The 70523-nt window shown below is 47.4% G+C and overlaps 2 protein-coding genes across 5 annotated transcripts; both read right to left on the bottom strand.

Annotated features, from left to right (window-relative positions):
* Window positions 1–20796: 20796 nt before the first annotated feature.
* TIMELESS (timeless circadian regulator) lies at window positions 20797–53212 on the bottom strand. Of its 4 annotated transcripts, none has more exons than XM_033221670.1 (29): window positions 53057–53212; window positions 38167–38324; window positions 37865–38018; window positions 37630–37744; window positions 37473–37550; window positions 37125–37226; window positions 36467–36622; window positions 35581–35714; window positions 34986–35073; window positions 34251–34427; window positions 33028–33245; window positions 32689–32792; window positions 32375–32544; window positions 29275–29409; window positions 29022–29173; window positions 27439–27536; window positions 27223–27349; window positions 26913–27114; window positions 26488–26633; window positions 25748–25833; window positions 25541–25658; window positions 25369–25451; window positions 24993–25135; window positions 24606–24777; window positions 24456–24524; window positions 24218–24336; window positions 21801–22020; window positions 21573–21674; window positions 20797–21453 (listed from the first exon to the last, which is right to left on the bottom strand). In XM_033221670.1, exons 2-29 carry the CDS (start codon window positions 38261–38263, stop codon window positions 21383–21385), a joined length of 3636 nt encoding a protein of 1211 aa, XP_033077561.1. In that variant the 5' UTR covers window positions 38264–38324; window positions 53057–53212; the 3' UTR covers window positions 20797–21382. The 4 variants fall into 4 exon arrangements, with proteins under 4 accessions (XP_033077561.1, XP_033077562.1, XP_033077563.1 ...); XM_033221671.1 differs by having other exon boundaries at window positions 36467–36619; XM_033221672.1 differs by having other exon boundaries at window positions 37473–37535.
* Window positions 53213–53249: 37 nt separating this feature from the next.
* MIP (major intrinsic protein of lens fiber) lies at window positions 53250–59295 on the bottom strand. Its single transcript, XM_033223527.1, has 4 exons — window positions 58904–59295; window positions 58242–58406; window positions 57404–57484; window positions 53250–55206 (listed from the first exon to the last, which is right to left on the bottom strand). The coding sequence occupies exons 1-4, from the start codon at window positions 59261–59263 to the stop codon at window positions 55021–55023; spliced, it is 792 nt and encodes a 263-aa protein (XP_033079418.1). The 5' UTR covers window positions 59264–59295; the 3' UTR covers window positions 53250–55020.
* Between the last annotated feature and the right edge of the window lie 11228 nt (window positions 59296–70523).

The following is a 70523-nucleotide window of genomic DNA, read 5'->3' as shown; positions in this document are numbered from 1 at the left end:
ATCTAGTTTGCTCTGTCACCCAGACTGGAATGCAGTGGTCATGTCATGGTTCTTTGCAGCCTTGACCTCCCAGGCTCAAAAGATCCTCTGACCTCAGCCTCCTAAGTAGCTGGGACTACAGATGCATACCACCACACCTGACTAATTTTTGTCTTTTTGTCTTTTTTTTTTTTTTTTGTAAAGGCACTTTCACCATGTTGCCCAGGCTGGTCTTGAACTCCTGGCATCAAGTGATCCAGCTGCCTCAATCTTCCAAAGTGCTGGGATTACAGGCATGAGCCACCATTCCCAGCCTATGACACAGCAATCCTAAATGTGCACATATCAAACAACAGAGGCCAGGTGCAGTGGCTCATGCCTGTAATCTCAGCACTTTGGGAGGCAGAGGCAGGAAATCACTTGAGGCCAGGAGTTCAAGACCAGCCTGGCCAACATGGTAAAACCCTGTCTCTACTAAAAAATACAAAAATCTCACTTCCCTTTTTCTAAGATGGTAAAGAAAATTAAAAAAAATAAAAAAATAAAAATACAAAAAATACAAAAATCTGCCAGGTGTGGTAGCATGTGCCTGTTATCCCAGCTATTCAGGAGGCTGAGTTATGAGAATCAGTTAAACCCAGGAGGCAGAGGCTGTAGTAAGCCGAGATCGCACCACTGCACTCCAGCTTGGGCAACAGAGCAAGACACTATCTCAAAAAAACAAGAACAAAAAAGCCCCAATATAGCTTCAAGATATATCAGGCTGAGGCCAGGCATGGTAGCTCACGCCTGTAATCCCAGCACTTTTGGAGGCCAAGGTAGGCAGACTGCCTGAGTTCAGGAGTTCAAGACCAGCCAGGGCAACATGGTGAAAGCCCATCTCTACTAAAAAAGATACAAAAAATTAGCCAGGTGTGGTGGTGTGCACCTGTAATCCCAACTACTTGGGAGGCTGAGGCACAAGAGTCTCTTGAACCCAGGAGGTGGAGGTTGCAGTGAACCGAGATTGCACCACTGCACTCCAGCCTAGGCGACAGAGTAAGACTCAAAAAACAAAAACAAAAACAAAACCGGGCGCAGTGGCTCAAGCCTGTAATCCCAGCACTTTGGGAGGCCGAGGCGGGTGGATCACGAAGTCAGGAGATCGAGATCATCCTGGCTAACATGGTGAAACCCCGTCTCTACTAAAAATACAAAAAATTAGCCGGGTGTGGCGGCAGGCGCCTGTAGTCCCAGCTACTCCAGAGGCTGAGGTGGGAGAATGGTGTGAACCCAGGAAGCGGAGCTTGCAGTGAGCCGAGATCGCGCCACTGCACTCCAGCCTGGGTGACAGAGCAAGACTCAGTCTCAAAAAAAAAAAAAAAAAAAAATCAGGCTGGGTGCAGTGGCTCACGCCTGTAATCCCAGCACTTTGGGATGCCAAGGCAGGCAGATCACTTGAGGTCAGGAGTTTGAGACCAGCTTGGCCAACATGGTGAAACCCTGTCTCTACTAAAAATACAAAAATTAGCCAGGCATGGTGGTGTGCATCTGTAATCCCAGCTACTTGGAAGGCTGATGCAGGAGAACTGCTTGAAACCAGGAGGTGGAGGTTGCAGTGAGTCAAGATTGTACCACTTCACTCCAGCCTGGGCGACACAGCAAGAATCCATCTCAGAAAAAAAAAAAAAAAGATCTATCAGACAAAAATTAAGTCCAGGTCCAATGGCTTGTGTCTGTAATCCTAGTGTTATGGGATCGATTTTTCTTACAGAAAATCTCTGTCGTCACAGTGCCTGAGTTCTTGTTCTTGTCCTGCATCCAGGAAGAATGAGGGTCACAGACAAGTGAAGGGTGAAGATGAAGAGTTTTATTTAGTGTTAGAAGAGCTCAGAAGAGACCCACAGTGGGTAGCTCCCCTCTGTAGGCAGGTCGCCCCATGGAGTGTTCAGTTCTCAGCAGAGAGGAGGCCCTGGAGAGGGTGACTCCACTCTGCAGGCACGTCATTCAGACATCTCTGCAGGTCTCTGAAGCTCTCTGCAGACAGAATAGCTCCTCTCCGCCAGCAGGTCATCTCTGTAGCTCTCAGCAGAGGGTACTCCTCTCTGCAGCTGGTCGCACCGATGTCTCTCTGCCTTCTTTGTCCTCTGGCCATCCTCTGCCCTGCTCTGGCTGACCCCAGGGCTTTTATGGACCTCTGAGGGGAGAAAGTTTGTGCCAGTTGGCCCATGGGCAGCCATGGGTGGGCCTGGAAGAGACACCACAAGTCCCCACTCTGGTCTGTGGGACTGTCAGTCCAGCCCCCAGCCTTCAGGTCGTCCCTGGCCCAAAGGTGGGGCCTTACTGGGGATCTGCCCCCTTCTGCCTTGGAATCAATCTGCCTCTTGCTGCCACTCATGGTTCCTGGGCTCAGCCCCAAACCCTGCTCTGAGATCAGAGCCGGTGCCTAGACTGGAGGGAGGCCTGGCAGACACCAGACACCCCCATGCCTGCAGGGATCGGGGGTCCTTCCTGGGGCTCCCAGGCATGCAGGCTGTAGAAACACCCAGCTCCTGTACCTGGAAGGGCAGCCACAGTGGCATCCAGGAAGGCAGATCTTACCTGCTCCTGGCTCTCCCTCAAGAGCACAGGGAAGCTCAGAACCACAGCTGCAGTTTGGGTGGCTACAGCTCCGTCCAAGAGGGTGGGGCTCCTGCCTGCTTTCTACAGTGGGAGGCCTGGGTCTGCAGCTGTGGTTTGGGTGGCTGCAGCAGCACCCAGGGAGCTCCTGTCCCACTTCAGAAGGGGTAGGGCTCCCACTGACTTCATGGAGTGTGCAGCCCGAGCTGTGCAGCCAGCATGATGGCACACTGCCATCATTTCTCCCTCTGAAGAAGTACACCTAATTGCTGATAGGATAGGGATGATGACCATTCTTAACTGCTTCGTGCTGACAAGGGGTGCTGTTTTGGGAAAACAACAGTCAGGTCTCTCTCAGAGGGCTATCTAAGGGTCTCTAGTAAAAGGGAGCCATCATCCAAGGCTCCATTTGCATGGCCATTTGAAGTTTGATGGCCCATCCCTTGGTTCTTCTGAGGTGCAGTCAGAGATCACTGGTTCGCTCAACCTATAATTGTTAAAAGTTACAAACAGCTCAAAAGAAAAACTTCCCTCATTCTGAAAAAACAGAACATAAGGATCAGCAATGTTCCAAGCAAAAAGCAAAAAGTCAAAAAAGATTAGGCTTCCAATAGTTCATTCAGTTCACCCAGTCAACTCCTGTTCACAATCTTCAGTTATCAGAAACCTGCACTTGAGGGTTATAATCCATCCTATGAAGAGGATCAAAACAAGACAACAATTGTCTATGAATGTCCAAATGTCCTAGGGTAGTCACAGTAAAAAATACAATTGATAAAGAAATTTGGTCACCTCTGGGACTTACAATAATCTAACACAATAACCTTTATTATGATTGATAACACAAATTCAGACATCAGAACTCTAGAAATCCCATGCGATTTTGGAATACACATTAACACTGTTCACCAAAATATAACCTGAAGGTCAAACACCACGTTATTTCAACAATCCTATGATGTGACATAATACCTTTGCTCCTAAGTTCAGTGGATAAAGTGAAGAAAGAAAATGATGAACTCAGGGATTCTATCTCCCAGCTTCAGAAGCAGATACTGAGCCCCAAATCTGCTAAGATTGCCCTGAGTCTTATCTCCTGTAGAGGAAGAACTGAAATTGTGGAAAAAGAAACCCAAGATCTTATCATGCAAGTGGCTGACCTGCCACTAAAGGTGCATGCACAGCCTCACCAGGTGTCTATTGTTAAAGTGAGGGCATTGATTGGAAAAGAATGGGACCCTGCAACTTGGGATGGGATTGTATGGGAGGACCCTGATGAAGCTGGGGATACTGAGTTTGAAATTCTGATTAACCTTTTTTTGCCAGAAGGAACAGCTTCACCATCCCCAGTAGTGGCAACATCCTGTCCCTGACCCATGCTGCCATCAGACTTTCCACCTTTGTCTGAGGATATAAACCCTGCGCTGTCTGAGGCAACAGCGATGGCCTCCCCGAGGCAGTTGCCAGGGAAAAAAATGTTGATTCTCCTCAGGATGCCACTCCAACACCCCTATTTGCTTCTTCTAGACCTATAACTAAAGTTCCAGCAGGCCCCTAGAGGTGAGGTTGAGAGTGTGACCCATAAGGAGGTGCACTACACTCAAAAAGAACTGCTTGAGTTCTTTAATTTGTATAAGCAGAGATCTGGAGAACAGGCATGGGAATGGATATTAAGAGTGTAGGATAATGGTGAAAGGAATGTAGAGTTGGATCAGGTTAAATTTATTGATTTGGGCCCACTAAGTAGGGACTTTGCATTTAATGTTGCAGGTCGGGGAGTTAAAAAAGGTCCTAAGAGTTTATTTGCTTGGTTAGCTGAAATATGGATTAAAAGATGGCCCACTGTGAGCAAGCTGGAAATGCCTGATCTCCCTTGGTTTAATGCAGAGGAAGGGATCCAAAGGCTTAGGGAGATTGGGATGGTGGAGTGGATTAGTCACTTTAGACCTACTCATCTCAGCTGGGAGGGTCCAGAAGATATACCCCTTACCAATGCCTTGCAAAACAGATTTGTGAGGGCAGCACCTGCATCTTTGAAGAGCCCTGTAATTGCTCTTCTCTGTATGTCAGATCTAATGGTGGGAACCACAGTCGCTCAACTACAAAATTTAAACACGATGGGAATAATTGGATCACGAGGTGGCAGGGGCCAAGTGGTGGCATTCAACTATCAAAGGCAAGGTGGGCGTAGCTACCATAATGGACAGCAGAGACAAAGCAGCAATCAGAATAGTCTGACTTGTGTAGAGCTCTGGCATTGGCTAATTAATCACAGTGTTCCTAGAAGTGAAATTGATAGGAAGCCTACTTCATTCCTACTTAATTTATATAAGGAGAAAACTTCTAGGTCGAATGGACAAAAGACTAATTTGAATGATAAAAATGGAGAATCATGGCCCCTCAATCAGATTTGAACCAGTTTACAGACCAGAATCCCTTGAATGAAGACCAGGTCCCCTTGAGGAAGGACCGCACTACACTACTGACAATTTATGTGGTAAATATTTCTCCCATCCTTCCCCAAGGAGATCTCCAGCCGTTTATCAGGGTAACTGTGCACTGGTGAAAGGGAAATGATCAGATACTTTGGGGACTACTGGACGCCAGCTCTGAGCTGACATTGATTCCAGGGGACCCAAAACATCATTATGGTCCTCCAGTTAAAGTAGAGACTTATGGAGGTCAGGTAATTAATGGAGTTTTAGCTCAGGTCCGATTTCCAGTGGGTCCGGTGAGACCCCGGACTCATCCTGTGGTCATTTTCCCAATGCCAGAATCCATAATTGGCACAGACATACTTAGCAGCTGGCAGAACCCCCACATTGGCTCCCTGACTGGTAGGATGAGGGCTATTAAGGTGGGAAAGGCCAAATGGAAGCCATTAGAGCTGCCTCTACCTAGAAAAATAGTAAATAAAAAACACTATCGCATCCCTGGAGGAACAGCAGAGATTAGTGCCACCATCAAGGACCCGAAAGACACAGGGGTGATGATTCCCACCACATCCCTGTTCAACTCTCCCATTTGGCCTGTGCAGAAGACGGATGGATCTTGGAGAATGACAGTGGAGTATTGTAAGCTTAACCAAGTGGTGACTCCAATTGCAGCTGCTGTACCAGATGTGGTTTCATTGCTTGAGCAAATTAATACATCTCCTGGTGCCTGGTATGCAGCCATTGACTTGGCAAATGTCTTTTTCTCCATTCCTGTCCATAAGGCCTACCAGAAGCAATTTGCCTTCAGCTGGCAAGGCCAGCAATATACTTTTACCGTCCTACCTTAGGGGTATATCAACTCTCCAGCTTTGTGTCATAATCTTCTTGAGAGACCTTGATCACTTTTCACTTCTGCAAGATATCACACTGGTCCATTACATTGATGACATTAAGCTGATTGGATCCAGAGAGCAAGAAGTAGCAAATACACTGGACTTATTGGTGAGACATTTGTGTGCTGGAGGATGGGAAATAAATCTAAAATTCAAGGGTTATTCCCTCTAAGGTGAAGGATAAGTTGCTGCATTTGGCCCCTCCTACAACCAAGAAAGAGGCACAACACCAAGTGGGCTTATTTGGATTTTGGAGGCAACATATTCCTTATTTGGGTGTGTTACTCAGGCCCATTTATCAAGTGGCCCAAAAGACTGCCAGTTTTGAGTGGGGTCCAGAACAGGAGAAGGCTCTGCAACAGTTCCAGGCTGCTGTGCAAGCTGCTCTGCCACTTGGGCCATATGACCCGGCAGATCCAATGGTGCTTGAGCTGTCAGTCACAGATAGGGATGCTGTTTGGAGCCTTTGGTAGGCCCCCATAGGTGAATCACAATGGAGGCCTCTAGGCTTTTGGAGCAAGGTCTTGCCATCTTCTGGCGATAACTACTCTCCTTTTGAGAGACAGCTCTTGGCCTGTTACTGGGCTTTGATGGAAACTGAACGTTTGCCTATAGGTCATCAAGTCACCATGCAACCTGAACTGCCTATCATGAACTGGCTGCTTTCTGATCCATCTAGCCATAAAGTGGGTCTTGCACGGAAGCATTCTGTCATCAAATGAAGTTGCATATATGTGATCAGGCTAGAGCAGGTCCTGAAGGCACAAGTAAGTTACATGATAAAGTGGCTCAAATGCCCATGGTCTCCACTCCCGCCACACTGCCTTTTCTTTCCCAGCCTGCACCGATGGCCTCACAGGGAGTGCCCTTTGATCAGCTGACACAGAGACAGAAGACTAAGGCCTGGTTCACAGATTGTTCTGCATGTTATGCAGGTGCTATCTGAAAGTGGACAGCTGCAGTACTACAGCTCCTTTCTAGGACATCCCTGAAGGACAGTGGTGAAGGGGATTCTTCCCAGTGGGCAAACCTCTGAGCAGTGCATCTGGTTGTGCACTTTGCACGGAAGGAGAAATGGCCGGATGTGTGATTATATACTGATTCATCAGCTGTAGCCAATGGTTTGGCTGCATGGTCAGGGACTTGGAAGAGGCATGATTGGAAAATTGGTGACAAAGAAATTTGGGGAAGAGGTATGTGGATGGACCTCCCTGAGTGGTCAAAACTGAAGATATTTGTATCCCATGTGAGTGTTCACCAAAGGGTGACCTCAGTAGAGGGAGATTTTAATAACCAAGTGGATAGGATGACCTGTTCTGTGGACACCACTCAGCCTCTTTCCCCAGCCACCCCTGTCATCGCCCAGTGGGCCCATGAACAAACTGGCCACGGTTGCAGGGATGGAGGTTACACGTGGGTTCAGCAACATGGACATCCACTCATTAAGGCTGACCTGGCTTTGATCACTGCTGAGTGCCCAATTTGCTAGCAGCAGAGACCAACACTAAGCCCTCGATGTGACACCATTCTTCGGGGTCATCAGCCAGCTACCTGGTGGCAGGTTGATTATATTGGACCTCTTCTATCATGGAAAGGGCACGGGTTTGTCGTCACTGGAATAGATACTTACTCCGCATATGGGTTTGCTCATCCTCCACGCAATGCTTCTGCCAAGACTACCACCTGTGGACTCATAGAAGGCCTTATCCACCATCATGGTATTCCACACAGCATTGCCTGTTACCAAGGTGCTCACCTTACAGCTGAAGAAGTGCAGCAGTGGGCTCATGCTCATGGAATTCATGGGTCTTACTATGTTCCCAGTTATCCTGAAGCAGCTGGATTGATAGAATGAAGGAGTGGCCTTTTGAAGTCATAATTACAACGCCATCTAGGTGACGATACTTTGCAGGGCTGGGGCAAAGCTCTCCAGAAGGCCGTGTACACTCTGAATCAGCATCAAATATATGGTACTGTTTCTCCCATAGCCAGGATTCACAGGTCCAGGAATCAAAAGGGTGGAAGTGGAAGTGGCACCACTCACCATCACCTCCAGAGACCCACTAGCAAATTGTTTGCTTCCTGTTCCTGCAACATTATGTTCTGCTGGCCTACAGGTCTTAGTTCCAGAGGGAGGAGTGCTGCCACCAGTAGACACAACAACGATTCCATTAAATTGGAAGTTAAGATTGTCACCTGGACACTTTGGGCTCCTCCTTTTTTTTTTTTTTTTTTGAGATGCAGTCTCGCTCTGCCGCCCAGGCTGGAGTGCTGTAGCCGGATCTCAGCTCACTGCAAGCTCCGCCTCCCGGGTTCACGCCATTCTCCTGCCTCAGCCTCCGGAGTAGCTGGGATTACAGGTGCCCGCCACCTCGCCTGGCTAATTTTTTGTATTTTTTTTTAGTAGAGACAGGGTTTCACCGTGTTGGCCAGGATGGTCTCGATCTCCTGACCTCGTGATCCGCCCGTCTTGGCCTCCCAAAGTGCTGGGATTACAGGCTTGAGCCACCGCACCCGGCAGGCTCCTCCTACCTTTAAGTCAACAGGCTAAGGGAATTACAGTGTTGGCTGGGGTAATTGACCTGGACTATCAAGATAAAATCAGTCTACTACTCCACAACAGAGGTAAGAAAGAGTATGCATGGAATATAGGATATCCATTAGGACATCTCTTAGTATTACCATGCCTTGTGATTAAAGTCAATGGGAAATTACAACACCCCAATCCAGGCAGAGGACAAATGGTCCAGACCCCTCAGGAATGAAGGTTTGGGTCATTCCACCAGGGAAAAAACCATGACCTGCTGAGGTGCTTGCTGAAGGCAAAGGGAATACAGAATGGGTAGCAGAAGATAGTCATCAATACCAGCTATGATCACGTGACCAGCTGCAGAAACAAGGACTGTAATTGTCATGAGCATTTCCTCCTTCTTTTGTTAAAAACATGCTTATGCATGTAAACACTTGTACTAAGAAAATATCTTCATTTTATTTCCTTTTCCTTTATCATGTGACATAAAATTTATTGATGCCGTATCAGCATTTAAGTATTGTTAACTTTATGTAATAATATTTGGGCCGGGCACGGTGGCTCAAGCCTGTAATCCCAGCACTTTGGGAGGCCGAGGCGGGTGGATCACGAGGTCAGGAGATCAAGACCCTCCTGGCTAACATGGTGAAACCCCGTCTCTACTAAAAATACAAAAAACTAGCCGGGCGCGGTGGCGGGCGCCTGTAGTCCCAGCTACTCAGAGGCTGAGGCGGGAGAATGGCGGGAACCCGGGAGGCGGAGCTTGCAGTGAGCGGAGATCGCGCCACTGCACTCCAGCCTGGGCGACACAGCGAGACTCCGTATCAAAAAAAAAAAAAATAATAATAATAATATTTGGGTTGGGGTTTGGTACATTTCTGGTTGTGCAAAGGATAGTTGTATTATGTTAGGCACAATTATGACCTTATTATTGTCTTTATTTGAAGATTATGTATGATCTCAGGAGATGTGTATGGGTTCAAGTTGACAAGGGGTAGACTTGTGATGGTTAATACTGAATGCCAACTTGATTGAAGGATGCAAGGCATTGATCCTGGGTGTGTCTGCAAGGATGTTGCCAAAGAAGATTAACATTTGAGTCAGCGGGCTGGGGAAGGCAGACCCACCTTTAATTTGGTGGGCACAACCTAATCAGCTGTCAGCGAATATAAAGCAGGCAGAAAAACGTGAAAACGTGAGCTGGACCTAGCCTTCCAGCCTACATCTTTCTCCTGTGCTGGATGCTTCCTGCCCTCAAACATCGGACTCTAAGTTCTTCAGTTTTGAGACTCAGACTGGCTCTCCTTGCTCCTTAAGCTTGCAGACAGCCTATCATGGGACCTTGTGATTGTGTAAGTTAATACTTAATAAATGCATATATATATATACACACACACATATATACACATATATATGTACATACCTCCTGAGATCATAATCCTCATATAAAGACAATAAGGTCATAATTGTGCCTAACATAATACAACTATCCTTCCCACAACCAGAAATGCACCAATCCCCAACCCAAATATTATTACATAAAGTTAACAATACCTAAATGCTGTATATATCTATATCTATATCTGTCCCTAATACAACTGTGAAACAAAATTTCAAGTAAAGCAGTTTCCACGGCAGTTTGATTTAAAGGTCAAACTTTCCCAGACTCCAAAGAACACTGGGGTCAAACAGCACCAAAGGAGAGCATCACATGCTAACTAGGCCCCCTGCTTAGAACAACAGCATAAAAGCCTGGATACATGCAATGGCATCCCACTTTCCTGTTCAGCAGTAACTCCAGATTCCATGCAATACTGGGGCCAAATAGTATTGCAACTGTGAGAGGAAGTTCTAAGGAGGGCTTAGCAGTAGACCTCAGAACCTCTGCCAAAAGCATCCTCTTTGGAGAGGTGGAGGTCCAGAGGATCCCCTGGAGCATCCCCCTTTGGGATCCAGTCTTAGGTGGGCACCAGTACCACTTTGTTTTCCCTCTAGAGGCAATGGCCTACTATGAGCTGTGCAAGGCCATACTTTCCCATGCTTCCTGTTCCACTAGAGTGATAGCCATGAACTAAGGCATTGCAGCTTTATTTTTCTTTGGAAATACTTGATCTAAACACTTAGTTTCCTTTAAGCCAATCAGCTAGAGCTCTTTTATATAAACATGACACACCTGACACATATATATCCACACAGAAACAGACAGAGATCCAGTAGTTGTAAGATTTTTCATGTTCCAATCTCCTAATTGCATTGCTGGCCCTGGGGTGAAGCCCTTTAAGAACCAGGGCCAGGAAAACATGTAGTTTCTATGGCCTAATAAGTAGGCATAACTGAAGACAAAAGCATTTTGAGAGGGATCCATCTGCCCCTAATTCCTGGGGCTCCATGAGGAAAACAGAAGTCTTTCTCAAAATGGGTCAGTGGCACCTCTTTCATTTTCCCAAGGAGTCCCAGGCCATCAGAGGATATCTTGGGGCCCCTCATGTGTGCATCAAGAGTGGCAAGACAAGAATGGAGAAACATAATTCAGTAGACTGAGAAGAAAAAAACCCTTCACTGGAAAAACAATGAGAAATGACATAAAGGCCTTTTAAGTATACCTAAAGCTTGGATATTTATGAACATCTACTTTTAGTTAAGCTAACTTTTAACCATAGCGTTCGTTTTTAAGAAGTCCTTTTAAATCTTTTTGTTTTTTCTTTTTTAAGGCAGAGTCTCACTCTATCGCCCAGACTGGGGTGCAGTGATGCAATCTACGCTCACTGCAACCTCTGCCTCCCATGTTCAAGTGTTTCTCACGCTTCAGCCTCCCAAGTAGCTGGGACTACAGGTGCATGCCACCACACGCAGCTAGTTTTTGTATATTTAGTAGAGACAGGGTTTCACCATGTTGGCCAGCCTGGTCTTGAACTCCTGACCTCAAGTGATCCACCCACCTTGGCCTCCCAAAGTGCTGGGATTACAGGCATGAGCCACTGCACCCGGCCCCTTTTAAATCTCTTATTACCCAACCTTAGCCATGCCAAAAAGGCCAATTAAGCCATGGAGTAGAGAATACAGTGATTTATATCATTCCTGCAACCAGTTTGCACAGAGAGAGAGAAGCCAGAAGTCCCACAACTTTTACCCTTTTACTGGCATGTCAGCCTTCTGGGTTCCCTTCCCCCAAGCCATGGAGCCCTAATGGCCCTGGAGTCCTGTGAAAGGGAAAAAGCTTTTTTCTTTCTCCAGAGTCTGAAGGTCAAAGGAGTCTAGTGATGTAGGATGCACTCCATCCATGAAGTGGGGGGGCCTAATCAGCAGGAATTAGTCATGCTCACCTTTGCTGTGCCCTGACTCCTGCTGCCTTCTGCCTCAGGTCTAGTGTTCCATTCCAGGGATTCAAACCAAAGCTTGGGTCAAAAAGATGCCTCAGGAGAGTGTATGAACCCTTTAAATTAGTCCCAGATGGCCCTCTCCAAATTGCAGCTAGCAACTGGCGGGGGCCACTCCTCTGTTGCCTCCCTATCACAAGCAGGTGAAGCTGTGGGGGAAGGTCCTCCTCAAATAAGGGAGAGAAAGGGAGTCTCGGGAATAGGGGACCTGGCCCAAGGTGACAACTAAGAGGTTGGGCTTTTCCTGAGATGTCCCTCACAGTCATGCTAAGAGGGGAGTGCCTAGCTTGGAGAGAACTGGAAGTCCCACTTGAGTCCAGGAGAACTGAAAGTCCTGCTTGAGTCGAGGAGGAAGTCAATCCTCCTTCCCTTGATCCCCAGAATCACCCAGGGCTCCTGGATGGCACTGGTGGTCTGAATTGCCAAAGCCATGGAAAGGAACCCTGGGACCCATCAGTCCTGCTGCATCATTTGGGAGACCAGCCCTGTATCTGGTGACTGGTGTCTTGGGAACAGTCCTCCCTACAGTGCTCCATATTTACAGCAGTCAACAGGTGCAACTTGGGAGCTCTGCGGTTTTGAGTCTTCAAGGTGGCTATTAGAGCCCCTGCCTTTTTCTTGTGTTTCCTTCTCTTGCGTCTCCTGATCCCTATAGTAAAAGACCAAGGTAGCCACTTTCAGGAGGTCCTCTAAAATACTACCTGGTCCTATGGACTGTTTCTGCAGCTTTCTCTTGATATCAGGGGCTGCCTGAGTAATAAACTCATTCCCTATGACCAGGTGTCACTCTACTGAATCAGAAGATAGAGGGGTGTGTTTTACGAAGACCCCTCTTAGCCTTTGCAGGAAGTCAGTGGGACTCCCATCCAATCCCTGATGTTCCATGGACAGCACAGTGCAATTGAGGCTCAGTTCCAGTCCCTCATAAGCCCTCCAATATGCACACCTGAAGGAATTTCTTCTTCCATCGTCCCATTACTGGGGTCCCATTTAGGGTCCTCAAATGGCACTGCTATTCTTCCAACTGGATAAGCTCTTCCCGTTCCCTGGCCCCATACAAGATGTAAAGCTCATCTCCAAAATTCTCTGCCAGTTGCTGAGAGTGGCCTGCTTTTCAGCAGTGGTCATCGTTTGATTCAAAAGTAACATGGCCATCCTTCCAGGAGAGCTCAAATACTTGGGTTAAGTTCTGGAAATCCTTTTTATATTTTTCAGGGCCATCTGAAAACCTGCCAAGATCCCCCTTAATTTGCCTTAAGTCCTGAAGAGAAAAGGAGACCTGGACCTTAATGGGGCCATATTCACCAGGCATCTGTTGTAGGGGCAGGAGTGAGACTAGGAACAGCTAAAATGATTTCTAGGATGAGGCAAACTTGGAAAAGAACCTGGATAGGGAGGAGCAGAAGGAGTTGATTCCCCTGCTGGAGGTACCTCTGGGATTTGCTTCCCCAGTTCCCTGGGATTGCCCCTTGCAGCCTCTCCTGAGATGACCACTAGGAGGGCTGAATCAATCCTACAATGTTGGCAAAGGTCTGGGTCACCCTGCAAGGCAAAGAAGGCCTGTACATAAAGGACCTTGGACCATTTGCCTTTGTGTTTACAGTAAAGCTTTTTTCCTGAGGCAATGCTTTTTTTCTGTGCCTCAAGGTGCTTGGCTCTAAGTTGGCAATCAAGTAAATTACAAGAACATTTTCACCACAAATTTACATACAGGTATGAAGGCACACTTTGCTTTGTGGTACCCTTAACCTTCTATTTTATACTTGATGACTAAGCCAAATGCTCATTCTACCCAGTAATCTCTGTGGTTTGTAACAACATCCTTAACATTTAAGGATGTTGCTGCCCTATTACAAGCAGGTGAAGCTGTGGAGGGAGGTGTTACAATTTAATATTGTATATAAAAGATAGGAACCATGACAGCCTTGAAAGAAAGCAAGAAATAGATAAACAACAATAAAAAAGACTGGAGGTCCTAGTGCCCACACCCCAATGGGCAGCTGGGAACTACAGTTAGTCCAAGAGCTTTTGGATAACACCAAGGCGTGGCCTCGGCCAGATACCCTCAGTTACCCTAGGACCTCCTTCCAGTCCCATGTGACAGATAGACCTCAGTGAGGGGAAACTGGGTTGGAACAAAGCCAATATTCCCAATACCCGAGGGTGATGGGGGGTTGAAAATGTCCTCCCCAGCAAGCCTGTCCTCCATGTCTTAAGTCTGGCAGCTGTGCTAGTTACTTTTAACTGGCTGACAGAGGCCTGGTATTTTTTCTTCATTTTGACTAGTGTGGGGTTTAAAGACGCTGAAAAAATGGACAGAATTGCTTTTACTTACCCTTCTGCAGATCCTGGACAAGCCCCCAAAACATCATGGGATCTCTGGGGTGTCAATTTTTTCTGGCTAAAAACGTCTGTGGCCATGGTGCCTGAGTTCTTGTCCTGAATCCAGGAAGAATGAGGGACACAGACAAATGAAGGGTAAAGAAGATGAAGAGTTTTATTTAGTGTTAGAACAGCACAGAGGAGGCCAGGTGCAGTGGCTCATGCCTGTAACCCCAGCACTTTGTGAGGCTGAGGCAGGTGGATCACTTGAGGTCAGGCATTCAAGACCAGCCTGGCCAACATGGTGAAACCCTGACTCTACTAATAATACAAAAATTAGCTGGGAGTTGTGGCACACACCTGTAATCCCAGCTACTAGGGTGGCTGAGGCACGAGAATTGCTTGAACCCAGGAGGCAGAGCTGAGATCACACTATTGCACTGCAGCCTGGGTGACACAGTGAGACTGTCTCAAAAAACAAAACAAAACAAAACAAACCAGGTCAGAGGATACCCACAGTGGGTAGCTCCTCTCTATAGGTAGGTCGTCCCATGGAGTATTCAGCTCTCAGCAGAGACGAGGCCCTGAAGAGGGTGGCCCATGGTATCTCTGCCCTCTATCCCCTGGCCATCCTCTGCCCTGCTCTGGCTGAACCCACGGACCTCAGAGGGGAGAAAGTGTGTGCCAGTTGGCCCATGGGCAGCCATGGGCAGGCCTGGAAGAGGCACAAGTCCTCACTCTAGTCCATGGGACTGGCAGCCCAGCTCCCAGCCTTCAGGTCTTCCCTGGCCCAAAGGTGGGGCCTTACTGCGGACCCACCCCCTTCTGCCCAGGAATCAATCTCTCTCCTGCTGCCATTCATGACTCCCAGGGTTGGCCCCAACCCCTGTTCCAAGATTGGAGCAGCCGCCAGTAGTGGAGAGAAGGCAGGCAGACACCCCCGAGCCTGCAGGCATGAGGGAGGGTCCTTCCTGTGTCCCCTGAGGGTACAAGCTGAAGAAAAACCTGGCTCCTGCACCTGGGAGGGTAGCTGCAGCAGCGCCTGGGAAGGTAGATCCTGCTTGCTCCTGGCTCTCCCCCAAGAGCACAGAGAGGCTCAGATCTATAGTTGTGGTTTGGGTGGCTGTCCTGCCCAGGAGGGTGGGGGTCCTGCCTGCTTCATAGAGCAGGAGGCCTAGATCTGCAGCTGCACTTTAGGCAGCTGCAGCAGCACTTTAGGCAGCTGCAGTAGCACCCCAGGAGCTCCCATCCCAACTCAGAAGGGGCAGGCTAACCCCAGCTGCACAGTTGGCATGATGGCAGCAGCCTCTGCCACCACCAGCACTTTGGGAGGCTGAGGCAGGAAGACCATTTGAGCCCAGGAGTAAAAGACTAGCCTGAGCAAGATGGTGAGATCCCATCTCTACAAACATAAAAAAAAAAAAAATTAAAAAATTAAAAATTAGCCAGGCATAGGTACCTGTAGTTGTAGCTTCTTGGGAGGCTGAGATGGGAGGATAGCTTGAGCCCAGGAGTTTGAGGCTGCAGTGAGCAATGATTACACCACTGCACTGCAGCCTAGGTGACAAAGAGAAACCCAGTCTCTTTTTACAAATAATAATAACAGAACTAAAAGAAAAAAATAGATAAATCCAGTATTATAGTTGGTGATTTTAATACTCTTCTTTCAACAACTGATAATTACGTACAAAGTCAGCAAGAATATAGAAGAACTTAACAATATCATCAACCAATCTAACTGACATTTATAGAATACTCCAACAGCAGAATGCTGTCGCTTTTCCAGCTGGAAACCTCTGTGGCCAGTAGTGCCTTTACCCAAGTGTTGCTTGGGCTCGCTGTGCTTGTTCCACCCATTTGGCCCGGCAGGCTGCGCTCTGCTTGTGCTACCGGCCTGGATCCCATGCCTGCCATGGGTGAACCAGGTGTGCAGCAGCAAAGGGTGTGTGAGCACAGGGTCTGGCCACACTGTGCATAGCCAGGCATGCCAGGTGCAGCAGGCAGGCAGCCCCAGGTACCGGCTCCATGCGAGGTTGTGGCTGGACCAGGCATACCACAAGGAGCTTCCACTGCAGGCACCAGGGAATGCAGTGGCACCTGGGAGCATGAAGACACCAGGAACTGCAAAGCCCTAAAGAGGATGTCATAGCCCTGGTTCTAGGAGGCCCTGGGTCTGGGCTCCTCAAAGGGCCACAGCTCTTCTCTTCTTCTAGTCGCCCACAAAGTGGCAAGCAGTAGAGTGGCAGGGGCAGCGGGGGGTGGCAGTCATGTTTCAGCCCTGTTTGTGTTACAGTTCTTTCAGTTCCACCATTCTGTGGGTCCTGAGTTCTTGTCCACATCCAGGAACAATGAGGTACACAGACAACTGGATGGTAGGGCAGAGAGAAGCTTCACTGAGCAACACAACAGCTCTCAGGAGACCAGCAGAGTAGCTCCTTTCCACAGGCAGGTCGATTTGATGTCTCTGTGAGTCTGGCTGAATCTGAGGTTTTTATGGGCTTCAGAAGGGAGGAAGTGCATGCTGATTGGGCCATGGATGGCCCAGAATAAGCATCGTGAGTTCTCATTCTGGGCGATGGACTCCACCCGGAAGTGACAGTCTGGCCCCCAGCCTTCAGGCTGTCCTGGCTTGAAGGCAGGACTTCACTGGACCTGCACCTTTCTGCCCAGGAGCCTGCCTCCTGCCACCATCTATAATGTCATCCATGAGACCCAAGCTGTTCCTGCTGAGGGGCACTTGCAGGCCCCTGCCAAGCCACCCTTGGCTCCCCCTCAGCCTCTCTCTCATGTTTGTCAGTGTCCAAGGTTTGTAGGGGGCCAAGATGGCAGGGGGCTGGTGTGTCAGCACTACCAGGAGGGTGCGCACACATGGCCAGGTCACAACAGTGATGGGCTTGGCCTCAACTCTGCTTCAAAAACAGAGTGGGAAGAGGTTATGCAATGGGAGCAGGCACTTCTGAGCCTGTGGGGGCAGTGAGGCTTCGCTGGCCCCTAAGAGCATAGGGATGCCTGGATCCACAGCTGTAGCTGTGCTGCTGTAGCTGTACCCAGGAGGGTGGGGACCTGCCAACTTGGAAGCGGGCAGGGCTCCTGCCTGCTCCTGGCTCTCCCTGGTTCCATGGAGCATGCAGCCCCCACCACACCTCCCCGGCTGCAGCTGGTGTCTTCGCAGTGACCACTCCAGATGGGCCACCACTGCCATCAGTAGGTTCCCACTCCTGGCAAAAACTGGAACACATTGTGCTCAGGATATTCCTGCCCCTGCTCACAGTACTCAGTGGGAAAGACACGTCTGGCTTTTCCTGGGTCTGCTGTCTTAACATCTGCAGAACAGAGGCCATGGTATCACCTGGCATGCTCCTCCTTATGCCACTGAAATTCCAGAATCCTTGGAGCTGGTGTGTATGGGACTGTGTGGCTTTCACATATCCCACCCTGTATAGCCAAATCTGCAGGGCCTGGCATCCAATTTAGTAGTCAGCCTGCTCCAGGGCTTTCCTTAGTGCCGGGCCCATTAGATTCTGGGTAGAGAGGACATATGGAAGAAACCAGGCAGGAACTTTGGAAGCCAGGTCTGGTAGAACCAGGGGTCTGCAAATACGAAGCAAGGGACATCAGGGCCTTAGTTTGGGTTCCATATGAAATGGCAGCCAGAGTGTGTGCAACACATAGCAGTAAATGATCAGCTGAAGTGGGAGCTAGAAAACAGAGACCGTTTCACTCGCCCATTACCTCCAGGCTTGGGCTCATTTTAGGTTAGAGCCCAATTACATGGGAAATGGTACCCTACTGATCTTATTTGACTTCTCCTATTCCCAGGTCACCAGGGCCTTCCTCTGCTTCACTTTCTACTTAAATATTTGAGAGCCCCGAACTACCAGAGGCCAGTCAGTGAGAGGTAGGCTTTCCTGGGTAGGTTGTTCCAGTCCCAGTTCTCTGTCTCATGAGAGGGGACAGTTGCTTGTCTCTAAGGTCAATAAGGGACACAATTTTGGCAAACATTTGCCTATTTGTCCTGTGGTGTTCTGCTCAGATCTCCCTTCAGGAGAACACAGAGTGAATATTCTACTTGGCTGACAGACTTAGGTTTCCACTCCTTAGGATGTTCTGCAGTGATCGCAGCAGCATCCCTCTCTACAGGTTGCTCTGAGACAATGACTGGTGGACAGTGCTAGAGCCCGGCCAAGTTTGCCAGACATGGGACTCCTCAGTCATGTAATCTTCACTCTGGGGCTCTGTATCAACTTGGCCAAGATTTTCTGAGTAGCACTGTAATTTTTCTTTCTCCCTTTCATACATGTATGACCGTCATCATGATCTATAGGTTCTCTCAATCTATACCTGAACTGATACATACTTACTAATCAGAGCTTGTTCAGGAGTCAGAAATGCCGCAAAAGCAGTATCTACCTCTTGCTCCCACATTTCCCAGTCTAATCTAAGACAGAGATCCAGAATAAGGAGAAATCAGATGGCTGTGACTCAAATATGTAAGAAATAGCTTTTGACTCCTCTTCTCATTTAAAAATTTAAAAATTTCCAAAGGGTAAATAAATGGAAAAGGATAAAAACACCTCTTGAGCCTAATATGTAGTAAATTTTCTATCTGATAAATACTGGTAGAAGAAACTGGGGCTGGAAATTTCAAAGAGTGATGGAAGGTCAGGGTCCAGTTCTGGGCATTTCTTAAAAAGGCAGCCACGGCCGGATGCGGTGGTTCATGCCTGTAATCTCATCACTTTGGGAGGCCGAGGTGGGAGGATCACTTGAGGTCAGGAGTTCCAGACCAGCCTGGCCAACATGATGAACCCCCATCTTTACTAAAAATACAAAAATTAGCCAGGTGTGATGGTGCATGCTTGTAATCCCAGCTACTCAGGAGGCTGAGGCAGGAGAATTGCTTGAACCCAGGGGCCAGAGGTTGCAGTGAACTGATACTGCGTCACTGCACTCCAGCCTGAGCGACAGGGCGAGATTCCATCACAGGAGGAAAAAAAAAAAAAAAAAAGGCAGCCGCTAGGCCGAGCATGGTGGCTCACGCTTATAATCCCAGCACTTTCGGAGGCCAAGGCAGGCAGATCACCTGCGGTCAGGAGTTTAAGAGCAGCCTGGCCAACATGGTGAAATCCTGTCTCTACTAAAAACACAAAAAATTTGCTGGGTGTGGTGGCTCGTACCTGTAATTCCAGCTACTTGGGAGGCTAAGGCAAGAGAATCACTTGAACCTGGGAGGCAGAGGCTGCAGTGAGCTAAGATCACACTGCCACACTCCAGCCTGGGCGACAGAGTGAGACTTCATCTCAAAAAAAAAAAAAAAAAAAGGCAGACACTGGGGACAGCAGGACACAGCAAAGGAGCAGCACAGCCCGGATCATGGGGGGGACAACAGAGCAGCCCTGCTGGAAGGAAGCAGTGCTCAGGCTGGGAGGTGGAGAAAGGCTCAGGATGAAGAAACAGCAAGACTGGCCAGAGCTAGAAAGTGTCTAGCCCTTGGAAACTTCAATTACCATGGAAATAGCTTCACTCCTGCTTTTAGAGGCTATGAGAGATCCTCATCTGTTCAGGAAAAAATAAAAATAAAAAGTCAAAGCAACAGGACAATCCAAATCCATCCTTTACTTAGGAGCCTTCCTGAGCTGAATGGCTATTTTCTGAATCTCACCTTCGCCCTACCTCAGCTGGAAGCACAGGGAGCAAGAAAGCTGACATTTCCAAGAATAGGTAAGAACATAATATTTGCAGTATGTATCCATCCTTTTCCTGCCTAGATTTTGTCCTTTTCTATGTCCCATGCCAACAAGTTGGCTTCTTTTCCTTTGTGGCTCCTCCTTCTTCCTGCTGTATACTCTTGTCACCCTAAGAATTTACCCTAAAGGATCTAGAGGTAAAAATGCTTTTCTATGTCTTCTGCAGGGAAAGCAGAAGAAAAGGGAAGGTTGTTGGTTTTTTTTGTTTTTTTTTTTGAAACAGAGTCTCGCTTGCTCTGTCGCCCAGACATATGCACTGGCGTGACCTCGGCTCACTGCAACCTCTGCCTCCTGGGTTCAGGCGATTCTCCTGCCTCAGCCACCTGAGTAGCTGGGATTACAGGTGCGTGCCACCATGGCTGGCTAATTTTTGTATTTTTAGTGGAGACGGGGTTTCGCCATGTTGTCCAGGCTGGTCTCAAACTCCTGACCTCAAGTGATCCGCCCGTCTCAGCCTCCCAAAGTGCTGGGACAACAGGCTTGAGTCACTGTGACGGTCTGCTGTTCTCTTTTTACCCTAAAATTTTTAAGTTCTTCTTTCAAGAGCACAGCAGGGGGCCGGGCGCGGTGGCTCAAGCCTGTAATCCCAGCACTTTGGGAGGCCGAGACGGGCGAATCACGAGGTCAGGAGATCGAGACCACCCTGGTTAACACCGTGAAACCCCGTCTCTACTAAAACAAATACAAAAAAAAACTAGCCGGGCGTGTTGGTGGGTGCCTGTAGTCCCAGCTACTCGGGAGGCTGAGGCAGGAGAATGGCGCAAACCTGGGAGGCGGAGTTTGCAGTGAGCTGAGATCCGGCCACTGCACTCCAGCCTGGGCGACAGAGTGAGACACCGTCTCAAAAAAAAAAAAAAGAACACAGCAGGGGAAGGGCTGGGGAACTTAGATATACTGACAAGTCAGACTGAGATCAGAACTTCTACTCTTACATATTTAATACCAAACATGAAGCAAACACATTCATCATCTAGAGTACTATATTCCAGCCCTATCTCAAATGCAGGAATGGGGCTCTATCTGGTATCTAGAGGATGATCAGAGGAAAGAAAATGAGGACAGAGGCATCTGGTATCTTCTAAAAGTGGTACAAAACCTGTCATGCCATAAAGCTCTCTATCTGATGCTGTGGCCTGCCTCCAAGAGAAAGCCAAACGGAACAGACCAATAAGAGGGGTCCAGGGTGCTTTCTCTATTTCATTCTCTCCTCTTACTTGCTAAGGAGCTCTAATAATCAAAAGAAATGGTTCCTAGAAGAAAAGGAATAAATCTCCAGAGAGCTGCTGGGGCATACTGATAAAAACTGGGAGAAACGAAGACTGATAGCAGAGAAGTCCAATACTGCTGCTGAAGTTTGTCAGCCTAAATCTGTGGAAGAGCCCAGGATTGTACTGCTCTGTCCGGTAAGAGGAGTGTCTGGGTCCTGTATGACCCTTCCAACTCTGACTTAAATGTACCATCTAAAAACGTGTCTATCTCTACCCCTAGGCTTCTTAGCTCTTCAGTCATCCTCATCATCCTCAATCTGAAATCGTTTCTTCTTTTGGATTCTTGGAGCTGCCAACTCTGGTGCTGTGGGAACAACAGGGGTGAGAGAGAGAGAGAATATCTAAATATGTTAAGGGGTAAGGAGGTGGTAGAGTTTGTCTTCAGGATTAGAGAAGAAAAAGAAGGTCCATCCAATTCCCTACCTCTGTTTCTGCCCTCATCTTCTTCCTGTTCCTCGTCACTGTCCAGCAACTGTCGCTTCTTGGGTGCTGTCTTCAGCTGCTCTTTACCAACAGTGTCTTCCTCTGCAATGACCATAAATAACGACACAAAATGAGGAACTCAGTCCTCATATTCTCAATACCTTTCCTGCCCTCTAGACCAACATGGCTGACACGTTAATACTCAGAAGATGGCTGTCGCACTATTACCCTCTGGGGACGCCAGGCCTTTCTTCTTGTGGGTTAGCAAGAGGGCCCTCAGGGCTTGTGCTCGGTGCTCTTTACGGTGCTCATCAGAGCCTTCCTCTCCAGGGACTTCAGGCTGTAGCTCTGGCTGCAGCTTCTGTTCCTCCTCCGGTTGATTCAAAGAAGCTGCTACCCTCCGGAGCTGGGTAGGACTCAGCTTGGCTGGAATTCGCCAGAAGGTTTCCTACAGGGGCCAAGAAGTTGAAAAGGAAAAGGACCAGCCTCTTGTTCCCCAGTTTGACATTCATTGAATATATATGACCCAACATTGGTGAAGATCCACAAGGGTTGTGAACTCTACTTAATGCTTATTTATCCAATATATAACCAATGCCTACCACAGTGCCTGCTACATTAGGAGGTTCCCAGTAAGTACAGGTTTTTTCGGTTGTTCTTTTTTTTTTTAAATGAGAAGGGGTCTGCCTCTGTCACTCGGGCTGAAGTGCAGTGGCACAAGTATGGTCCACTGTAGTCTCGATTTCTTGGGCTCAAGCTATCCTCCCGCCTCAGCCTCTCAAGTAGCTAGGACCACAGGGGTGCCATGATGCCACCATGATGCCCAACTGCTTCATAATTTTTTGTAGAGACAGGGTCTTGCTGTGTTGTCCAGGCCAGTCTCAAACGATCCTCCCACCTCAGCCTCCCAAAGTGCTGGGATTACAGGCATGAGCCATTGTACCTGGCTATAGTTGCTAATTGAATAAATAAATAAATAAATCCTGGGGATGTAAAGGTGAATCGGGTATGATTCTTGCTCTCAAATAACTCAAATCCAACGGGAAAAATAACAAATGTGCCGTAATATCACAGGATTTTTTTTTTGTTTTTGAAGCAGAATCTCACTCTGTCACCCAGGCTGGAGTACCATGGCAAAGCGATAAAAGCTGACTGCAACCTCACCCTCCTGGGTTCAAGCAATTCTCCTGCCTCAGCCTCCCAAGTAGTTGGGACTACAGGCGCCTACCACCACACCAGGCTAAGTTTTGTATTTTTAGTAGAGACAGGGTTTTGCCATGTTGGCCAGGCTGGTCTTGAACTCCTGACCTCAGGTAATCTGCCTGCCTCGGCCTCCCAAAGTGCTGGGGTTACAGGCGTGAGCCACCGTACCTGGCAGATTCCACAGGACTGAGGTTGCATCAGGGGAATGAACAAATCACAACTGCAAAAGTGATTATTTTTACTTCAGGGGTTGAAAGAATGACAGGGACTGCTTCTCTGACAGGGTGACAACTGAGCAGACTCTTGACTGTGTAGAGGTCCATCAGTAAGACAGATGGAGTGTGTGTGTCACCTTGTGTGCACGGTTGCAGTCTTCCAATAGAGGGACTGGCATGCTTAGCCATTTGGAGGCATGAAAAAGCCTCCCAGGGTGACGATGATGTAAAGTTGGTGTGTGAGTGGTGTGGCTGTGAGGCTGCAAAGGTTGGCCAAGGATGGGCATGCCATTTGGAGTTTGTGGATTCTGTCCTGCAAGCAGTAAGGAATCATCAAGGGTCTGGACAGGGGACTTGACCCTCCATATCCAGAAGTTCTGAATCTGTGGATTCAAAACACTGTAAATTGACAATATTAAAAAAAAATTAACTATAAAAAATAATATAACATTACACAATAATACACAGCCTGGGCAACATGGCATAACCCCATCTCTACAAAAAATACAAAAAGTTAGCTGGGAGTGGTGACATAGGCCTGTAGTCCCAGCTGCTCAGGAGGCTGAGGTGGGAGGATCACCTGAGCCTGGGAGGTTGAGGCAAAAGTGAGCCAAGACTACTGAGTCACTGCACTCCAGCCTGGGCAATGGAGTGAGACTCTGTCTGTCTGTCTCTCTCTCTCTCTCTGTGTGTGTGTGTGTGTGTGTGTGTGTATATATTTAAAATACAGTATAACAATTATTTACCTAACATTTACATTGTATAGGTATTACATGTAATCTAGAATGACTTAAAGTATACAGGAGGATGTAACTAGGTTATTCACAAATACTACAAAAAGGGACTTGAGCATCTGTAGATTTTGGTATCTGTGGGCAGGGGGTCCTGGAACCAATCCCCCCTCAGATTCCCGCTAAGATACTAAGGGACAACTGTAATCAAAACTATATTTTAAAAAGATAAATCTGGGGGCAGTCTGGAAGATGGATTTGGGGGAAGGGGAGATTAGAGAGAGGAAAAGAAGACTAGCAGAATGGTTGCTGCAGGAATCCTGGTCAGAGATGACAAGGCAATGAGGAGGATCGAGATGACAATGAGGATGATAAGGAAGACCACCACGACAGTGAGGAGGACCATGATGGTGACTACAGTGAGGAGGAGGAGGAGGAGATGTATTTGGAAATAGGACTAACACGCCTTGGGTGACACTATAACTGGCATATTTACCTGCTCAGAGGCAGGGGGCCGAACCCCTAGCTTGAGCAACAGCTGCTGAAACTGTTCATTCTCCATGGCTTCCTCATTTTCCTCTGTGAGTGGCACCAATGGAACTGCCTGGGAGCAGCCTAAGACAGGGTCAAGGGTCATATGGTGAAGATATAAGAGAAGAACTGGTCCTCCATCCCATGACCAGGTAGGTCACCAATAGCCTCCAGGGCTCTCCTAAAAGTGTCATCTGACTCACCATCCTCTTCCCGATCATCTGCTGCTCGGATCAGGCAGTGCTGGAGCCACAGCAGCGGGGTAGAAAAGCCTAAGGAAATGAGGGAAACTTACATTTGACCCTACTCCCAAGCCCTCCACCTGAGACACCTGTCCCAGCCAAAGTCCTCACCTTCCTGATGCAGGCTTTGACCAAGGTTTTCAGTTGAAAGGACTAAGCTACCCTGGACTTCTTCTGCTTCTGAGCTCCCTTCTTCATCCTCCTCGCTGTCTTCCTCAGGCAGGTTTTCCTCTTCTTCCAGATCTTCCTGGCAAAAATCTTTCAGGGACTCCGCTTCATTTGGCTAAAATTCATTGGGGGTTGGGGGAATGAAAATGAAGGCAACACAAGGAACTTAGTGGAGTCTCCTGGTTCCTGACCCCTCCTCGCACCACACCCGCTCTCTGAGAAGGACCTGGTCAGAACAGCCTCAGGCAGGAAGAGTTTGGGTGGACTGCTCCTTAGGAGCATTTCAAGGGGAGCGGGCCCATGCCAGCAGAGCCAGGGTCAGACTGTTACCAAGATGGAGGATGCCAACTTTTTCCGCCGTTTCTTGTAGAGCTCCCGCCGCTCAGCCACCAGCCCCAGAGCCAAGAGTTTATCCACTATTCGGGCCCGTGAGCGTTTGGCTGTGATATTCTTCATGATATGACCCAGGACATCTATAAAAAGCGAGCATGTGAATACCCAAGGGCAACAGGGGAAAGAGATGAGTAAAATAAATCAGAGGTCTCTGGAAAGAGGGTAGCTCAATTCACCCAAAAATGACCCTTACAAATATAGTAAGTGAACAGAAGGGATGGGAGAATCTTTCCTTGGGAATAAAAGGCAGCCCCGAAAGAAATGGATAGCTTGGCTTTCATCTCAAAGGTCCCCTGAGTACCACCTCACTCACCATCGGAGTCCCGGAATTCCTCAAAAAGCCGCTGCAGCTCCAACTCCTGATCCCCCGTCCACAGTACAATATGGGTTCCTTTCCTGATTAGGAAGGTGTCAGTGGAAGAGGAAGCCCAGGAAGTGAACACGCGTCCCTATCCCAATAGCCTCCACAGCATGCGCCTCTCTACCTTTGGAAGTCTTTGACACTGTCAGCCAGTCCCAGCTGTACCAGATGGTGGATGATCTGCTTGCGTGTTCGAGGAACAGTATTCAGGTGGGCCAAGATGGCTTCCACCACATCCTGCCCTGGCATGGGGAATGACTGAGGCAGTAAAGAAGGTCCCGCAGCTCAGGCTGCCCTCCTCACAAACTTTCCAGATCTCAAGGCCTCTCACCTTCCACGTCCTTATGGGCGAGGTACAGCTCCCGAAGATGAGCTTCTTCTTCGGGGCTCCATGTAGGCGCTCTGCGACTCGAAGACCTGATTGGTGAAAGGAGAAAGGGAGCATATAGGTTCTTGGCCCAAAAAGAGGAGACCAAAGGCCTTCTCTGATCAGTTCTGAAAGGAACAGGAAGGATGAGGCAGGTAACTGAAAGAGGCCAGCCGAGAGAGGCCTACAGTGTGCCTCCTTCCCCTCACTTTCCTTCCACGTAAGAACCTAAAAGTCAAACTAAGAGATTTTCCAGGTTGGGCCAGTGGAACCCTGACCATTCTGACTCCAGGGACTGAGAATATTATGGGAAAAAGAGACTAAGTGTGAAAGGAGAGGGGCTGAGACACTAAGGGAAAGAAGACAAACATTTCTACAAATCTTCATGGTTTCCCAGCACGTTTTGGGAGAGGTCGCACATGGACTCTCTCCAGGCAACCACCCAGCTCCCAACAGTGACCACCTCTACGGAGGCTGGTGACGGAGAAGGAAACTAGATACACAGTAGACTTAGGCTCCAGTCCCTGCTCCTCTCTTGGATAACCTTAGGTAAAGCATTTCACCTCCTGAGCCTGTTTTCTCACCCATGACAGGGAAAGAAACGGTAGGCTAAATGACATGCAAGCTCTTACAGCTCTGACATTCTGTGACTCTGCATCAAACTTCCCCTACCCCCACCCATCCTTTGCCAACTTCAAGCTCACCTGTCATCCAGGGAGCCATAGCCCTCAGTCATCTCTCGAACCACAGCTGTGTTCTTCCAGAACAACAGCTCCACAAAGGCTTTTTGGTTGACTGCGGCCAGTGCAAAGAATTTGCCCAGGATGTATTTGGCAAAAGTCACTAGCTCCTGTAGGAGAAGGAGGTTACTATGAGGCCTCTGGTCCAATGCAGACCCGAACCTGGCCCTCTAGGTCTTTTCTCTACAGCTGTTCCCAGCTGCCCCCTTCTCACTCACTCTCTTCTGTCCTTCTCCATGCAGCTCCCTCAACCTGCCTGTCTACTTTCTCATTGTTTTCCCATCTCCCAGCCCTTGACACTTCTCAGCACCTTCTATCTCCTGAAGATTATTTATTTACCTGAGGGTTCCCATACCCTTCTAGACCCCCATTCCTTGTTATCCCCTCACTTTGTAGGCTCCAGCAGCAGGGTCACTGAGCAGACGATTGAAGAGGCAGAAGACTGACAGCTGAAAAAGTAGCGCTTCCATTTTGAGGTCATGGGCCAGCCGGTGCAGCATCTTCACAATGCAATGGTTAGTGTGAGCACTATTCTGCTGGTAGCTCCGCAGCAGTAGCACATAGGCTCGAATGACAGTTGAACATGCAAAGCTGCACCAAAACAAGGAGGGAGAGGATGTCAGCATAAGGAAGACATAGCTCATCCTCACAGCTGCAAAATCGCCACTCTAAGACCAACTCAGGCCTCTCAGCCCGCACCGTTTCAAGTAGTCCAGAAAATTAAATTCTTTCTCCGACACCTGGACCACTTGCAACTCCTCCTCCTCCTCCTCCTCCTCTTCCTCTTCTTCTTCCTCTGCCCCACGTTCCTCTGGGCCCCGCTGCCCTATAGACAGAGGGAGGATTACTGAGTCTCTGTTATGTTGGTGCTAGAAAAGAGCTGGAAGGAGACAGATGTGAAGGGCGGAGACTTACGGGGAAGTGGAGCAGAGAGGATTTGTTTCAGCAACTGGATCTCTTCCTCTGGAGAAATGTCTTGAGAGCCAAACACATCTCCTTCAGGCCACACCTCCCTGGAGCACAGACAGAAAAAAGGCTTTACCCAGGGGAAATCTGGCTTTAAATGTGTAATTTGAAGTAGAAGAAGGAATTTAGACTTATTTCTTTTGTTGGCCAGAAAGAAAATGCAAACTGTTACCTCAAAGGAAACAAAGACCCCAGGGAAAATTTTCCTTATAAGCCACAACTCAATAAAAATCAGGTAAGAACAAAATGCAAACAATCTAAATGTTTGACACCTGGTTGAACAAATGTACATATTCACACAATGGATTTTTTTTTTTTTTTTGAGACAGAGTCTCGCTCTGTGGCCCAGGATGGAGTACAGTGGCACGATCTTGGCTCATTGCAAGCTCCGCCTCCCAGGTTCACGCCATTCTCCTGCCTCAGCCTCCCAAGTAGCTGGGACTACAGGCAACCGGCACCTCGCCCAGCTAATTTTTTGTATTTTTAGTAGAGATGGGGTTTCACCGTGTTAGCCAGGGTGGTCTCGATCTCCTGACCTCATGATCCGCCCGCCTTGGCCTCCCAAAGTGGTGGGATTACAGGTGTGAGCCACCACGCCCGGCCCACACAATGGTGTTTTAAAGCCATCAACAATTACAGAAACATATCTGATGAGAAATAATGCTCACAATATACTGAGAAGTGAAAAATTACTATAAATCAGCATGTACAGTATTTCATTTTTGTAAAACAAGGTATATATGACATTTTTACATGTAACGGAGGAAAAAAACCTCTGCATGGTTACTCATCAAAATGTTAATGATGCTTATCTTTGGCTAGTAGAATTAAAGTAAGTCTTCCCTTAATGTCTTCAATAGGTTCTTGGATGCTGCCACTTTAAGTGAAACAATGTATAGCAAAATCAGTTTTTTTCTATTAATATTATAAGAAACCTGCTGTAGGTCATTTCACTCAAAGTCGCAATTACCAAGGACTTATTGACGATGTCAAGGGAGGATTTGCTTTATCTTTATTTTTTTCTCAATTAGCTATGCTTTTTTAATGTTTTTCGAAAACAAACAAAAAAACCCAACAAACCAATCAAAACGCCCCAGGAGTCAGTCGGTATAGAGTCCCAGAGCCTTGATGAGATGACTCTCTTTTTTTTTTTTGAGACGGAGTCTTGCTCTGCCGCCCAGGCTGGAGTGCAGTGGCCGGATATCAGCTCACTGCAAGCTCCGCCTCCCGGGTTCACGCCATTCTCCTGCCTCAGCCTCCCGAGTAGCTGGGACTACAGGTGCCCGCCACCTCGCCCGGCTAGTTTTTTGTATTTTTTTAGTAGAGACGGGGTTTCACTGTGTTAGCCAGGATGGTCTCGATCTCCTGACCTCGTGATCCACCCGTCTCGGCCTCCCAAAGTGCTGGGATTACAGGCTTGAGCCACCGTGCCCGGCCGAGATGACTCTCTTTTGAAGACTGAGAACCCTGTACCACAGTGATGGCCTCCTCCTTTCCCCAAAGCCCAAGAGGATAAGCAGCAGGGTTCTTACCGGGCAGACCTCAGGAGAGTCAGGGCCTGTGGGGCCTGGCCAGCCAGGAGACAGTCTTGGATCCGTATCATGGCTTCTGCCCGCTGCTCCTCCACTGGCACCTCTGAGGCCGCATCAAAGGGAACCATGGAGTCTATGCTGAGCTCAGGATTCTAGAGATGGATAAAGCTATGGGAGCGGAGGGAGTGGAAAACCCAGATTGTATACCCAGAGTACTATTCTCAAAAAAGACAGAGTGTCTGTAACCACCTACCTGGGCACAGCACTGCAGGTGCTCAGCCAGGGCTGGCCACATAGCCTCCAGTTCTTCTGGGCTAGATGGGACATTACCAGAAACAGTGGCCTGGTCTAAGACCTTCTTCTTCTTCCTTCTCTTCTTTCGTTTGTTCTATGGGGAAAGAATTGTATTAGGATGTCAAGAGAGCTAAAGAGGCCTTTTCCCCATCAGTGTCTTTTCTATTACAAAACTAATTAACTGGACATTCACAGAGTGCCCATTATGTGCTATCTATTGGTAATAGAAAGCAATAGCAAACAGCATATTTCCTTCCCTTTGAGGAGCTTTTACTCTAGTGGTGGAGACAGGAAGTAGAAAGATAATTACATTAGAATGTGGATAAGAGCTACAATGTGAGTAAGCATAAGATGCCATGGCAAAAATCCTGACCCATTTCCTGAGTTCAGAGGTTTGCCAAAAGCAGTGCTATCTCAAGAGGCCTATAGAATAAGCAGATGCTATGAGGATCAAATAAGATATATGGAAAAGCTTCATAAAATGCAAAGCACTATGTAAATAAAGCCTCTAATTCTTTTCTCCTGAAAAATAGGACAGCCAGGTGCAGTGGCTCACACCTGTAGTCCTAACACTTTGGGAAGCCTACGCAGGTGGATCACTTGAGGTCAGGAGTTCAAGACCAGCCTGGGCAACATAGCGAGACACTGTCTCTACAAAAAGTACAAAAATTAGCCAGGCATGGTGGTGTGTGCCTGTACTCCCAGCTACTTGGGAGGCTGAGGCAGGAGAATCGCTTGGGACTGGGAAGCAGAGGGTTGAAGTGAGCTGAGATTGAGCCACTGCACTCCAGCTTAGGTAACAGAGCGAGACCCTGCAGAAAAAAAAAAAAAAAGAAAGAAAAGCAGGAGTGACTCAATACCCAAATCTTGCTTCTCCCAAGTCAGGGCTGTGAACCAGTCTTTGGTGTGGGTACTCAAAAGTCAAATAGGATGAACTGGGAGGCCCCTGAAGGTCATGTTCCATTAAAGAACTTACAATCAAATACACCAAATGTTAGGAGCATGAGTTTTAGAGTCCAGCAGATCTGGATTTGAGTATTGAATTAGTATTACTAACAAGACTTTGGACAAGTTGCTTAACCACTTTGGGCACATGTGCTACTGTGAGGATTATATGAAAACATCAGCACAGTGTCTGATACATAGTAAGTGCTCAATAAATGATAGTACCTAATATTACAGATAATACCACAGAGCCCTGAGTGCAAAAAATACCCTTTAGCAAAGTCTCATTGGTACTACTGCATCTTTCAAATCTAGTTATGACAGAATTTTAAGCTGTAGCAACTAGAATTATAGGAAGGTTCTGGTACAAAAATCTGTTGTTGTGGTTTTTTTTTTTTGTTTTTTGTTTTTTTTGCCTGGCCCAAAATCTGTTTATGCAAAGCAAAGTCCCTGTGTTTCCAGGATACAAATTCTGTGGGGTTTTCATTTTGTCCTGGGTTTTTTTTTTTTTTTAATGTGAACCAGTAACTTTATTTTTCAGAGATAGGATTTTGCTCTCGCCCAGACTGGAGTGCAATGTCTCAATCACAGCTCACTGCACCATCAAACTCCTAAGCTCCAGTGATCCTCGTGCCTCAGCCTCCTGAGTAGCTGGGACTACAGGTATGTGCCACCTTGCCGGTGAATTATTTTTTGTTTTTTTTGAGACAGAGTCTTGCTCTGTGGCCCAGACTAGAGTGCAGTGGCATAGCATAATCTTGGCCTACTGCAACCTCCGCCTCCTGGGTTCAAGCAATTCTCATGCCTCAGCTTCCCAAATAGCTGGGACTATAGGTGCGTGCCATCATATCCAGCTAATTTTTGTATTTTTAGTAGAGAAGAGGTTTTGTCATGTTGCCCAGGCTGGTCTCAAACTCCTGGCCTCAAATGATCCACCCACTGTGGCCTCCCAAAGTGCTGGGATTACAGGCATGAGCCACTGTGCCCAGCCTGTCCTAGGCTTTTCACTTATTCCACTTTGGGTTCATGGACAACTGTTACAATCCCAACTTTATACATCTGGAGACCGACACAAACAGCTTGAGCTTATTCTAATAATAATCAATTCAGGACTACATTCCAGACCTTCTAAAGTTCAATTTAAGGCCCTTTTTGTGTTACTGTTGAGACAGAGTCTCACTGTGTCACCCAGGCTGGAGTGCAGTGGCATGGTCTTAGCTCACTGCAATTTCCACCTCCTGGATTCAAGTGATTCTATTTCAGCCTTCTGAGCAGCTGAGATTACAGATGTGCACTACCACGCCTGGCTAATTTTTGTATTTTTAGTAGAGACAGGGTTTCACCGTGTTGGCCAGGCTGGTCTTGAACCCCTGACCTCAAGTAATCTGCCCACCTTGGCCTCCCCAACTGCGGGAATTATAGGTGTGCGCCACCGTGCCCGGCTGCAACTTAAGGCTCTTTCCATCTCACCGCAATGCTTTCAAGGTATAACCAGAAAATGCTACAGCATAATTATTAAACTCTAAAATTATGAATCCCCAGGATTTTTGTACTTGGCACTTGGTAGGTGTTCAATAAATGTTTCCTGACTGAACTAAAATATTTATGGCAGATCAGAGATTATTCTTTTTTTTTTTTTTTTGAGACGGATTCTCGCTCTGTCGCCCAGGCTGGAGTGCAGTGGCCGGATCTCAGCTCACTGCAAGCTCCGCCTCCCAGGTTTACGCCATTCTCCTGCCTCAGCCTCCCGAGTAGCTGAGACTACAGGCTCCCGCTACCACGGCCGGCTAGCTTTTTGTATTTTTTAGTAGAGACGGGGTTTCACCGTGTTAGCCAGGATGGTCTCGATCTCCTGACCTCGTGATGCACCCGTCTCGGCCTCCCAAAGTGCTGGGATTACAGGCTTGAGCCACCGCCGGACGATCAGAGATTATTCTAATGGGAGAAGGAAACTGTGGTAGACTCACACTGGCCAACACCCACAAACCTCTTGCTGTCATAGCTCAGAGCAGGTTTAACAGATGAACTTAAGCTGTACAAACTGTGAGAAGAAAGAGCCCCCTTTCCTTGACTCTCCCTCACAGCTCTTTCTACGTCGTGGGGCTGCCCAGTACCTGCACCACCAGGTTTCCACGGCTCCGACAGAACCGCTCCAACATTTTGAGGAAGAGGTGGGTGGTCTCCACCAAGTCACGAAGGAAAGAGCGGGGCTGGCATCTCTCATCAAACTTTCGAAAAAGTGTCAGGAATAGTTCTCGGTACTCCATCACATAGAAAATATTGTCTAGGAATGGGGAAGAGAAAGGGATGGAAGGGCTATTCTGGAAAGCCTGGAAAAGGAGAGATGGATGAAGCTGGGACTGGAAAGAATGAGATTCTCATCATGAGATGGGACAGGCTGGGATCAGGGACCAGGCCAGGGCCTCACTCTTGATGATGCGGCTGCTCTCCCTCACAGCCTCATCTGGGGATAAGTCCATCTCATTCACTGTTGCCAGCAGTTCCTGATAGGCCTTCAGAGCTAAGTGCATCCTGAGAGTTGAGGGGAAAAGGTGAAATGGAGGACAACTTAGGACAATGGCCCATGGAAACAGCAACCTCCCACGGCCAAAAAAGAAAAAAAAATGTGCCACCCAAACTAAATTTCCCAGCCAGTCCTTGCTCTCCAGACTGACCACCTGAACCCTGAATCAGGGAAAAAGCACTAGCCAGAATTCAAGCATTCAGATCCCTAGCTCACTCTAACTCCAGTAACCATCCCACTCACCGGCGTGCCCAGGAGGCAGCTTCCTTGCGGTCAGTCAGCATCATCTCGTAGTAGTTAGTGAGGTTCTGCTCAATGAAGTGGAAGGTGCGGACACTGAGGGTCTCAGAAACCAGGCCTGGCCGGAAGGAGGCAGCTCGGTTGAAGGCCATGAAGAAAGCCAAGGCCCACATATAATAGGTCTCATCATGCTGCTGAGCTTTCTCCCGAAGCAGGTGATCCTAACATTTAAAAAAGAAAAAAAAAAAGATCACTGTGACTTCAGGGCTTCCAACTTCTTCCTTCCTGTCCTATGATGATGGAATGGATGCTGGACACCATTGTCATAATTTTTTTTTTTTTTTTTGAGACGGAGTCTCACTCTATTGCCCAGGCTGGAGTGCAATGGCATGATCTCGGCTCACTGCAACTTCCAATTCCCAGGTTCAAGCGATTCTCCTGCCTCAGCCTCCTGGGTAGCTAGGATTATAGGTGCTCGTCACCACGCCCAGTTAATTTTTCGTATTTTCAGTAGAGATGGGGTTTCACCATGTTGCAGGCTGGTCTCAAACTCCTGACCTCAGGTGATCCACCTGCCTTGGGCTCCCAAAGTGTTGGTATTACCAGCATGAGCCACCGCGCCTGGTCTTTTTTCTTTCTTTTTTTTTTTTTTGACAGTCTCGCTCTGTCATGATGAGGCTGGAGTGCAGTGGTGTGATCTCGGCTCACTGCAACCTCTGCTTCCCAGGTTCAAGTGATTATCCTGCCTCAGGTTCCCGAGTAACTGGGACTACAAATGCACACCATCATGCCGGCTTTTTTTTGGTATTTTTTTTCGTAAAGATAGGGTTTCACCATGCTGGCCAGGTTGGTCTTGAACTCCTGACCTCAAGTGATCCACCACCTCGGCCTCTCAAAGGGCTGGGATTACAGGTGTGAGCCACCACGCTGGGCCACCGCTATCATAATACTCTAGGATCCACAGTTTCCAACTTTCTCCTGTTCTCCCTTTCCTCTCCCTCTGAGGCAATTTTTCCAGAGCCTCTTTTGTCATGCCAGGAGCCCACTCACTTCTGGCATTTTCACTATCTCTCAGGGACATCCTAACTATATATGCTTCCCATCTACTAGTCCACATTCTAGGGGCAGCCTCCCCAAGCTCCTCCCCACCTCTTACCCACCAACAGCTGCATCATCACTTGTCTATTCCATTCCTGATTATCTCCATATCCTTCACAGGTTCTCACCTTTACTGATCCCAGGAGCCGGTTGTAACAGTTCTCCAGGAACTCAGAGCAGAAGTCTCTGAGGAAGAGCCTCACATTGAAGGCAGAACGGCGCTGAATGGACAGCTCTCGGGCGGCCTGGCGACGTTTAGGCACCTTTTTCGGCTGCTTTCCCAAATCTGAACTGTAGTTTCGTAGCTGGGGGTGTCGGTTGGGGGATTAGAATTACTACCACCTTCCCCTTGCAGCTCTCGTCAATTTTCTCAGAAGAAACTAATTTTTGTTTTTGTTTTGAGACGAGAACTTGCTCTGTCACCCAGAGCAACTCAACACTCAACACTCAAACAATCCTCCCACCTCAGCCTCCCGAGTAGTTAGGACCACAAGCGGGTGCCACCATGCTCAGTTAGTTTTTTTTTTACTTGTTGTAGAGACAGGGTTTTGCCATGTTGCCCAGGCTGGTCTCGAACTCCTGGGCTCAAGCAATCCTCTTTCCTTGGCTTCTCAAAGTGTTAAGATTACAGGCATAAGCCATTGTACCCAACCTTTAATTTTTTTTTTTTTTAAGAGATAGGGTCTTGCCATGTTGCCCAGTCTGATCTTGAACTTCTGGGCTCAAGCAATCCTCCTGCCTCAGTCTCCCAGTGCTGGGACCACAAGTGTGAGCCATCAGGCCCAGCCAAGAACTCAAGATGATTACCCTGCTTAAGCTATGCAACTCCACAATGTTCCCACTCCAGATGTAAGAATACTCACATTGTGAAGGCCTTTGTGAAAGATGAGGTCCCTCTCCCCAATGGATTTCAATCCCTGGACGATATACGAGCCCCCAAATCGAGAATGCCTGCAGAAGAAACAAAAAGGTCCAAAGTGATTCTTTAGTTCTCTGGAAACTTTATCTCCATTCTCTATCATCAGCACCGTGGAGCAAATTAAAACTACAAAATGTTGGTCGGGCACGGTGGCTCACACCTATAATCCCAGCATTTGGGAGGCCGAGGCAGGAGGATCACCTGAGGTCAGGAGTTTGAGACCAGCCTGGCCAACATGGTGAAACCCTGACTCTACTATAAATACAAAAATTAGCCTGGCATGATGGCAGGCACCTGTAGCTCCAGCTACTGGGGAGGCTGAGGCAGAAGAATCGCTCGAACCCAGGAAGCAGAGGTTGTAGTGAGCAGAGATCGTGCCAGTGCACTCCAGCCTGGGTGACAAGAGCAAAACTCTGTCTCCAAAAAAAAAAAAAAAACTAAACTAAAATGTTAGTTTTATCACCCCACCTTAGAATTTGTCTCCTATGCCCTCAGCATTCCATGATGTAGGAACAAGAATCTGCCTCTCTGTCACTCACCTGTTGCCTCGCTGGAGGGCTCGAGTCTTCTTTTCTGCCATCTCTCGCTGGCGCAACACCTCCAGTTCTGCAACATCTGCACTCCGCTCCTGAGCTAAGCGTCCCTGCCCTATTCCCGCCAGCTGCTCGGGGTTCTAGATTGGAACAAAGAGGGAAGAATCAAGAGGACAGTCATTCCTTATCCTGAGTTAATGCCTACTGAGCATGCAAAGAGTGAACAAAATAGAACCCCATTAATGGGGCACTGTGCTGTCGTTCTCCCTTATCTGAGGGGGGTATGTTCCAAGACCCCCACTGGATGCCTGAAACTGCAGACAGTACTAAAATATATATATGTATACATTCACGTATATATATAGTATGTGTATACACATATACACAGAACATGTATGTTCTATGTTTTATAGAATGTATATATGTTCTATATACATGTTATCAGAAAAAATAGAACATGTATACATATATATACACACACATTCTATTATGTTTTTTCAAACTGATAACCAAGATGGCTAGTACGTGACTAACAGGCGGGTATACAGTGTGGATATGCTGGGCAGAGGGATGATTCACATCTTGTTCAGGACAGACAGGGACAAAAGATTTCATCACACTACTCAGAACAATGTACAAGTTTAAAATTTCTAAAATGTTTATTTCTGAAATTTTCCACTTAATGTTTTCAGACCACGGTTGACTGTGAGTAACTGAAATCAAGGAAAGTAAAACCATGAATAAGGGGGTACTACATGTACTCAAGACATGGCTACTCCCGCTGTCACCTGCCTTCCCCAAATAATGCAGCCATTATCACAAGAGCAATTCTGGCTGTATAGCAGAAAAGTACATGGGTGGAGGGGACTCGGACAATAGGCCAGGGTCTCACCTGGTCACGAAACATAAGGGAGACAATCTCTAGCACATGTAGGCTCCATTGCTGCTCAGCAGACGAGCTGGCCAGAAAGAGGAGCAGGTCGTCCAGGCCACTGAGGTGAATCGCCCAGAGAAGCTGGTCATGGACACTGGCGTCATCATCAATCTTCTGAGCAGTGAGTGGTGAGGGTAGAAAGGGAGCTCATTCAATCCCACTGCCCTGCCTTGAAGCTCTCCAACTCATTCTTTGACCAAGCCTCCTCTCCCAGACTTGTCAGAGGACAGAGTAGCCCAGAAAGAGTAGCTTGGCCGGGCACGGTGGCTCACGCCTGTAATCCCAGCACTTTGGGAGGCCAAGGCGGACAGATCACGAGGTCAGGAGATTGAGGCCATCCTGGCTAACACAGTGAAACCCTGTCTTTACTAAAAATACGAAAAAAATTAGCCAGGCATGGTGGCGGGTGCCTATTGTCCCAGCTACTCAGGAAGCAGAGGCTGAGGCAAGAGAATGGCATGAACCCGGGAGGCAGAGCTTGCAATAAGCCGAGATCATGCCACTGCACTCCAGCCTGGGTGACAGAGCAAGACTCTGTCTCAAAAAAAAAAAAAAAAAAAAAAAGGGCAGCTCAACCTAATCATGCACAAGAACACAGAATACCCAAGACGCTCACCTTCTCCTGATCAAGGTCAGCTGGGACATGGAGAATATTTCTGACCAGCAGTAGGATCCGCTCAATTAGCAGGTTGTCTTCCTCCTGCCGTTCCTCCCAGCCCTAATCAGAAGAGAGCAAGAGGAAGAGACTCCCTGTGGAAGGCAGGCAGCATGTACCCTGGCTGGAAGACCAGGCACAGAAGAGAAGCAGGATTAAAAAGAGAGTTCAAACAGTAATGAGGCAGCCAGAGACTATGGATCGGACTACCATATCCCCAAGGACTGGGACTGTATCTCAGCATCTCCTCCTCCACCCGGAGAAGGTGCAAAGTGCTGTCCCATGGGATCCTGTAAGGTGAAGACTCACCAGCTGCAACAGCTCATACAACGTTTCACTGAGGACTCCAAAAGCCTTCTCACTGGCAAAGGCCTGTGAAATAGGGAACTGGATCTTAAGTAGCAGTCATCCACTTCTTCACCACTGCCCCATATTCCACCCCAGGGACTCCAAAGGAAAGCCTCACCTCTTTGTAGGCCTGCAAATAAGTTAGCACCTGCAAAAAATGGTGCCGAAAGCTGGGTTCCTTAGGCAGACTGCCAAAACAGAGCAAGGCTGGTTGTGTCAAGTTCACCATCAGTCTGGGAGACAATGAAGGAGAGAGAAGTTGTTAAGTTTCCTTACCAGCTCAAACGCCAGACCTATCAGTTCAAACACCAAAGGCTGGCAGGTGGCGAAAGTTTAAAAGCTAGGGAGGCAACCTGATAACAGCATCAAAGAGAGGCTTGTCCTGGCGGTGCTGGGTAAGGATGGGCAGAAGGTCGCTCTGTAGGATCTGGGCTGCCCCCAGTTGCTGCCGCACATCTCGTGTCTCATCCTCATGCCTCAAATAGCGGATCAGATCCTTCACGCTCTCTTCAGAGACAGAACAAAACATGCATGTGGAACCTTGGAAGAAGCTCCATCCAGACCCACATGATTTTCACACCCATGGTTTGAGAAATTCAACAGACCTCCTTAATTCAAGCAAATTTTTTTCCTGTTTCCTCAAAAAGGTACTTACCTAAGCAATCTGGTTCCTTGTGGTAAGTGTCTCCCTCCAAGTACCCGAGGGCACTACAAGTGGCTAGAAGTTCACAGTTCATCATGTGCAAGTCCATACATCAGTGGACCAACCAATAGAGAAGGAAGTGGAGAAACAGGAGACAGAAATGATGAGGCCTGCAGAGATAGAGAAAGATAAAAAATATAAGGTCCTCTCCATGAAAAGAAGATAGGAACAGGAGAAGGCCCTAATGCTCAGAATATTCTGAACAAGATCCTCAAATGTTTGACTTTTGTCACGACCAAAAGTTCTGCTCTCAGTCCCAGGGAAAGTTTTAAATTATGGCTTCTACCTGATTAAAACCAAAGAGGCTCCAGCCTATGAATTAAGCACCTGCCCTGGCCAGATACGGTGACTCACTCCTGTAATCCCAGCACTTTGGGAGGCTGAGGCGGGCAGATCACCTGAGGTTGGGAGTTCGAGACCAGCCTGACCAACATGGAGAAACCCTGTCTCTACTAAAAATACAAAATTAGCCAGGCGTGGTGGCACATGCCTATAATCCTAGCCACTTGGAAGGCTGAGGCAGGAGAATCGCTTAAATCCAGGAGGCGGAGGTTGCGGTGAGCCAAGATCATGCCACTGCACTCTGGCCTGGGCAACAGAGAGAGACTCTGTCTCAAAATAAATAAATAAATAAATAAAATTGTTAGACCCTGGAGGGGCACAGTGGCTCATGCCTATAATCTCAGCGCTTTAGGCGGCCAAGACATGATGATCATTTGTCCCAGTGTTCAAGATTAGCCTGGGCAACATCGTGAGACCCCATCTGTACAAAAAGCCAAGTGTTGTGGCACACACCTGTAGTCCTCCTACTCAGGAGGCTGGGGCGAGAGAACTACTTGAGCCGAGGTGTTCGAGGCTGCAATGAGCTGTGATCGCACCACTACATTCCAGCCTGGTCTACAGAGTCTCCGGAAAAAATAAATTGCTCAAACCTTGTCACCCTCCACTTTCTGTGGCTCTTCCATGCAGACACAGCTTTGATGCACCACAGGAATTAAAAAACCAAGCTCTGGCCATACAGTGATTCCACCAAGGATCTAATACATCCCAGGAGCCCTGAGGCTTTTGAGACACTGAGAATGTATAGAGAAAGGTCCTTCACTCTCCTCTCCAAAGTTACTCTTAAACCTTGGTAATCTCAGTAGAAATCAGCATCTAACAGAACAGGTGAGGAAAGGGAGTGAATAGAAACTGGTACATTCCCTATCACTCTCTCACAAAGAATCATCTCCCTTAAAAAAAAAAAAAAAACACAGGGTTTCACTCTGTTGCCCAGGCTGGAGTACAGTGGCATGATCATAGCTCATTGTAACCTCAAATTCCTGGGCTCAAGCAGTCCTCCTGCCTCAGCCTCCTGAGTAGCTATGACTCTAGGCATGTGCCACCATGCCTGGCCTTTTAAAACATTTTTGCACTTTGGGAGGCCGAGACGGGCGGATCACGAGGTCAGGAGATCGAGACCATCCTGGCGAACACTGTGAAACCCCGTCTCTACTAAAAATACAAAAACTAGCCGGGCGAGGTGGCGGGCGCCTGTAGTCCCAGCTACTCGGGAGGCTGAGGCAGGAGAATGGCGTAAACCCGGGAGGCGGGGCTTGCAGTGAGCTGAGATCCGGCCACTGCACTCCAGCCTGGGCGACAGAGCGAGACTCCGCCTCAATAAAAAAAAAAAAAAAAAAAAAAAAAAAAAAAAAAACATTTTTGTAGGCCAGGTGTGGTGGCTCATGCCTGTAATCCCAGCACTTTGGAAGGCCAAGGCAGGCAGATCACCTGAGGTCAGGAGTTCGAGACCAGCTTGGCCAACATGGTGAAACCCCATCTTCTACTAAAATTACAAAAATTAGCTGGGCGTTGGCTGGGCCCGGTGGCTCACACCTGTAATCCCAGCACTTTGGGAGGCCAAGGCAGGCGGATCACGAGGTCAGGAAATTGAGACCATCCTGGCTAATCACAGTGAAACCCTGTCTCTACTAAAAATACAAAAATTTAGCCGGGTGTTGGTGGCGGATGCCTATAGTCCCAGCTATTCAGGAGGCTGAGGCAGGAGAATGGCGTGAACTTGGGAGGTGGAGCTTGTAGTGAGCCGAGATTGTGCTACTGCGCTCCAGCCTGGACTACAGAGGGAGACTCCGTTAAAAAAAAAAAAAATTATTTTCTAACTGTTCAGCCCAGCCATAAATTGAGCCAGTAAAACACTCACTGAGTGAGCAGAAGAACTGAAAGGAGACTTCCTTTTGTCATCCTTTCTCAGGCACCTGCAGACCCTGAAACCTGGGCTCCAGTGAGGCAGGTTCAGTGTATAAAATCCCTGACTCTCCGCAAAGATACATCCAGCTTTTTTAGAAAGACTACTGTGTGCATGTGCACATAAGCATGCCCATACACATATGCATACACACACACGCGCACACACACACACACACACACACGTTGAAGGGCTTCCCTGTGTCCTCTCTCCAAGGAAGCTGACAAAAATAGACAACAGAGCTATAAACATGCTGCGTCAGCACATACTCTTCAAAAGGAGGCACAAAATCATACTTTGGCACTAAAAGGTACAAAATGATAAAGTCTTCTAATAGCAGAGACAAAGCCATATCTGGCAAGGCTCCCAGACAGATAACCTCACACAGTCCTGCCTGCTACCCTCCCCCTTTATCTTGGTTCCTCCAGCGCAGACCAATCTAAAATTCAGTATTTGTAAAAATGGCCACAGCAGAGGACCCAAGCCTCTATTTTCAACATACCACTTTACCTGAAAGGCAAAAATAAGAGGCTGTAACAGCCATCCCTGCTGGCTACCAAAATAAAAGGGAGGAGAGGCTGGGCGCAGTGGCTCACCCCTGTCATCCCAGCACTTTGGGAGGCCAAGGCAGGTGGATCACCTGAGGTCAGGAGTTCGAGATCAGCCTGGCCAATATGGTGAAACCCTATCTCTACTAAAAATAAAAAATTAGCTGGGCGTGGTGGCAGGCACCTGTAATCCCTGCTATTTGGGAGGCTGAGGCAGGTGAATCGCTTGAACCGGGGAGGTAGAGGTTGCAGTGACCTGAGATAGCACCACTGCCCTACAGCCTGGGTGACACAGCGAGATTTCGTCTCAAAAAAAAAAAAAAAAGAGGAGGAGAAAGGAGATAGGGAAGAAGGAGTCCTGGCAGATGCCAGAAAAGAAGAGGTAATGGAAGAGACTCAGGACTTCCAGTTCTAATACTTCTGCAGTTTTGACAAAACCAGGCTGTGGAGCAACATGCAAAGCAGAGGAAAAAGTGGGTTAGACAATCTATCGTAAGCTCTCAGATCAGGGCTCACAAGGCAAGCCTGCAGCCTTGGGCCCACATTCACTGGAACTGGAATAAGAGTTTTCAACAGGAATTCCAGCTCTCCCTGGTGAAAACAACTATTTTAAAAATCGGCCAGGCATGATGTCTCATGCCTGTAATCCCAGCACTTTGGGAGGCTGAGGCAGGTTGATTGTTTGAGTCTAGGAGCTGGAGACCAGCCTGGACAACATGTCAAAATCCCGTCTCTACTAAAAATACAAAAAAGAAAAAAAAGAAACCCCACCTCTATCAAAAAAAAAAAAAAAAAGAAAAGAAAATTTGCTGGATGTGGTGGTGTGTGCCTGTAGTCCCCGCTACTCTGAGGCTGAGGCTGAGGCGGGAGGATTGCTTGAGCCCGGAGGCAGGGGTTGCGGTGAGCCAAGATTGAGCCACCACACTTCAGCCTAGGCGACAGAGTGAGATTCTGTCTCCAAAAAAAAAAAAAATCAGCCTGGGCATGGCAGCTCATACCTGTAACCCCAGCACTTTGGGAGGCCAAGGCAGGAGGATCACTTGAGCCTAGGAGTTTAAGACCAGACTGGGCAAAAAAGTGAGACCCCCATCTCTACAAAACATTTTTTTTTTAAACAGAGTCTCACTCTGTCACAGGCTGGAGTGCAGTGGAGCGATCTCAGCTCACTGCAACCTCCACCTCCTGGGCTTAAACGATTCTCCTGCCTCAGCCTCCTGAGTAGTTGGGACTACAGGCATGAGCCATCAGGCCTGGCTAATTTTTGTATTTTTAGTAGAGACTGGGTTTTGCCACATTGGCTAGGTGAGTCTCGAACTCCTGACCTCAGGTGATCCACCCACCTCGGCCTCCCAAAGTGCTGGGATTACAGGCGTGAGCCACAGTGTCCGGCCACTACCAAAAATATTTTTTTGTAATTAGCCAGGTGTGGTGGCACAAGTCTGTGGTCCCATGGCTCACTGTAACTGAAGCAGCACAATAGGGAAAATGAGGCAGGATAATACTAAAGGGAATTCAAAGTTGGATAAAGGGCAGAATTAGTAAGAACATGAGAGCTGAAGCAAGGTGAAGGGGTAGGTGAGCAAGAAGCAAGATAAGAGGCAGAAGTTAAGCAGGCCAAAACACAAAAAGTAAGAGAAGCAAGCAAGGACCCCATGGCCGGCAGGATCCAGACCAAACCAGCAAGGGGCAGTTCTTCAGGGCAAGGCATATGCATCAAAGAGAAAAACCTGTCCTTATCATACCCCGTATGATAATCAGCTCATCAAAACTCATGCATATGGACTGAATATCATGCACGTACTTAAAATTATGGGATGGAGGCAGCAGGCAAGCACTAAGCAACACACCCATCAATCAAAAAGGCAGACATTGGCTAGAGATTAGGCAGCCAAAAAAACACATAAAAAGACCCAAACTACACCAAACTCATGCTGATCTCATTTTGCAGAGGTCAGTCTGCTCTCTCACTCCCAAAGTGTTAATACTGGGCTTGATGAACTTTTTTTTTTTTTTTTTTTCCTGAGATGGAGTTTCACTCTGTCGCCCAGACTGGGGTGCAGTGGCACGATCTTGACTCACTGGAACCTCCACCTCCCTCCCAGGTTCAAGCAATTCTCCTGCCTCAGCATCGCAAGTAGCTGGGACTACAGGCGCCCACCACTGCGCCTGGGTAATTTTTGTATTTTTAGTAAAGATGGGGTTTCACCATGTTGGGCACTCTGGTCTCGAACTCCTGACCACAAGTGATCTACCTGCCTCGGCCTCCCAAAGTGCTGGGATTACAGGTATAAGCCACTGCACCCGGTCCCAGCTAATTTTTTAATTTTTTGTAGAGACTGGGTTTGGCCATGTTGCCCAGGCTGATCAACTCCTGAGCTCAAGAGATCTGCCTGCCTAGGCCTCCCAAAGTGCTGGGATTCCAGGCTACATGAGCCACAGCGCCCAGCAGGCCTTCATAGCTTTAAATACTTTGAACACACAAGCCCTCAGTGATAGGTACAATCATCTCCACATTACAAATCAAGAAAAACAGGATCAGAGAGAATAAACATCCCAATATAATGTTTTTATAAGTGAGTTATTTTATTTATTGAGATAGGGGTCTCATTCTGTCATCCATGCTGGAGTACAGTGGCACAATCTCCACTCACTGAAGGCTCCACCTCCCCGGCTCAAGTCATCCTCCCACCTCAGCCTCCCGAGTAGCTGGGAGCACAGGCATATGCCACCATGCCCAGCTATTTTTTTCTTTTTTTTTGAGACGCAGTTTCACTCTTGTTGCCCAGGCTGGAGTGCAATGGCGTGATCTTGGCTCACCGCAACCTCTGCCTCCCAGGTTTAAGCAATTCTCTTGCCTCAGCCTCCCAAGTAGCTGGGATTACAGGCATGCACCACCACACCCCACTAATTTTGTATTTTTAGTAGAGACGAGGATTCTCCATGTTGGTCAGACTGATCTCAAACTCCCGACCTCAGGTGATCTGCCCATCTCTGCCTCACAAAATGCAGGGATTACAGGCGTGAGACACCGTGCCCGGTGTGCCCAGCTAATTTTTTTGGTATTTTTGGTAGAGACAGGGTTTCACCATGTTGCCCAGGCTGCTCTGGAACTCCTGACCTCAAGTGATCCTCCTGCCTCCTAACTATGCTAACTCAAATTTGAAAGTCTATATTTAAAAAGGGCACAGCTGGACTCAGTGGCTCATGCCTGAAATCCCAGTACTTCAGGAGGCCAAGGCGGGAGGACCACTTGAGCCCAGGAGTTTAAGACCAGTTTGGGCAATATACTGAGACCTCATCTCTACAAAAAAATTAAAAAATAAAATTATCCAAGTGTGGTGGTGCGTGCTTGTGGTCCCAGCTACTAGAGAAGCTGAGGTGGGAGAATCACTTGAGCCTGGGAGGTGGAGGCGGCAATGGGCCGATATTGCACCACTGCACTCCAGCCAAGATGACAAAGCAAGACTGTGTGTCAAAAAAAAAAAAAAGAGGAATGGAATACTGACTGATACATGCCACGAAGCAGATGAAACCTGAAAACATGTTCAGTGAAAGAAGTCAAACACAGCCGGGTGTGGTGGCTCACACCTGTAATCCCAGCACTTTGGGAGGCCAAGGTAGGCAGATTACCCTGAGGCCAGGAGTTTGAGACCAGCCTGGCCAACATGGTGAAACCCCGTCTCTACTAAAAATACAAAAAAATTAGCTGGGCATGGTGGTGGGCGCCTGTAATCCCAGCTACTCAGGAGGCTGAGGCAGGAGAATCGCTTGAACTTAGGAGGCAGAGGTTGCAGTGAGCCCAAATCGCGCCACTGCACACCAGCCTGGGCAACAAGAGCAAAAACTCCATCTCAAAAAAAAAAAAAAAAGTCAAACACAAAAGGTCATATATTGTATGATGGTATTTATATGAAATGTCCAGAATAGGCAAATGCAATAGGCTGATATGTGCACAGCAGCTCACACCTGTAATCTCAGCACTTTAGGAGGCTGAGGTGGGCAGAAATGGTTGTACAACTCTCTGAATATACTAAAAATCACAGAATTGTACAGGGGTTTTCTTGGTGTTTTTTTTTTTTTTTTTTTGAGACAGGGTCTCACTCTGTTGACCAGCCCAGGCTGGAGTACAGATCATGGCTCACTATAGCCTCAATTCCTTGGCGCAAGCAATCCTCCCACCTCAGCCTCCCAAGTAGCTGGGACCACAGGTGTTCAATACCACACCTGGGTAAGTTTTTAATTTTGTGTAGAGCCGGTACCTCCCTATGTTGCCCACACTGGTCTCAAACTACTGGCTGGCCTCAAGCAATCCTCCTGCCTTGGCCTCCGAAAGTGCTGAGATTACAGGTATGAGCCACCACACCTAACCTGAACTGTACACTTTAAAAGGGTGAATTTTACAGTATATGAATTATATCTCAAACAGCTGTTATAAACACTCCACACAATTACTATACACATTCTGTTTCTACCATTTTAACACCAAAAAAAACTATAGACAAAAATCTCAGGATAAAATACTGTCCTTTAAATTGAATAAATATGACTTCATGAAAAAAATTCATTACATTGACTTTATTTTCACATTTAATCATAGACCAGATGAGAATTTTGTCAAACACCATAGAGTCAGTGGATCTGGACATTTAAAAGGGATATTAGTTACTTTTCCTACTAAGTATCAGGCAGTTCAGATGAAGCAATATTCATCTGAAATCAATACTTGGAGGCAAATGCAAGAACCAAAAGAAAACAACAGATAAAATATTAAATGCATTTGCAATTCAAATTAACTTACTTTTTTTTTTTTTTCCTGAGATAGAGTCAGAGTCTTGCTCTGTTGCCCAGGCTGGAGTGCAATGGCACGATCTCAGCTCACTGCAACCTCCGCCTCCCGGGTTCAAGCAACTCTTCTGCCTCAGCCTCCTGAGTAGCTGGGACTACAGGCGCGCGCCACCACGCCCGGCTAATTTTTGTATTTTTAGTAGAGACAGGGTTTCACCATATTGACCAGGTTGATCTTGAACTCCTGACCTCATCTTAGAGCAATTTGACAGGCAGTTTACAGTTTTGTTTTGTTTTGAGACAGGATCTCCCTCTGTCACCCAGGCTGAAGTGCAGTGGCGTAATCTTGGCTCACTGAAACCTCCACCTCCCGGGTTCAAACTATTATAGTGCCTCAGCCTCCCAAGTAGCTGGGATTACAGGCCTGTGCCACCATGCCAGGCTACTTTTTTTGTATTTTATAGTTGAGATGGGGTTTCACCATGATGCCTAGGCTGCTCTCGAACTCCTGGCCTCAAGTGATCTACCCACCTCGGCCTCCCAAAGTGCTGGGATTACAGGCATGAGCCATTGCACTCAGCCAATGTTTGTTGAATCTAATAACGATAATAATAAAAAGCCTGTATTCTGTATGTCTTTTTAAATGTTATTTTTCTAGTAATTTTATTTTACAGAAGTGCTTTTAGAACACTACTGATCTGCAACAGCTTGAAGGAAAAATCTACCTCGTCCTTTACCAAGACAGTTTGAGAAGCAGTGATATTAAGCACTCTACCTAGTGCTGAGCACAAAGTAGGAACCTCTGGCTGGACATGGTGGCTCACGCCTGTAATCCTAGCACTTTGGGAGGCTGAGGTGGGAGGATCACTTGAGTTCAGGAGTTTGAGACCAGCTGGGCAACATAGCGAAGCCCAGTCTCTACAAAAAATAAAATACAAAAATTAGCCGGGCGTGCTGATGTACACCTTTAGTCCCAGCTACCCAGGAGGCTAAGGCAGGAGGATCACTTGAACCCAGGAGGTCGAGGTTGCAATAAGCTGAAATTGTGTCACTGCACTCCAGCCTGGGTAACAGAGTGAGACCCTGTCTCAAAAGACAAACAAACAAAACAAACAGAAAGAACCCCACAAATATTAATTTCCTCTCCATCTGTCAGACTCTATAGTCAGTTACTACATGCTTAGGGAGAACCTTCCTGGCAAAAAATAGTGTGCAGGTGCAATGGCAGTACTAAAGAAATTTAGTTGCAGAAATAAAACCCACATAATATAGACAGACAATGTAAAAGATAAGGCAGTACAAGCTGTAAATACGTGATACTGAAAAAACTAAAAAACTAGTACTCTTTTCAGGTTAAAGTGGTCAAGGAGGTTTTGTCTGAGGAAGCATGATTAGAACTGGGCCTTTGAAAGCTGCATAGGATTAAGGCAGCTGGGAATAGGAGGGGCATTTAAGCAGAGAACTGCCAGTACAAAACCAAAGAGGGAGCCATTATGAATAGATGGGTCTATCAGGAAATCAATGGAAAAGCAGCGGGACCCAGCTTTATGGGAAAAACCTCATCTCTGTCCATCAGTTCAAAGATTTAGAACCTAAGCCAGGGAGCCACTGAAGATTTCTGAGACAGAAAACAAAATGATCAAACCAGGGTCACACATATCCTACTACTGTATCACTATACACATCAGTTTGACCATTTTCCCATGTGGCCTCCATCTCTTTTCCTTTCAGCGTACTCTTTTCCTTGCAGCGCACCTGCGAAAGACCATAACCTCAGATCAATGCAACCATCTGCTTCCTAGACTTCAACTCAAATCTAGGCCCAGATGTGCTGGAGAAAACCAAATTACCCTATATAGTGATATAAGACACATATATAGCCTGTAACCTGAGCAGCAGCAAATCATTTAAGTATTCTTTTTTTTTTTTTTTGAGACAGAGTTTCGCTCTGTCATCCAGGCTGGAGTGCAGTGGCACAATCCCGGTTCACTGCAACTCCGTCTCCCAGGTTCAAGCAATTCTCCTGCCTCAGCCTCCCGAGTAGCTGGGACTACAGGTCCGTGCCACCACACCTGGCTAATTTTTGATTTTTAGTAGAGACAGGGTTTCACCATGTTGGCCAGGCTGGTCTGGAACCCCTGACCTTGTGATCCGCCTGCCTCGGCCTCCCAAAATACTCGGATTACAGGCATGAGCCACTGCGCCCGGTTTCACTTTGGTATTCTTGGTCAGCTTCATTGTCTCTTCCCAAAGAACCACTATCCCTAACTTTCATCATTATCCTCAAGCTCCTTCACTCCACTGCTTCCTTGCCTCCCACCTGGTTTATGTGCTCCCTTCCTCTTAGGAACAATTGAGGTTATCAGACATGAACTCTCTCACCTCTCTCCACCCGAGCCTAAAAACATACATATTTCAAACACCCACCCTTAGTTCTTTGCTTCTAATCTAAGCACTCTGTGATCCTCATTAATCACTTCCTGTCCCTTAGCTGGTTATTCCTTATTTCCAACCTTCCCTTTATGCTAGCCCTATCCCCATATATTATGAGTTGCTCAAGGGTATTCCATCTTTTTTTTCTTTTGAGATAGTGTCTCAAAAGTGTAGTGATGTGCAGTGGTGTGATCTCAGCTCACTGCAGTCTCAACCCCCCAGGCTCAAGCTATCCTCCCACCCCAGCCACCCAAAGTGCTGGGATTACAGGCATGTGCCCCCACACCTGTCCTAGCTCATCTTAAGGGGGAAAAAATCCAACATAAAATAAAACTTTTCCCTTTGACCTCTTATTGGCTGTTCCTCCTCCTACTTAAGTGCTGATTTTCCATAGGCCTGCATCTTTAGCCTTCTTCCCTTATCACTGTACAAGGCCTGATTGGGCAAACTCACCCTCTCCCATGCACTTCAACTACCATCCAAGCCAGACCCAGCAAATCTGTTTTTCTGGCCCCTCTGAGCTCTTGAGTTGACAATCTCATATATTAAACTAACTGAATAGCATTCTCTACCTTCATGTCTCAAAGATACCTCAACAGATCCAAAGCTGAACTCATCTTCCCAAGTCTGTCTCCACTTTGGCTCTCTCAAGGACTGATATCTCCCTCAGTGAAGAAGGCTAAGAGTTTCACCTTATTAAAAGAAACCTACGGCCAGGCGCACTGGCTCACGCCTGTAATCCCAGCACTTTCGGAGGCTGAGGTGGGTGGATCACCTGAGGTTGGGAGTTCGAGACCAGCCTGACCAACATGGAGAAACCCCATCTCTACTAAAAATACAAAATTAGCTGGGTGTGGTGGCGCATGCCTGTAATCCCAGCTACTTGGGAGGCTGAGGCAGGAGACTCGCTTGAACCCGGGAGGCCGAGGTTGCGGTGAACTGAGATCGCGCCATTGCACTCTAGCTTGGGCAACAAGAGCGAAAAGAGTGAAATTCCATCTCAAAAAAAAAAAAAAGAAACCTAGGCTCTATCTCACTTAACTTTCTTAAGTTTTTCTATCAGTCGCTGTCTATCCTTTTATCCCAATTGCTACTGCCTTAGTTCAGTTCCTGAGTAGCTCTTGCTTAGGTTACTCAACCTCTTCCTATCCTCTTTCTCTGCCTTCAGGCTTTTTTTCTTTTTTGACAGAGGGTCTCGCTTTGTCACCCAGACTGGAGCGCAGTGATGCAATCACAGCTCCCGGTAGCCTCGACCTCCCAGGCTCAAGCAACTTTCCCACCTCCGTCTCCCAAATAGCTGGGACTATATGGTACGTCATCACACCCTGTTAATTTTTATATTTTTTGTAGGGACAAGGTTTTGCCATGTTGCCTAGGCTGGTCTTTAACTCCTGGGCTCAAGCGATCCACGCACCTGGGCTCCCAAAGTGCTGGGATCACAGGCATGAACCCAGCTGCCTCCAGTCTTGTTCTATCTAGCCTCAATATGGTTACCCAATTTAGGCATATAACAATCCTGCTTAAAACACTTCAATGGATACATAAGAAACTTCATAGTGATTGTCTCTGAGAACTGGGGGGATCTAGGATAGGAGAAATATTTGTCTTTCACTTTGATACTATTTGAATTATTTACTATTAGCATGCATTACTATAAAAAACTAAAGTTTCAGTGACCCCCATTGCCTACAATACAAAGTCTTTCATGAATCTCTCTCCTGTTTACCTCTCAAGCTTCTCTCTCAAGCCACTACTCTATCCAGAATGGCCTCCCATCCAAGTATCAACTTAGCTCTGAAGACTGTCCAGGCCAGGCGCAGTGGCTCACGCCTGTAATCCCAGCACTTTGGGTAGCCGAGGAGGGTGGATCGCCTGAGGTCAGGACTTCAAGACCAGCCTGGCCCAACATGGTGAAACTCTGTTTCTACTAAAAATACAAAAATTAGCCAGGTGTGGTGGCGGGTGCCTGTAATTCCAGCTACTTGGGAGGCTGAGCCAGGAGAATTGCTTGAACCTGGGAGACTGCACCATTGCTCTCCAGCCTGGGCAACAAGAGCAAAACTCGGTCCCAAAAAAAAAAAAAAAGACTATGCCCAAAAAGGACTTCCTCCTGACTTCTCCATATAGAAGTGACCTCCTTTTCCTTGTTGTTTACTGTGTGCCATATTCAGACTTCCAACATGGTATTTACAATTCATGTTGTATACAATTTTTAATTTAACAATAGTTAAATTAAAAGCCTAACTCCTTCCATTAGCCTTAGATTCCCTGAGGACAGAAATTCTTTTTTATTTTGGAGACGGAGTCTCACTCTGTCACCCAGGCTGGAATGCAGTGGTGTGATCTTGGCTCACTGCAACCTCCGCCTCCCGGGTTCAAGTGATTCTCTGGCCTCAGCCTCCCAAGTAGCTGGGATTACAGACACATGCCACCACACCCAGCTAATTTTTGTATTTTTTTTTTTTTTTAGTAGAGATAGAAATTCTTATTCACCTTTGAATTTTCAGATCCTTGTTACAGGATCAGAATTTCCACAAGTGGGGCTTAGGCAAGTGTTTTGAGAATGTTCCTCAGGTCATTCTAACTATCCTATGTTAACTGCACTAAAACGTAAACTCTTTCACATCAGGAATTATTACGCAGCACAATATAGGTGCTCAATAAATGCTTTACTAAACTGAACTGAAACAGACAAGTCTGGAAGATGGAGAAGAGTATGGAGCTAAAGATCCGAAGGCATCAGGATGTAAGATGGTGGGAGTGCAGTGAGAGGAGGAAGGAAGCAGGGAAGGACTTCTTTATGACCCTTTCACTGTAACTGCAGAAGACTCAATTACGTGTGTTTTCCTTACAACTTGAGTTCCTAAAGGGACGGGAACTCTCCGTCCTACTCATCTCTGTAAGCCTGGTGCTAAGCACAGTGCATGGTACGTGTTAGGCGCTCAGTAACCTTTTATTGATCTCTTATTGATCTTTTTATTGTGTGTATTGGCCTAGGAGGCTGGATAAATTGATTTTCAGAGGGACAATTAAGTTCAGTCTTCAAAGAGAAGTTCACTTGGCAGAGCAGTGTCAAGAACTTCCAAGCAGAAGGAACAGCAGGAACGTAAGTTCTAAGACATGAAAGAGGGCAGCCACAATCTTTCCATGTGGCCAGGAGTCAGGTGCATAAGAACTTTACAAAATGAGATTGAGAGGGTCAAGGCCAGACTGTGTGAGGCCACAGACACCCACCTACAGATTTAAGGTTAACTGTGGATGGCCAAAGAGGAGTTTTAAATTTAACATGAAATGATCTACCTTTACTCTGTACAAGTACTAATGGGGCCAGGTGCGGTGACTCCACCTGTAATCCCAGCACTGTGGGAGGCCGAGGCGGGTGGATCACTTGAGGTCAGGAGTTCAAGACCAGCCTGGCCAACATGATGAAACCCCACCTCTACTAAAAATACAAAAATTAGCCGAGTGTAGTGGCAGGCACCTGTAATCCCAGCTACTTGGGAGGCTGAGGCAGGAGAATCGCTTGAACCTGGGAGGCGGAGGTTGCAATGAGCCAAGAGATCGGGCCATTGCACTCCAGCCTGGGCGACAGAGCGAGTACTCCATCTCAAAAAAAAAAAAAAAAACACACACACCAAAAAAACAAAAACAAAAAAACAAAAAAAACAGGCCAGGCACGATGGTTCACGCCTGTAATCCCAGCACTTTGGGAAGCCGAGTCGGGCGGATCACGAGGTCAGGAGTTTGAGACCATTCTGACCAATATGGTGAAACCCCCGTCTCTACTTAAAAAAAAAAAAGGCCGGGCGCGGTGGCTCAAGCCTGTAATCCCAGCACTTTGGGAGGCCGAGACGGGCGGATCACGAGGTCAGGAGATCGAGACCATCCTGGCTAACACGGTGAAACCCCGTCTCTACTAAAAATACAAAAAACTAGCTGGGAGAGGTGGCGGGCGCCTGTAGTCCCAGCTGCTCGGGAGGCTGAGGCAGGAGAATGGCGTGAACCCGGGAGGCGGAGCTTGCAGTGAGCTGAGATCCGGCCACTGCACTCCAGTCCGGGCGACAGAGCGAGACACCGCCTCAAAAAAAAAAAAAAAAAATACAGAAATTAGCCGGGCATGGTGGCGCGCGCCTGTAATCCCAGCTACTCAGGAATCTGAGGCAAGAGAATCGCTTGAACTCGGGAGGCGGAGGTTGCAGCGAGCCGAGATGGCGCCACTGCACTCCAGCCTGGGCGACAGAGCGAGACTGTCTCAAAAAAAAAAAAAAAAAAATTAAAAAATTTGAAAGTACTAGTCGAAGCACGAAAGGCAAAGAATTGAGAGGCTAAAGGGAAAAAAGCTTCATTAGCGGCTGAGGACCAGCTGACAAACCCAAACATTAGGCAACTGAGGGGAGTGAGAAATCCATTCCATAAAACCCAGGAAGTCAGTCAAGCGGCCTGTAAATTCCGACCCCTGCTGACCGTCAGGCCACACACCGGTTTTTTTCAGGTCTCAACAAGATGCGGAGCTCCGAAGTGGAACTCCCCCAGGCACCTTCTGTTCTACTTCAGGAGTTCCAAGCCCCTTCCCATCACAACCCCATCCCGCGGAAGGCCCAAGCTGTGCGGAGCAGCCCAGGGATAAGTCAGCCTCCGGGGCGACCTGGGAACGCAACGCCGGAGACTAAGGCGCAGAAAACAGAACTGCGCATGCGCGCCTGCAGCACGAGCCCCGCCCCCCGGCTCTAAACCAGGTGGCGGGAAAAGGGACTCAGCGCCTCCCGACAATGGCCCCATAGCTTCGAAAGGATCCCCGTGTCCGCTTAGCGCCTTCTCGCCACACACTCACCCGCTCCCTGCGGGTCCTCAGAAGCCCGGAGGAGCCAACGGCCCTCAGGCGCGGGGCCGCAGCCTTTCCGCCACCAGGCTCGTCTGGACGGGTCCCTGCCTGCGCGGAGAGCGAGGCGGGGCGAGCCAGGCTGGTCCACGTGACTCCGAGCGAGCTGGGGGCGGAGATTCGTGAAGAAGGAAGGAAAAGGGAAGCGTGTGCAGGGATTGTTTTATGTGAGGTCGATCTAAAAATCACAGCGCTATGAATTTTCTGCTGAATTATAGTAGAATCAAAGTCCGATTAGAGGTGAATTTACAAACATTCTTCCCCTTCTTCTAGTCAAGCGGACTATTCCAAGTCTTAAACAGTTAGTTAGAAAAGTTAGGTTTTATTTGGGAGGAAGTAAAGAGCTGAAGTAAAGGGAGGAATGGTCTTCTGGGGTGGGGGATGTCTGTTGTATTATAGGTATAAGTTTAAAGCTTTCAAAGTATATAAGAGGCTCATAAAAGGAAGAAAGCAACCATAAATAGTCATTGATCAGTTGAGGGTCTTTTCTGGCCTCTGCTGAGATGATCTTGCCAACAAGAAAAGATAATAGGGCTCTGGTCTGGCCCCTGTAATCCCAGCTACTGGGGAGGCTGAAGCAGGAAGATCGCTTGAGCCCAGGATTTCTAGGCTGTAGTGTGCGATGGTCGTGCCTGTGAATATCCATTGCATTCCAACCTGGTCAACATAGTAAGACCCCCCTCTCTTAAAAAAAAAAAAGAAAAAAGAAGATAGGGCTCAAACGAATAATAATCTCCTGAATTATTAAGCATTTGAATAGAAGGAATCAATTTCTGGGGTATGAGGGAGTTGGAAGAGATTTCCTTCAAGATGAAAGGACAGATGACAGAAAAATACACAGACACAAAACAAAAGAAACACTGAACTAGTGATAAAAGCAGAAAGATGCCATTTGAGGAGTGTTTTGATTTGCTCTAAATAAATTAAAACAGAGTCAAAGCCTCTCCCCTCATGCCCCCTACTACCACCTCTGCATTTATTTGCTCCAGGAATCAGATTTCCTGTGTTTGCCTTAGGGCTTAAATACCATCTGCCAGGCAGTCACACCAGTGGATGTCAGGCTGACCAGTTAAGCTGCTTAATTTTTCTAGATTCTAGGCTTGCCCAAGCCCTATTTAGGTTGGAAGCTCCTTGGCCCAGGACCTCTGAAGAGATCCATTATGCCAGAATGAACACAACCAGTCAGTGGATGTAGACAGGTTTATGTGGCTTTACAGAACAGCTCAAATCCTAGTGTTCACTTTTCTCAGAGCTACTTCCCCACCCAAGTCCCTGGGGCAAGCATCCCTGAGATAAGTAGGCTATATGTTCCCATTAACTTTCCCCCAATTCTTTGGTACACCTGCATCCTGATCTGGGGCTAATATCTCCATTTTCACCACCCACCTCCCTTGAGTCCCTTCTCCTAACCCTTGGAATGCCTTGTCTCCTCCACTTCTCTCCATCTGCCTTGTGTGAGGAGTAACTCCCTGCTTCTCTGTTCCTTCAGAAATCAAGAGCCACACACTTGACTGGCAACAGGGTAAAGGCCAGAAACTTAAGGTGTCGGTTACCCTGTACTCACCATACTGGGTCAAGGGAGGGAGGTATAGGATGGCCCTTCTTTTTGCTTCCTTAGCTTTCATTGCCCCAAAACTCAGACACAGCCACACTCATTCACATTCATATGCACAATCAGCACACACGGCGAAGAGAGGTGGGATGGGGAGGAAGGGAAGTTCGCACCAACCAGCTCATGAATGCAACTTGAAAGATTTCACACAGCAAAAGGAAAAAAAAAAAACAAAACACATACGTAAGTTAAAAAATAAAGAAGTACATGCCCCTCCCCACAGTCTCTTTCTTCATCTAGGGGCTGACTCAACCTCTCCACGTAAACTCAGAAGCTTTCTACTCCCTCTATTCAGCTGGAGCTTCTACAGGGCCTGGGTGTTCAGTTCAACAGGTTCCCCTGTGACTTCTGGTTGTCCATTGGAGTCTTCGGGTTTGGCACCCCTGAGGACAGACAGTCTCTCAGAAATACTCTTGAGCCGGGGGAAGAGGAGGAAGTCATAGAGGAGGCTGCCCAGACCCCCTCCAATGATTGGGCCCACCCAGTACACCTGTAGGAAGAGAAAAGGAATACTCAGGCTTGGGGAGGGGACAAAGCAGCAAGGCTGCTCTTTTTCCAACCGCATTAGTGGAAAACAAGATATTGTGCACTTGATATATACAATAAACTCACCGTTTATTTTCTGATTCATCAAATTACTCCTGTATCCCACACCTTAGCATGTGTATATTCTATTTGTTGTTATCAAGTTGCATTAGTTTGTATGTTGCTTTCAAAAATGTTTTATAAATTGTGTGAAATACATGTAAAATTTACCATATTAAATATTTTTGGGGCCAGGCACGGTGGCTCACGCCTGTAATCCCAGCGCTTTGGGAGGCCGAGGCGGACAGATCATGAGATCAGGAGATCGCAACCATCCTGACTAACACGGTGAAACCCCGTCTCTACTAAAAACACAAAAAATTAGCCAGGTGTGGTGGTGGGCACCTGTAAACCCAGCTGCACGTGAGGCTGAGGCAGGAGAATGGCATGAACCCGGGAGGCGGAGCTTGCAGTGAGCCGAGATTATGCCACTGCACTCCAGCCTGGGTGACAGAGCCAGACTTCATTAAAAAATAAAAAATAAAAAATTTTGAACAGGCACAGTGGCTTACTCCTGTAATTCCAGCACTTTGGGAGGCCAAGGCAGGCGGATCACAGGTCAGGAGTTTGAGAACAGCCTGACCAACGTGGAGACACTCCGTCTCTACTAAAAATACAAAAATTAGCTGGGCATGGTGGCAGGCACCTGAAATCCCAGCTGCTCGGGAGGCTGAGGCAGGAGAATTGCTTGAACCCAGGAGGCAGAGGTTGCAGTGAGCCGAAATCATGAGATCAAGCACCACTGTACTCCAGCCTGGGTGACAGAGCGAGACTGTCTCAAAAAATATATATATATATATGTTTTTAAGTGTACAGTTTAGTAGTGTTAAGTATATTCACATTGTTATGCAACCTATATCTAGAACTTTTTCATCTTGCAAAACTGTAACTCCATACCCATTAAACAACTGCCTATTCCACCCCACCCCCATCAGCGCCTGGTAACTATCCTTCTACTTTGCATCTGTGAATTTGAGTACTTTAAATACCCCATATAAATGTAATCATACAGTATTTGTCTTTTTGTGACTGGCTTATTCACTTAGCATAATGGCCTCAAGATTCATCCACGTTGTAGTATGTGTCACCATTTCCTTCCTTTTTACAGCTAATATTCAATTTCTATATATACCACATTTTGTTTATCCATTCATCCACTGAGGAACACTTGGGTTGCTTCTGCCTCTTAGCTATTGTGAATAATGCTGTTATGAAATTGGATTTACAACTTTGAAAAATTTTTAAATTATTTCCATATGTTTGGCTTGCACAACATCAACATAACCAATATTTATTGAGTACTTACTTTATACCAGATTCTGTGCTAAATGTTTCTCACATATAACTTTCACATATTTCTCGTAATGTCCCATTTTATAGTAAAAAAACTGAAGCACAGAGTGATTATTTGCCCATGGTCACACACAAAACCAATAATGTATTAGAACTGGGATGGAGCCGGGCGCAGTGGCTCAAGCCTGTAATCCCAGCACTTTGGGAGGCCGAGACGGGCGGATCACGAGGTCAGGAGATCGAGACCATCCTGGCTAACCTGGTGAAACTCCGTCTCTACTAAAAAATACAAAAAAACTAGCCGGGCGAGGTGGTGGGCGCCTGCAGTCCCAGCTACTTGGGAGGCTGAGGCAGGAGAATGGCATAAACCCGGGAGGCGGAGCTTGCAGTGAGCTGAGATCCGGCCACTACACTCCAGCCCAGGCGACAGAGCGAGACTCCGTCACAAAAAAAAAAAAAAAAAGAACTGGGATGGAGCTGAGGTCCGTTTGTGCTCACAACACGTCCTGATCTCTGAGAGCAGAATTTATTGTGCTTGTATTTAGTCGTCTCTCTTCATACCCCCGGTTCAGCAACCAGTGAATACTCAGTGCATGCTCCCTGAATAACCAGAGAAGGAACAATATGAGCGAGAGCCTCTCCTTCTAGCAAAATCATGATTCCTGCTCACACAGGCATGCCAAACTCTCTGACAGCCCCCTTAGCTGAGTGCTGGTACATGCAGAAGGAAAGCAGGAATCCAGCCTGGAACCTGCAGTCCACAACCATCCAGAAGGGCTCCAGGATCTTGCCCCTCTCCCTTCACTCACCCAATGATTGGTGAAGTTCCCAGTGAGAATGGCAGGAGCAAAGGAGCGGGCAGGATTCATGCCTGCACCAGTATAATACATCTGCAAAAGAGACAGTTGTAACTCAGACACCCCCCTACTCTACCCCAGCTTCTCTCCCCACAACCCACATTGCCCCTGAGAGATGGCGTCTTTTTTTTTTTTTTTTTTTTTTTTTGAGACGGAGTCTGGCTCTGTCGCCCAGGCTAGAGTGCAGTGGCAGGATCTCAGCTCACTGCAAGCTCCGCCTCCCGGGTTTACACCATTCTCCTGCCTCAGCCTCCAGAGTAGCTGGGACTACAGGCGCCCGCCACCTCGCCCGGCTAGTTTTTTGTATTTTTAGTAGAGACGAGGTTTCACCGTGTTAGCCAGGATGGTCTCGATCTGCTGACCTCGTGATCCGCCCGTCTCGGCCTCCCAAAGTGCTGGGATTACAGGCTTGAGCCACCGCGCCCGGCTGAGAGATGGCGTCTTGTCTCCAACCAGCAGCAAGTGGAGAGAGACAGCCTGCATGACTCTGCAGGAGTTCCCACAATGGGGTGAGGGCAACTGATGCCCTATCTGGGAACAGACTATGGATCCATAGGCAAAGCCCATGTCTAGCCATGATGCATGCATTTCTACCTTGGGGTCAAGAAGGACTAGATATAGCAGTCACAAGAGAGGGATAGGGCAGAGTTGATTCCTTTGTGCCAGTACAGAGTGCAATGGATAATGTGCATGTTTGACAGCGAAGTAGACAGGAAGAACCCTTAAAAGTTGGGAAAGGTTTAGGGGCCCCAGAATCCTTGAATGAGAAGTTGCTCTCCTTCCTGCTTACCCCAAAGAGGTGCCCCAGGGCAAGGGAGAAGCCAACGGCCAGGGCCACGGAGCCTAGTTGGCCATTCCGCCTCTCATCGTATGTGGCAAAGATGCAGAGCACGAATTGGAGTGTCAGGAAGATCTCCACTGTGGTTGCCTGGGCCACGCTCACCCCAGGGTGCAACTGCACAAAGGAAGAAGAAGAGAGGCAGCTCATGAGGGCTGCCACAGTGTTACCTCCTCAAGACTTCCCCGGCAAGGATCTCCTTATGGCATCAGGTTCCTGGAGAGGAAGGATAATACAACCCCCTTCATAATCATTGTATTTGCATCTTAGTATCTCCTAACAATGCTCCTTCATGATGGAAATGATTGCAGCCACTTACATGGATGAGGAAACTGAGGCCTTGAAAGGTAAAATAAGTATCCTCAAGAACCTGAAAGGAGTGGAAGGAAAGCTGAAACTCAAACTCAGGTTTCTTAATTATCAGTCCAGGGACCTATGCCTTCCTTAAAGCTCTAAACCACCTGTCAATCCTCTCCACTTTGACACACACATGCTCACACATGCACATATTGTCCCAGACCCCAGGGGAGCTGATTCACCTGCACCAGTCAGGGAGTCAGGGTAACAGAGAGTCAGGACACTAGGTTTCCCATCCCCTCTCAGCCAACCATTACCGTGTTGAGTGCTAGGTTTCCTCGGACGGCAGGCGGGGTAACGCTATACAGCACAGCAGCCCCAGCCACAGCTCCCAGGAGCTGGGCTGCCATATAGCAGAAGGCACGGAGCAGGGACATCTGGGAGCCCACAAGGAAAGCAAAAGTGACTGCAGGATTGACGTGGGCTCCACTGATGTGGCCCACAGACTGCACCAGTGTAGCCAGGGCCAAACCAAATGCCATAGCCACCTGCAGAACATGCAGGGGTCCAGGAGCCCAACGCAGTGAGGACCCCAGCCCGAAGAAGACATAGAAGAGGGTGGCAAAGAACTCAGCGAATATGGCCCTCCAAAAGGAGGCTGACCGCAGTTCCCACATGGCAGGGGGGATGGGCACAGTGCCTGGGTCCCTGCTACCCCCATGGCCTTGTCTGGGTGGATGGTCCCCTTTATAGAGGACTCTTAATCCCTGGGAGGGGCAGACTGAGGTAGCTGGCCCAGCCCCTTAACCCCGTCACAGCTGTGGAGGGCTAAGTCCCCTCCCATACATGGTAAAGATGCTGGATTTTCCCTCCTGTCTCAACTGGGAGATGAGCCAAGAGAGCCATGGCAGTGAGGGTGGGATTGGGGTCACAGCAGGAGAAACAATGAGAAGTGGGGGTGAAGACAGTGGGACTGAAAGAGTCTGCCCTTCTATATGTGTCAAAATTGGGGTTCATAGTCCTTATTGACATCTACATTAGAATACTCTTCAGCTCTCTTTGGAAGGTCCATCAAGCTGAGCTCACTTCATGGCATTTGGGGCTGAGCTCCTGGGGACCTCAGCCTCCTCTGAGTCTGCCAGGGGTAAGGGTGGGGGTGGGGGTAAGGAGTGGGGTTCAGCAGGGAAGTTAGATAACTAAAGAGAATTCTTTAGTTCCCAGGGATTAGAAGCCTTTCTCCCATTGGCTAGTTTGGGCTGGAATCTGTGGACCCTGCAGCTCTGGGACAAAATAGTTCTGCTGTGTCTGGCTTTCTCTGAGCCCGGGTTCCCTACCCCCAGTCCATGACAGTACCTCCCTTTTCAAACCCTAGGCCTGGCTTTTTAAGCCACAGAGACCAACAGAGAGAAGACACTCTCATCCCCACATGGGCTGGGGGTGGGATTGGAGGGATAGGAATGGGAAAGGGACTCATAGTTAAACCTTAGAATCAGCTTGTATTTCATCTTTCCTAACTCGCATGGTCATAGCAAGAAGTAGTGAAAGGAAGGAAACTGAGTCATGGCTATGAAGCAATGGGAAGGTCTAATGTCCTCTAATACAGCCATGATCAGCACATCCTAAACCTTGATCCCTAGGGAAAGGTATGGGTGTGCTGGGATCAGATCTGGGGAAACAGCCGGTCAAGGAGAGGGAAAAGGATAATATGGGGAAGGAAAGTTTGGGGAAAGAGGTTCAGTTGTGCTCGGGCCTGGTGAGGGACTTGGGACCTAGGCATGGGGTTGTGTGATGATGGAGAAGGTGGAATGGGACATACTGATAGGTTCCACCATCTCCACATAGTGGCAAGTCATACTGGCCACAAACTTTTCTCATAAAGCACTAGAGAACAGAAATTCGAGGTGAGGCCTGCAAGAATGGTGCCCAGCATGGGTCCCACCCTGTACACCTATGGGGAGAGAGAAGGAACACAGATCAGGGACTGTGCTTTCTCCTCACAATACCCAGCTTGGGGATGGACAGAAAGAGAGTTATAGTGAAGGTAGAGGGTCCATCTAACCTATCCACTGGCGGGAAGAGTTGCTGAGAACAGGCCAGAGAGCACCCAAAGGGTTTGGAGCTCTCAATCACGTAGAAGAGAAACAGTCCACCAGACATCATTGGACTCTCCTATATTCTAGAAGCCTCATCAGTCTCCTGACTTCAGGCCCTGTGACCCTCGATGCATCTCTCCCAGTAATGCTCCCAGATCCCAGTCACCACTGCTGGCCTCAGGAAGCATGCAGGGTTCACGCCGCCTCCAGAAAAAGTCCCCTGGACAGGAGAAAGAGAGAGGGTAGCACATCATGGTGTTAAGAGCAGAGACTTTGGCCACAGATACTCTGGTCCAATTAGGTGAGGTTAAAAAGTGACAGAACCGGCTGGGTGTGGTGACTCACGCCTGTAATCTCAGCACTTTGGGAGGCCAAGGCGGGTGGATCACCTGAGGTCAGGAGTTCGAGACCAGCCTGACCAACATAGTGAAACCCCGTCTTTACTAAAAATATGAAAAATTAGCTGGGCATGGTGGCGGGTACCTGTAATCCCAGCTACTGGGGAGGTTGAGGCAGGAGAATCGCTTGAACCCCCGGGAGGCAGAGGTTGCGGTGAGCCGAGATGGCGCCATTGCACTCTAGCCGGGGCAACAAGAGCGAAACTCCGTCTCAAAAAAAAAAACAACAAACAAAACAAAACTACAGAACCAGTTACAACTGCTGGTGGGAGTATAAACTGAGATATAATTTTTTTTTGAAACAGGGTTTCGCCCTGTCACTCATGCTGGAGTGGAGTGGTGCAATTACAGCTCATTGCATTTTCAACCTCCTGGGCTCAAGTGATCTTCCTATCCCAGCCTCCCAAATAGCTGGGACTACAGGTGTGTACCACCATGCCCAGTTAATTTTTTTATTTTTTGTAGAGATGGGGTCTCACTCTGTTGCCTGATCTGGTCTCAAACTCCTGGGTTCAAGTGCTCCTGCCACCTCAGCCTCCCAAAGCATTGAGATTACAGGCATGAAGCACGATTCCCCACCTGAGATAATGACTTTAGGACACAGTTTAACACTTACTTATAAAGATGAACAAATTACATAATTTCTTTTTTTTTTTTTTCTTTAAGACAGTCTCACTTTGTTGCCCAGGCTGGAGTGCAGTGGTGCAATCAGCTCACTGCAACCTCTGCAATTTTTATGCCTCAGCCTCCCAAGTAGCTGGGACTACAGGCGCCTGCCACCATGCCCAGCTAATTTTTGTATTTTTAGTAGAAACGGGGTTTCACCATGTTGGCCATGCTGGTCTTGAACTCCTGACCTCAAGTGATCTGCCCCTCTCAGCCTCCCAAAGCGCTGGGATTACAGGTGTGAGCCACCATGCTAGGTCAAATTACATAATTTCTGGTTTAGCAACACCACTTCTCACTTATATACCCAAGAGAAACTTGGGTAGCACATCATGTAAATGTAATGTAATTGTTGGCTGGGGGCAGTGGCTCTCACCTATAATCCCAGCACTTTGGGAGGCTGAGACCGGCAGATCACCTGAGGTCAGGAGTTGGAGACCAGCCTGGCCAACATGGTGAAACCTCATCTCTACTAAAAATACAATAATTAGTCGGGCGTGGTGGTGAGTGCCTGTAATCCCAGTTACTCATGAGGCTGAGACAGGAGAATTGCTTGAACCCAGGAGGTAGAGGTTGCAGTGAGCCAAGATCGTGCCACTGCACTCCAGCTGGGCGACAAGAGCGAAACTCTGTCTCAAAAATAAAATAAAATAAAAGTAATTGTCAAGGTTCTAGTTTTTCTTTTGGGTGGATGGTTAGAAATGATGCTTAATCATTATTAAAAACAAATAAGTGGGAGCCATATATAGGCCAATGAGGAGAGGATATCAAGAACAACAAAATATTCTGTGTACCCCAAATTAATTAAAAACGGCAGTGACAACAATATATGCTTTACCACTTTCTAGTTGGGCAAGTTATCTCTGCTATATATAGGTTCCAGGAGGGCAGGAACCATGTCTAATTTTTCACCAGTGCAAACCTGGTGCTTAACACACAGAAGGCAGTAAATAAATATTTGTTGAATAGATTAGATTAGCATAAGCTTGCTCTTTCTTTCTTTCTTTCTCTTTCTTTTTTTTCCTTCCTTCCTTTCTTTTTCTTTTCCTTCTTTCTTTCCGTCTTTCTTTCTCTCTTTCTTTCTTTCTTTTCTTTCTTTCTTTCTTTCTTTCTTCTTTTTCCTTCCTTCTTCCTTTCTTTCTTTTTCTTTTCCTTCTTTCTTTCTCTTCCTTTCTTTTTCTTTTCCTTCTTTCTTTCTTTCTTTCTTTCTTTCTTTCTTCTCTCTCTCTCTCTCCTCTCTCTCTCTCTCTCTCTCTCTCTCTCTCTCACTCTGGAGTGCAGTGGTGCCATCTCAGCTCACTGCAGCCTCCATCTCCTGGGTTCAAGCCTCCCAAGTAGCCGGGATTACAGGTGCACAGCACCACAACTGGCTAATTTTTGTATTTTTAGTAGAGATAGGGTTTCACCACATTGACCAGGCTGATCTCAAACTCCTGGCCTCGAGTGATCCACCTGCCACAGCATCCTAAAGTGCTGGGATTACAAGCCTGAGTCGCTGCACCTGGCCAGAGTAGCATAAGCTTTCTGAGTCTCAGTTTCCTCTGTATCAAATAAGATAATGTAGGTAAAGAGCCTAGTACAGTGTCTGGCACAGAATAAAGCATTTAAAAACAGGAGGTACTTGCACCTGTAGTCCCAGCAAATCAGGAGGCTGAGGTAGGAGGATCGCTTGAGCTCAGGAGTTAGAGACCAGCCTGGGCAATATGGCGAAACCCCTCCTGTACAAAAAATACAAAAATTAGCTGGGCACAGTGGCACATGCCTGTAGTCCCAGTTATTGGGGAGGCTGAGGTGGGAGGATGACTTGGGCCTGGAGGTAGAGGTTCCAGTGAACTGAGATGGCACCACTGCATTCCAGCCTTGGCGACAGTCAGGCCCTGTCTCAAAAAAAAAAAAAAAAAAATTGAAAATTTGGCTGGATGTGGTGGCTTACACCTGTAATCCCAGCACTTTGGGAAGCTGAGGTGGGCAGATCATCTGAGGTTGGGAATTTGAGACCAGCCTGGCCAACATGGCAAAACCCCATCTCTACTAAAAATACACAAAAAAATTAGCCGGGTGTCATGGTGTACACCTGTCATCCCAGTTACTTGGGAGGCTGAGGCAGGAGAATCACTTGAACTCAGGAAGTGGAGGCTGTGGTGAGCTGAGATCACACCACTGCACTCCAGCCTGGGCGACAGAGTGAGACTCCATCTAAAAAAAACCCACAAAATTTAAATTTAAAAAATGTAAGGCCGAGACAGGCGGATCACGAGGTCAGGAGATCGAGACCATTCTGGCTAACACGGTGAAACCCCGTCTCTACTAAAAAAAATACAAAAAACTAGCCGGGTGAGGTGGCGGGCGCATGTAGTCCCAGCTACTCAGGAGGCTGAGGCAGGAGAATGGCATAAACCCGGGAGGCGGAGCTTGCAGTGAGCTGAGATCCAGCCGCTGCACTCCAGCCTGGGCGACAGAGCGAGACTCTGTCTCAAAAAATAAATAAATAAATAATTTAAAAAGTAAACAGAAGCCACTCAGTGGGATTTTATTAATAGGAACAGGTAATCCCTAACCACCAATCCTGTAGTCTCTTATAATAAGAGACAGAACAGCAAAGGGCAGTTAATTCAATCTCTTGTAGATGACAAATAAAATGGCTAGGTTTCCTTATCTGCAGCTACCATCCTCTTGCCTTTATTCTTCATCAAACGTTGACAAGAACTCCATGGAAAACTAAACCTCGGCCCATTTCCTTTCACATCAGTCTCCCCACTTAGCTAAATGCCAGCCTCTTTCAAACCCAACTAGAGATGAACTCTCAAAAGCTTACTTGAGTTTTTGCATAGATATACATACAATTAGTATGCTTATTGTTTTCTACTAGCTTAACCTTTTATTTTTATTTTTTTTTTACAGACGTAGTCTCACTGTGTTGCCCAGGCTGGAGTGCAGTGGTACGATCACAGCTCATTGCAGTCTTAAACTTCTGGGCTCATGCGATCCTCCCACCTAAGCCTCCTGAGTAGCTGGGACTACAGGCATGTGCCACTGCACCCAGCTTATTTTTTGTAGAGATGAGGTGTTACTATGTTACCCAGGTTGGTCCCAAACTCCTACCGATCCTACCGCCTCAGCCTCCCAAAGTGCTAGGATTACAAGCATGAGCCATAGAACCTGGACTTTTTTTTTTTTTTTTTTTTGAGACAGGGTCTTGCTCTGTCTCAAAAAAGGAGAGACTCCAAGCTGGAGTGTGGTGGCGCAATCTCCCAGGCTCAAACAATCCTCCCACCACCTAAGCCTCCCAAATAGCTGGGACTACAGGCATGCACCATCACACCTAGCTAATGTTAGTATTTTTTGTAGAGATGGAGTTTTGCGGTGTTGCCCAGGCTTATCTTGAACTCCTGGGCTCAAGCAATCTGGCTGCCTTGGCCTCACAAAGTGCTGGGATTACAGGCGTGAGGCACCTCACCCAGCCTTTTTAAACAAAACAACAACAAAAAACAAAAACAGTCCAGGCACAATGGCTCACGCCTGTAATCCCAGCACTTTGGGAGGCCGAGGCAGGCGGGATCACGAGGTCAGGAGATCGAGACCATCCTGGCTAACACGGTGAAACCCTGTCTCTACTAAAACTACAAAAAATTAGCCAGGTGTGGTGGCGGGCGCCTGTAGTCCCAGCTACTTGGGAGGCTGAGGCAGGAATATGGCGTGAACCCGGGAGGCGGAGCTTGCAGTGAGCCGAGATTGCACTACTGCACTCCAGCCTGGGTGACAAAGCGAGACTCCGTCTCAAAAACAAAAAACAGAAAACAAAAAAAGGCTGTGTCTCCCTTCAGAAGTGGGATGCACCTGTAGTCTTAGTTACTTGGGAGGCTGAGGCGGGGATCTGTGATGGTGCCACTGCACTCCAGCCTGGGCAACAGAGTGAGACCCTGTCTCAAAACAACAACACAAAATAACCAGGCCTCAGCCTGGTTCACTGAGCCTGTGGAGGTTGAGGCTACAGTGGGCCATAATTGCGCTACTGCTCTCCAGCCTGGACCACAAAGTGAGACTCTGTCTTAAAAAACAAAACAAAACAAAAACAAAAACAAAAGAAAAAAAATCTGCAAAGGAAGGTGACTTTGGAGAATTGCCTAGGAGTAAGGGGATTTCTGGGGTGTAACCCTCCTGGTTGATGCCAGGACACATTCCAATTCATCTTCATCTTTTTTTCTGGTTCACTTGTTCCCCCTGTAGCTATTATTCTACTTCATTCTCGTATTTGGAGTTCTTTGCAGGGGTTGCAAAATGTTTTTAGCTATATATTCTCCACTTTTCTTCTGGCCTTAAGTAAGTATGCAAATGTTTTTGACAACAGGAACTATGAAAATGTAGAAAGAATGTGTAAAATAACAAATCTGAGTAATTACAAAATTATTATAAATCTTAATGACTCCAGTAGTAATCACCCTGAATTCTCATTTATCTCTACACTTAACTGAGTTATCTCTTGATTACTAATCATCAGTCTTTCAAACTTTAGGACAGTGACAGTGATCCTAGCTTACTCCCCACTTCAATAAGGAAGGTTCCATTGCTCAGTCCCAGAGAGTGCTATACAACCATAATGGGTTGCAAGTGGGTCTATATAGCTTAGGAAATCTGCAGGCAGAGCTATTTTTCTTGCTCTGTTCCTCCACAGTGGGTCCCATGTGGTTATCATAGTCACCTCTAAGGATGTCCAGGACTGACTCACCATCTTACTGCAGCTACTCACTAGCCAGCCCATATTATCAGGACCTGAAGAATACATCAGGTTTGAGTTCCATAAACAATCTACGCTGGACAGGCGTGGTGGCTCATTCCTGTAACCTCAACACTTCAGGAGGCCAAGGCAGGAGGATTACCTTGTCAGGAGTTCAAGATCAGCTTGGGCAACATAGCAAGACCCTGTCTCTATAAGAAATTTTTTAAAATTAGAGGGATTGGTGGCACGTGCCTACAGTCTTAGCTACTCAGGAGGCTGAGGTGGAAGGATCACTTCAGTCCAGGAATTCAAGTCTACAGTGAGCTATGATTATGTCACTGCATTCCAGCCTGGGTGACGGAGTGAGACTCTGTTTCTTTAAAAGAAAACAAAATAGTATTTTATTGCCTATCTGTCCAGGTTGTAAAAATATAAACAAATGTAAATATATAAATAAATTATATATATGAAAATAAATAAATAAAATGTAAAAGGAAAATTAGCTAGTCATGGTGACTCATGCCTGTAATCCCAGCACTTTGGGAGGCCAAGGCAGGAGGATGAGCTGAGGCCAGGAGTTCAAGACTGCACTGACCTTATGGCACCACTGCACTTCAGCCTTGGCAACAGAGGGAGACTCTGTTCAAAACAATAAATAAAGGCCAGGCGCAGGGGTTCACGCCTGTAATCCTAGCACTCTGGGAGGCCGAGGCGGGTGGATCACTTGAGGTCAGGAGTTTGAGACCAGCCTGGCCAATATGATGAAGCCTGTCTCTACTAAAAATACAAAAATTAGCTGGGCATGGTGGTATACGCCTGTAGTCCCAGCTACTTGGGAGGCTGAGGCAGGAGAATGACTTGAAGCTGGGAGGCAGAGGTTGCAGTGAGCTGAGATCATGCCATTGCACTCCAGCCTGGGTGATATAACAAGACTACATCTCAAAAAAAAAAAAAGGATAAAAGAAAGAAAGAAAGAAAAAAGAAGTAAATAAAATAAAAATAATGAAAACAAAATAAAATAAATAAAAATAAATGAGCTAGGTGCAGCAGCACATGCCTGTAGTCCCTGCTATTTGGGAGCCTGAGGTTAAGGATTGCTTGAGCCCAGGAATTTAAATCCAGCCTGGACAATGTAGCCAGACCCTGTCTCTTAAAAAAAAAAAATCAAAGTATAAATGAATTGATGTGTGAATCACATATAAACATAATTTGTTATTATCACATATTGAACATCCTCTCTAGTGAATTCATTGTAGATGAATGGAGATGCAGTCCTCAGGGACTAGGTGACTATCCATCTCTGCTTCCACCATGCAGAATCTCTATCCCAGCCCCATACTCAGAATGCCAGGTCAGCATGTAACCCCACTCCATTGTGTGGACAGTTTCAGCAGGACAAAGGCCCCAGCATAGCACAAGCCAGCCCAGCAGCCCCTTTGGCTAGCTCCTGAGGCCCTCCCCACCCCCGCCCTTCTCTCTCTTTCTCTGGTTATGCTTTGCTGACTGCTGACTGCTGGCAAAGTCCAGAACAATCACCAAGCACTGAGTGCATCATCTTTCTCCCAACCATAGTTAAGGGATCCAATTAGCACTTGGATCAGGCCAGGGCTCCCACGAGTTAGAAATGGGATAATCCAAGAAATCAAGTAATAAAGAGATTAGCCCACCCTTGCCTCCTCCTTTCTTTTCCGAGGGAGTCAGATACAGCTTCAAGCCAGGCAGACCAATGCTCACTATGGGTCAGGTTGTATTCTAAGCATTTTATATTTATCTCATGTATTGGTATTTTTTAGGGTTATGCCTTCAGTTTATTCCCTACTTACGCTATACCCTCTCTTTGGATGACCTCATCTACATCTACATCCACCTCATCCTTGAGATGTATATCCATATATCTACAGAACATTTCACCTGGTTGTCTCACAGACACCTCAATTTAGCCTGTCTAAAACTTCACTGATTATCTTCTCATCCAAACATGCTTCTCCTTCTGCATTCCCTTATTAACTCAGAAAGTCAGAAACTTATGAATCAGCTTTGAAACCTTCTCTCATCCTCTCACTTCCATCTAATGTCACCAAAGCTCCAAGAATTCTACCTCTTAGTTAACTGAGTCCGCACCACATTTCACCTGAGAACTCTAGCGGTCTCAGAACCTATTTGTCCCTGTTTCTAGTCTTGTTCCTTCCAATTCATTCTCCATATTGCTGCCAGCTTCATCTTTATATGGTAGCTGTAATTTGTAACTTCTCTGTGTTCCCTTCAACAGCTCCTGAATGCCTGAAAGACCGTGTAAACTCCTTCTCATGGCATATAAGCCACTTCATCATCCAGCCTCAACTTTTCCAACTGCTTTCCTTGTCTCCCCAACATGAGACTTTGGCAATATTGTGTTCCTTGTGGTTCCTTCTAATACTTTGTTCTAAATTTCATAACCCAGTGCTTTAGTCTAAGCTGTTCCTGTTGCCTCAATGTCTTTCCCGTTTTGTGTTAAGTAAAATTCTATCATATTCTAATTATTTTGCATTAAAGTTAAGAATTATAGGCCGGGTGTGGTCAGCACTTTGGGAGGCTGAGGTGGGCGGATCACTGGAGGCCAGGAGTTCGAGACCAGCCTGGGCAACATGGCAAAACCCTGTCTCTACTAAAAATACAAAAAATTAGCCAGGCGTGGTGGTGCACATCTGTGATCCCAACTACTTGGATGACTGAGGCAGGCGAACTGCTTGAACCTAGGAGGTGGAGTTTGCAGTGAGCTGAACTGTACTCCAGCCTGGGTGACAGAGTGAGAATCTGTTTCAAAAAAAAGAAAGACTTATAATTACAATGAGCAACGAGGCAGGTAAATCATCTGAATGAGAAAGGTAAGTTTATCAAATGAATGGTCAGCCTGTAAAAGTGAAATAATATGAGAGATGACAAGCAAGGCTATTCCCTGAATAAGGAATAAAGTAATGGATGTGTCTTAAGTGACAGTGTGAGGGATGTGTAGTGATTGCTTCAACTCTCACAGGAACCAAAGGGGAAATCCTACAGAAACACAATCCTGGAACCTTCTCATTACTACCAAAATGCCAAGTATTGACAGAGCAGGACTTTGCTGAAGGAAATCTCTCCCCACGTTTTGTTCCTAGGCTTAAAACGAAACCCGGGCCGGGCGCGGTGGCTCAAGCCTGTAATCTCAGCACTTTGGGAGGCCGAGACGGGTGGATCACGAGGTCAGGAGATCGAGACCATCCTGGCTAACACGGTGAAACCCCGTCTCTACTAAAAAAAAAAAATACAAAAAACTAGCCGGGCAAGGTGGCGGGCGCCTGTAGTTCCAGCTACTCGGGAGGCTGAGGCAGGAGAATGGCGTAAACCCGGGAGGCGGAGCTTGCAGTGAGCTGAGATCCGGCCACTGCACTCCCGCCTGGGCGACAGAGCAAGACTCTGTCTCAAAAACAAAAACAAAAACAAAAACAAAAACAAAAAAAAAACAACGAAACCCGGCTCTCTTCTCACATTATTTAGCTGACTGAAAAGTCTGGGCCATGCTGACTCCTGGTGGAGACAATGGGCCACTGCACTCCAAACTGGTGGCGAGGCCGGGCGCGGCGGTTCACCTCTGTAATCCCAGCACTTTGGAAGGCCGAGATGGGCGGATTCATTGAGGACAGGGGTCCAAGACCAGCCCGGCCAAAATGGTGAAACCCTGTCTGTATTAAAAATACAAAAAATTAGCCAGGCGTGATGGTGCATGCCTGTAGTCCCAGCTACTCAGGAGGCTGAGGCAGGAGAATCGCTTGAACCCAGGTGGTGGAGGTTGCAGTGAGTTGAGATCACGCCACTGCACTGCAGCCTGGGCGACAGAGCCAGACTCTGTCTCAAAAGAAAAAAAAAAAAAAAACTGGTGGAGAGAATGAACCACTGCACTCCAAAAAATGTGGGAACAAAACTTTTTTTTTTTTTTTCAGACAGGGTCTTGCTTTGTTGCCCAGGTTCACTGTAGCCTCAACTTCCTGGGCTCAAGCAATCCTCGTGCCTCAGCTTCCCAATTAGCTGGGACTACAGGTGTGTGCTA

This window comes from Trachypithecus francoisi, unplaced genomic scaffold, assembly GCF_009764315.1.
Source record: "Trachypithecus francoisi isolate TF-2019V2 unplaced genomic scaffold, Tfra_2.0 Lachesis_group11, whole genome shotgun sequence".
NCBI classification, from domain to species: domain Eukaryota; kingdom Metazoa; phylum Chordata; class Mammalia; order Primates; family Cercopithecidae; genus Trachypithecus; species Trachypithecus francoisi.
This window is presented reverse-complemented; position numbering and strand designations above follow the sequence as displayed.

What these genes read in the sequence shown, in the direction of transcription:
- TIMELESS (XM_033221670.1), bottom strand. Translation starts at nt 38,263, where the DNA reads ATGGACTTGCACATGATGAACTGTGAACTTCTAGCCACTTGTAGTGCC. An exon ending in AGTGTCAAAGACTTCCAAAG is followed by an intron (nt 25,452 to 25,540) that starts GTAGAGAGGCGC and finishes CTTCCTAATCAG; the next exon opens with GAAAGGAACCCATATTGTAC. An exon ending in GGAATTCCGGGACTCCGATG is followed by an intron (nt 25,136 to 25,368) that starts GTGAGTGAGGTG and finishes CGCTTTTTATAG; the next exon opens with ATGTCCTGGGTCATATCATG.
- MIP (XM_033223527.1), bottom strand. Translation starts at nt 59,263, where the DNA reads ATGTGGGAACTGCGGTCAGCCTCCTTTTGGAGGGCCATATTCGCTGAG. An exon ending in CCCTGGGGCACCTCTTTGGG is followed by an intron (nt 57,485 to 58,241) that starts GTAAGCAGGAAG and finishes TCTCTTTTGCAG; the next exon opens with ATGTATTATACTGGTGCAGG. An exon ending in GGAACTTCACCAATCATTGG is followed by an intron (nt 55,207 to 57,403) that starts GTGAGTGAAGGG and finishes CTCTTCCTACAG; the next exon opens with GTGTACTGGGTGGGCCCAAT.